The sequence below is a fragment of the Neopelma chrysocephalum genome, unplaced genomic scaffold, assembly GCF_003984885.1.
Source record: "Neopelma chrysocephalum unplaced genomic scaffold, ASM398488v2 Primary Assembly neopelma1_122, whole genome shotgun sequence".
NCBI lineage: Eukaryota > Metazoa > Chordata > Aves > Passeriformes > Pipridae > Neopelma > Neopelma chrysocephalum.
Genome location: NW_020897784.1, coordinates 52,379 through 124,467, shown reverse-complemented (window position 1 = coordinate 124,467; position 72,089 = coordinate 52,379). Strand labels below are relative to the sequence as shown.

At 43.4% G+C, this 72,089-nt stretch overlaps 1 protein-coding gene across 3 annotated transcripts; it reads left to right on the top strand.

Annotated features, from left to right (window-relative positions):
- The first annotated feature begins 37,403 nt into the window (after positions 1–37,403).
- NGF (nerve growth factor) lies at positions 37,404–63,793 on the top strand. Of its 3 annotated transcripts, XM_027697733.1 has the most exons (3): positions 37,923–38,019; positions 59,662–59,799; positions 62,927–63,793. In XM_027697733.1, the coding sequence occupies exon 3, from the start codon at positions 62,939–62,941 to the stop codon at positions 63,650–63,652; it is 714 nt and encodes a 237-aa protein (XP_027553534.1). In that variant the 5' UTR covers positions 37,923–38,019; positions 59,662–59,799; positions 62,927–62,938; the 3' UTR covers positions 63,653–63,793. The 3 variants fall into 3 exon arrangements, with proteins under 3 accessions (XP_027553533.1, XP_027553532.1, XP_027553534.1); XM_027697732.1 differs by lacking the exon at positions 59,662–59,799 and having other exon boundaries at positions 37,404–38,019; positions 62,990–63,793; XM_027697731.1 differs by lacking the exon at positions 59,662–59,799 and having other exon boundaries at positions 37,404–38,019.
- The last annotated feature ends 8,296 nt before the right edge of the window (positions 63,794–72,089 follow it).

The window sequence follows — 72,089 nt, the reverse complement described above, 5'->3', positions numbered from 1 at the left end:
CCCCTGCCGCGGGGACCCCGCAGAGCCCGGGGAAGGCAGCGAGGGGCTGCGCTGCGCGGGGCGGCCGCGGTACCGCGGAGTGAACGGGAGGGGGCAGTTCATCAAAGTTAACTAGAAGTTCATTAAAAACACCCGCTTTACACCCTCCAGCTCTTAAACACGCGGCGTCGGTACCTGTATGCGAAGGCTGAAGGGCGACCTTCAGCTGTGTCACGGGTGAAAAGGTTCTGATGATCTTGAGCAGATTCATGTCATAGGAAGAGGATCCTTCCCGGTCCCCACACACGCGTCTAAACCAGGAGAAATGTCGGTATTTACTGCTAGTAAAGAGCAATATTGGGATATCTGATGTGTCTAGTGCAGAAAATCTGTGTTAGTAAAAGACTGAAGCAACCACGCAGAAGTGTCCAAGGCCAGGTTGGACAAGGTTTGGAGCAACCTGGGATAGTGGAAAGTGTCCCTGCCCGTGGCAGGGGGTGGAATGGATGAGCTTCAAGGTCCCTTCCACCCCAAACCATTCTATAATTCTGTGATTCCTTCAGCTTTTAATGACATAAATGCTGATGGTACTTAGTGTTTTCTCTCTCAAACGCTCCTTGCTTTTTCCTTTCCTATTTTCTCCCCCTTCTATACTCACTTCCTTGGAAAAATGCCACTGAAATGAACAATTCAGGTCAGGTTGCTTCTCTTCCAAATTTTTGGTCCTCAGAGGGTTAACCTGCAAAACTAAAAAATCTACGTGCCCAACTGTTTCAGAGCTGTTTTGGGAGCACTGAGGTGAGGTTTGAGAATGTCTTGGGTGTTTTGGGGCAGGATTTAGTTGGTGCTCACCTTAGTTGGTGCCTGCAGGCTGTAGGTGGGTATAGGGGTGGTCCCTGGCTGTGTGTGCCTGGAGATTGGGAGGGAGGGGTGGCAGAAAGGGGGGAAAGCTGGACCTCATCTCCTCGGGGAAAGCCTAAAAGCACCAATGACTGACTCAATTCTAAAGCAGGTGTCCCACTTCAGCTCTCTGTGGTTGTTTAACGTGGTGTTTCCTATGCAGGGAGGTTCTTTTCTTTCTATTTTTAATGGACATCACCAATAACACTGTGCAGGACAAGTGCTGGATGTACATCTCTTCTCATTAAATCAAAAATACAGGCTGAAAAATGTAATTAAATTAAGAACAGAGGCTTCCAAGTGGAAGTCAAGCTTCAAAAGTGACTTCAGCCTTTATCTTGAAGAGACAACAAGGCACCAGTAATTTCTAACATCCTTTTCAGTGTTTTGACATTCTTGTTGTTTGTCATTATGAAGCAGCTTGTAATTTTGCTGCTGACATGAACCTTGTGGAGGAAGAAATGAAGACCTCAGAAGGTGTGTGTCAGGCTACACTGACTTTTGAGCTGTCCACTAACAAACACTCTATATAAATATTTCTTTCATCACAATGCCTGTCTCACAGGGTTACTGTGACAGCAGTTCCGCCCAGATTTTGTGAAAAACTTGTGCAATAAAAATCTCAAGTAAGTGCAGAGAAGAAATACATCAAATAAGTTCTAAATAAGACACAGATTAAGCATAAAATAATAGAGTTTTTTCTAACAGAGGTCAGTGTTCTGGTGGCCATCCCAGGGCTATATCAGACAATGCAATTTGAATTTGCTGTCAGTTGTTGATGAGGCTCTGCATCTCTTCCTTTGTGTTTGATTTGAGGTTGGTGGGGTTTTTTTTAGTGTGTTGCTTGCCTGCACCATCTTTGGTCCTTAGAAAAATTACCATAAACATTTTGGTCTTCGTGTAATACAATCTTTTTTCTTCTCCTTAAGAAATAATGAGCATAAGGAAACCATCACCAGCGGGTTGGGCTGAATAAACTCAAAATCACTGCCTCCACACCCTCTCCAAGAAGCTGTTCCTGCACAGAAATCCACCTCATATTCCATCAGATGTTCTTCCTTCCCCCTCCTTCCATGTTTGTCCCTGATGAGACAGCTCAGACCAGCCCAGCCCTGCTCACCCTTCCCTCCCAGCACACAGGGCTCTCCCCTCCCTGCAGGACCACAAACGTGCCCTGGTCCATGCTGGGAAGGAACCTCAGACCAGAAGGAGAGAAGAAAAGCTGGGGAGGATCAAATAGGCCACCCAGGATAACCCGAGGCTGCCTGAAGCCTCTGCTGGGTGGGCTCATCCTCCCCTTCCCAAGCACCTTCTGATGGGGTCATTCTCAGTGTGTGGGCAAGAGAAATCCCGGTCTCGAAGGGGAACGTGCTTGCCATGGCCCTTATCCAAGGAAAAACTCACCCCAGGCTCCATCAAGGGTCAGTTTTGAGTGCTTTGTGCTCCCTGGAATAAAGGTGATCAGACACACCATAGTATGGATTGGTACATGGCTGCTGGAGGAGGAAAGGGAATCTCAGGAAATAGGGAAGTGTCTTCCAACCTGAAATGCCAGCTGCCAATTCCTCGAGTTTTCCTTCAAAACCTTTGAGATTTTTACTATTTCAATGCTTTCTGTGGGTCACTGTAGGTGAGTAACCACCTGTTTCAGGCTCATGTGTCTGTGCTTCCACTCCCTTGCTTGGCTCTGCAGTAGAATGATGGAATCCCTGAATGGATTGGGTTGGAAGGGAACTTAAATCTCATCTCATTCCACTCCCTGCCATGGGCAGGGACACCTTCCACCAGCCCAGGTTGCTCCAAGCCCCATCCAACCTGGCCTTGAACACTTCCAGGGATGGGGCAGCCACAGCTTCTCTGGGCAACCTGTGCCAGGACCTCACCACCCTCACAGCCAAGAATTCCTTCCCAATATCCCATATAAATCTCCCCTCTATTTGGTTTTAAACCATTCCCCCTTGTCTCATCACTATCTGCCCATGGATATATGTTTCCTCATGGCTTTCTCCAACAACTTAGCAATTTCCTGGGAAGTTTGAGTGCATGGAGTGACTGTCAAACCAGGCCTTGAATCAGACCATGGAGGGATGAACCTTGGACAGTGAGGGAAGAAGATCACAAACGTTACTCAAGGGTTAGAGTTCCAAAGTTGAGCCTTTCAGGACTTTATAATTTATTGTAGCAAACCCCAACATGCTAAACATGGGGTGTGAATCCTAAATGGAAGACAGTGATCAATAAACCATAGGCCTTGAATCATAGTGATACATAAGTCATAAACTCCTGGCAAAACCATCAACCCACACCAATGACCACTAAAGGTGGGTGAAAACATGGAAATGCTGTTACAGTTGCTTTACAACTATTTTGGGGCTCTTTTTTTGGGGGGAAAGCAGGGCAGAATAGTAGATTCTGGCTGCAAAATAGTATTTCTGAGAAGTATTAAATGCTACTAGCATGTTTAACATGTTCACAGTTCCAAAGGCATCCTCCTATCCTGAATAAAGGCATTGAATGGTGCTTTGTAGGAGCAGCCTCAGGAAAAAAAGGATCAAAACAGTGTTGAAAGACATGTGAAAGAATATTAAACCAAATCAAATGTTCCTTTGGCATTCAGAAGGAGCAGATTGGTTGGTCAAGGGCAGGACACCTGACTGAGGGCTCTGGCTGGTGTAAATGGGTTCTGGGGCAGAACTGGGATGTTACAACATCTAAGGGAGAAAAGATATCACAGAGAATATTCCCATACATAGAAAAAGCTGATGAGAACAACCATAGAGGGGAAAAAACCCAACCAACACAACAGCTTTTATGATCTTATGTAGGTGACACTTTCAAAATGAAGTTGAAATGGAAACATCAGAGCCTTTATGTGCATCTCTGCAATAGGTAAAATCCCAAATTCAACCTGGTAAAAAACGAATGAGGGTTTCTGGTGGGTCACTGATGCATGGTCAGTGCAGCACAGGCCTGGGGGAGTCTCACAGTGCTCCTGTATGGCCAGAGACACAAACCCCACATTGTGACAAACGTCAAACTAAAAGCTGAGTTGTGACCCAATAACACATCTGGTGAAGACAAAGAACTCGGACAGACCCAGTGATTTTCTGATGGTCCTTCCCCTCCAAACAATTCCTCCATTTTTCACCCAGCAGCATCATCCAGCCTCAACAGCTAAACTCGACAGGCATTTTTGCCTGCTGGGGTTTTCCAGGGGTTACTTTGACTCCTGATAAAGCCTGTAGTGTTATGAAATTAAGTCACATTAAATGAATTGAACAGAGAGCATTAATCTGGGCAAATTACTTCCAACCATTAGAAAACCACGGCTGTAGCAAAGGCAGACAATGGTTTCCATTAGAGAATAGAAAATTAATGCCATATATAACCTCCTTTCTCCTAGACCCTACAGCTCAAGGAAGCTTTTTGTTCTACTGTGATACAATTTAGAAAATATTTCCTAGATCTCTGGTGGAGCAGATGCTTAGTTTTCCCTGTTAAATTGCTGTAAGGGGATGGGATGATGGGTGAAAACACTTTTCTTTTGAAGAACCCTGAATTCCAGCTGAGAGGGGGAAAGCATGGAAAGAAAGGAGAGGCATGTAGCGTTCTTTTATTTGTTTTGAAGTGGCATTGGAAGTTAAACACAACTGGTTACAGCCCTGGTGTGTATTTACAAGCTCTTTTTTGGCAGAGACTGTGCCATCTGCAGTAACATCTGGGCAGTGGTGAGGCTTGGAAGAAGTGATTCATTCTGCAATTAGGCCAGAGATAATTGGGAAATAGAAGTTTCCACAGGTCAAAAGCTCCTGTTGTCTCCTGTCCTCCCTTTTTTGAGATGTTTCTCCCATGTTTCAGCCATCCAATAAATTGCTTACAGTCAAACACTTCTGACACTGCCCAAACACTGACTTTCCACCTGTTCCCATGTTCTCATCATTTACTGTTCCTGACACCTTCTGGCTTTGCTAAGGATGGATCTGTTGCCCTCAGTGTTTCCAGCCACACAGGTTCTCCCTCCTTTTTCTCCATGGAAAAAGATCCTCGTGTTCTGCTAAAAATTATTGTTATTTTATAAAAATGCATCAGATAGACATAAACCCCTTGCTTAGACAGCCCTTATTCCTTCTTACAGTGACCCTTCCTTTAGTGACTTTATAAGTGAATTTCAGGCACTATTTCCATTTCAATGATTTACCATCAAAAGGCTCCTTTTTTGTTGTTGTTTTCCAGACTGAATCCTTAGTGCAGCAGAAAGTTAAAAACCCCAAAACCTCTTATCACTTTGTTTATTATCTCTGTGGCCCATATTCACAGAAAATTAAACATCTCAGCACATCAGTGTAGACTGGAAAGAGTCATCCATGTTATTTATCTTATTATCAGAAAATGCTTTTGAGACATATTTAGAGGAAGATCCCTCTGAGAAGTCCTTTGAGTAAGTGTGTGTTTCTCACTGAGTTTCTCTGAATTATCAAGGACAGAGTTTAGCAGTTAAATACACTTCAATACAACAGACTCAAGCATCCAAAAGGACACTGAAAAGTCCCCAAATGTGACACAGAATATCAGAATAATCTCTATAAAGATTATAAATAATTATTATAAATAATATTTATAAAGCATTATTGGTAGGACATGAGCATCAGACCCTGCAGAGGAAAAATATAATAGATTTATCAAAATGCTTCCAGTATCTCAGCTCCATCCCCAGTCAGCAATATTCCCAAACTGACAGTCTGAGGAGAAAACTCCCTGTTCCAACAGCTCTTCATTCTGACCAGCAAAATTTTGTGCTGAATGTCGAAGACCAAAACAAAGCCTTCATTGAGGGCAGGAGGGAGAGAGCCTCATTCATGAGGGAAGGAGAAAAGGCACCAGGAAGATGATATGACATTTTGCAGGCATGTGGATCACGCTGAATAGCAGCTCCAGAGCACTTTGGGGCAGTGTTACCCGCAGTAAATCCCTGCACGCAGCCTATTCACAGCTGCCTCTGCCCTGCCAGCCTGGAGCTGCCATTCCCCGGGAGCCCGGGAGTGAATCCACGCTTGTGACGCAGCCCCAGAGCTCTGAGAGCGTCCAAGTGTCTGTCACACAAAACCACCCTTGAGCTCAGCGAGGCACAGACATGGTTTGGCTCCAAAGGTCAGCCCTGGCAGGTTCAGCTCAGCCCGTGCTGGGGAGTTTCCCCGGGCAAAGCTCCGGTGCTGCCCGAGAGGGGCAGGAGCAGCTCTCCCAGCTGGAGCTGAGATCAACTAAGCTGATCCCAGGGCTGGATTCCCTCTGCTCTGAAGCCAGGCTGGGAGAGCTGGGGGTGCTCACCTGGAGGAGAGAAGGTTCCAGGAAGACCTGAGAGCCCCTTCCAGTGCCTAAAGGAGCTCCTGGACAGCTGGAGAGGGACTTTGGACAAGGGCCGAATGGACAGGACAAGGGGGATTGGCTTCCCACTGCCAGAGGGAAGGGTTAGATGAGATGGGATGGAATTCTTCCCTGTGAGGGTGGTGAACCTCTGGAATGGATTTTCCAGAGGATGCCCCATCCCTGGAAGTGTTCAAAGCCAGGTTGGACAGGGCTTGGAGCAACCTGGGCTAGAGGAAGGTGTCCCTGCCCATGGCAGGGGGTGGGAGGGGTTGAGCTTTAAGATCCTTTCCAACCCAAACCATTCTGGGATTTTATTCTACTGTGTAATACTTTTCAGTCAATGACCTGGGACAAGGTGTGTGCTCAGAATCACCTGGGACAAGGCCCTCAAATGGCAGAACCCACCTCAAAAGTTCTCTGGAGTATCTGCTGTGTAAGACCAACTCCCCAGACTGGTTATTCCCAAAGAACATCAATTCCGCCTTCCCTTACATCAGTCTTATTTCTTAATCCCAGTTGTTTGCTTTCCATCTGCACAGGTTGAGCTGCATCTTCCAGAATGCAGAATTTCCTCCATTGCTGGGTTTCAGCAGGCTGGTTCCCTGCTGGAAATCAATGGGTAACTCAAAGCCAAGACAAAAGGTAGCCTTGTGTGAGGGTCTGGAGAATGCTGTGTCATACCCTGCTGCCCAAGGCACTCACACACTTTACAGCATCAATTTAAGTTAACTTGAAAGAGTGCAAAGGATATTTTCCTCTTTATTTTGCTCTGTGGGAGCGACTGTGTATGTTTAAATAACGCATTTACTCTTTCAAAAAGAACCTGGGCATCCTCCAAACACATTAAAGCAACTTTAACCGAGCAGATGGAATTGCACATTCCTTCCCTTGGATGCTGCTGGTGCAAGCAGCCATTAAAAAAGGACTCAGCCCCAGGAAACTCCCTTGGTGCTGGGGGATTCTTGCCCCTCTCTGGGGCAGAGATGCAGCTCTGTGTGATTCCCTCCCCTGAAAATACCACACACTGTGGGCAGATCAGCTCACAGGGGATGAAAATATTCCACTGCTTTGTTTACTTTCATCTGTGACAAATATACTTCAAAACACACGTGGGGATGATTTGCCTCAGTGAGCTGGTGGCTTCTACTGGTACCACAGCAAATCCACTTAGAGGAGCAACGAGTTCACTCTTTATTTCAAAGACCTTTCTGTTTGGAACATTATATTCAAAACTCTGGGTAAAAGTGCCTGAAAGGGAATGACTTTTTGTTTCTTTTCCCCAGTGTTAGATGTAAAGACAACACAATAATTTTCCTCTCTCAGTGCTAAGTGGAATGAACTTTGGGAGATCTGTATCCAAAAAAAATTCTGTATGTGCAAAATGTCACCTGGGAATTAGCTATTCCTATTTATTACAGTAATCAGATTTTAGTTCACTGAGAACCCTCCACTGTGCAATACATAAATTTAAGTGCTACTAAAGCTTGCAAGAGCAGGAGCTCACCTGTCCAACAGGACATTGGGTCATGGTGCAAGAAACTTGAATTCTTATTCCCAACCTGTTTTCCAATACCCACGTGCAGGGAGTGGGTGTAACCTCATTGCTAAGCCTTGCAATAAACCTCGCTGAGTTTTGTATGTTTGTATGTTTGTTTTATGTGAATAAATTTCCTTTGCAAAGACAGTCACCCTTTGGTTTCAATTTTCAAATCCAGTATGTTTATAGGAGTTGTTTAAACTCCCCCGTCATTTTCATGGTAGAGACTCCATGAAGTTTTTTTGGCTTTTGCATGAAAGAAAAACCACAAAAAAAACCCCAACAACCCAAAATTTCTCGTCTCTTCCTGTAGATTATGGCATTATGCTAAACTGGCACTGCTAAAAACCAGGATCACAGGTACTCCCTCCATTTGGTGTATGAGATTTGGCTCTGATATTTTTATGAAGCGCTGCAGCTCAAGAAAAGCTTCATGTAGTTTTTATTCCAGCCAGTGTTACACTCACAGAAAGCAATGGGATTTCAGGAGTTTGGTGTGTGCTACTGGGAGTGCGTACAGGTAAACTGGTGTGTGTCCTTTGATAACTGCACCTGTAAACATGTATTTATTCAGAATTTCTTGTGGGGGGTGATAACAAAGGGGAAATGTCACTGGCAGAATAAAGCTTGAGCACTCTAATGCAAACACTGCTCTTTTCATCACAAGGAAAACACACATTTAAATTGTACCCAGCTCAGAATACAAAGATCAACGTGCTTGTTAATCCCAAATTATTGATTAAATTTAAACACACTGGGGGGTTTTGAGGAGGTCAGCCTGGCTGCAGCACAGCAGATCACCACGGGCAGACAGCAAACACAAGGCTAAATTGCTTTTTCCACTCAACTGATCTGAACACAGGCCATGGATCCAGCAAGTGCAGTTTGTTAAAAGTGTGTGTTTATAAACTAATAGTCACAAGCTCAGGATAAAAGCCGTGAGCTGGTCCAGGTGGGACAGTATTTAAGAGCACGGTGAAAAGACAACTTAATTAGTCCTGAATTCAATGAGCTTACAGCCTATTCATTAATACAATCAACACAGAGTACCATGATAGCATCAACAGAGCCTCTGGAAAAACTTGTCTCTCGTGGTGACCTGCTTTGATAGTTATTTTTGGCAAGTCGTATCGAATCCATACTCTGACATTATTCAATTGACTCGTAGCTTGTAACCAAAAAATGGGGTTTGGTTACAGCTTTGCATAAGTAGGTTTTCATTTTTAAATCCTGGCCAAGACTTATTTAATATCAACATATTTAACTGATATTCTTCTGGGACCCACACTTGTGTTATGAGAAGGGAACTTCCCGGATTTTATTTCCAGCCCTTCCCCTGACAGCAGCCCCTGGCACAATCTGTCACCACACAGGGATCAATACGAGCTCCTGCTCCTGTCTGTCGATTCCATTTGCTGGTCCCTGCTGTGCTGCCAGCTCTGAGCAAGGGGTGAAGTGATGGAAATGCTCTGGAGAGTCTGGAAGAGCACCCTTGGGATGGTTGGGAATGAGGGGAATGAACAGGGCAAGAGGAGTAACCTGCTGCTGACACATCCACTGTGTGTCCCCCTTCATCCACACAGAGCTCAGGGATGTCAGAGGAATGGACAACTCTCCAAGAGGAAAGGCTGAGAGCTGGGAATGTTCAGATTGGAGAAGAGAAGGCTCCAGGGAGACCTTGGAGCCCCTTCCAGTGCCTAAAGGAGCTCCAAGAGAGCCAGAGAGGAGCTTTGGACAAGGGCCTGGAGGGACAGGATGGGGGGAGTGGCTGCCCAGTGCCAGGGATAGATGGGGTATTGGGAAGGAATTCTTCCCTGTGAGGGTGTTGAAGCTCTGGAATGGATTTCCCAGAGGATGGCCCATCCCTGGAAGTGTTCAAAGCCAAGTTGGACAGGGCTTGGAGCAACCTGGGCTAGAGGAAGGTGTTCCTGCCCATGGCAGGGAGTGGGACTGGATGATCTTTAAGGTCCCTTCCAACACAAACCATTCTGGGATCCTATGGAATTACAGATAACTCCCTTCATTAAACACCCCTCTCATTAGACCACAGTGCCACAAACCTTGCTGTGCTCCCAACTACCTGCACTTGGAGCCAGTGCTCAATCCATTTCTCCCAAGCTCAGAATTCCCCTTTCCCACATATTTCTCATAAATCAACCCATCACCTTCTCTAACTCCTGACAGAGCTCTCACATCTGTTCCCTACAATTCAACCTTCCAGGCACACATTCCAGCAGGAAGGCCAACTATCTCCCACAAAGCCAGTTTTCCAGGCCAAAACTAGCGTGGCTCTGGGATAACAGCAGCATTTTAAGAATACTCTTCAATTAAACCTACATTCCAGAGCCCTTCGTCTGCAGAGGAACACGAGATCTACTGACCACAGTTTATACCCCAATACTCACAATGTTAATAAAGTCAAAAATAAAACACTGGAAGCTTTAATACTATAGAATTTAATATTAAAAAGGCTCAAACTTTGCCAGCAAAACCCCTCTCCCAGGGCTGTTTAGATGCAAACCTGTCACCCAGAGTTACCTCTTATCCATAAATGAGTTTTCCAGCTCAATTTTCAAGAGCCAGTCACCTCCAGGTGTGCCTGTTCCTTCTGGGTGCAGCCACAAGGGGCAACCAGAGTCATTCAGTACCTATTGGCAAAGATTTTTGAGCATATAGCTTAAATATTATTTCATTGTATAAAAATATATATATAATTTCATTCATATAAGTAGGTTAAGTGGAAATACCAGCATGGTGTGTCTATATACATATATATATGTATATATATATGTCTGTATCTATATATATCCACTCAAGAAAAGATCTCCACAGCTTCCCTTTGGGACACTGCTCTTTCAGAGTGCCTTGTTTGTTTTTTTTTAAAAATAAATTCATATTCATAGCAATAAAAATACCTCCAAATTAACATGAGGATATGGAAAAAGCAGCTTCTGTAAAATGACTGTAGTATGTTGGGGTTTTTTTGCTTTATAATAGAAAACACAGGTGTACTATCTGCACACAGAACTGAGAATTTTACTATTTTCTGTCTCAAATATGAGATATATAGTAAATATTAAATATTGCATGTTAAATATTAAAATTATATAGCAACTATATAAATTATTATTAATTATAAATACTAAATAGAAAATACACCAGCTTTAAGGCCTTCAAAAACCTGCCAGTAGCCATAATAGCCAGACCTTAGAACAGACAGACACAGAACTGAGGTGTAAAAATACTCTGGAAAGGAACAGGGACAGGATCAGTGCTGGAAGTTGGGTCAGGGAAGCCCAAAGGAAGGAGCTGCTGCTGTTCCAAGGACTCTTTTACTTTAAGTTTTGGTCTCCAGCCTGGTCGGTGTCAGCGGGGCAGAATTCTATGTGCCTTATATGGCTCGTTCTGAAATGTTTTTTTAATGACTACCCAGTTTTTTCATCCTCTAATCACACAAAAAAACATTTTCACATCATTGTCTTCACGAAGTGAAATCATCGGGGCACATGAGAAACATCTCTTTGGCCCCAAATCTTCCCATGGAATTATCTCTAAGTGGCTTTATGTTTTATTTGAATTTCCAGCATCTTTCAGGAGGCAGAATTGCCTCTCTCAGCACCTCACATTGTTCTGGGCCTTGTGCTGGAATTAAATGGGTTCCAATTATGGGGCTGCTGGTTTGGGGCTGGTTTTACACCCTCCTGGAGAAACACAAACGGGGTTAAATCCAGCCTGGTACGGGACCCAGACCCTGCCAGGCTGCACAGAATCCCCTCCCACCACCTTTTTTTAGAGCTCCAAGTGGTGAAAAGGAGCTCAGAAAGTCTTCCGCTTGTTTGGCAACTACCAGAGAAATATTTCTGTTTGCACTTAGCAACACTCTGAATCAGAATTTTTAGCACAAAATCAGTTTACGGAGCCTTTCCTGTTACTCCACGCTCTTCCCAACAGTTCTGCTCTGGCTTTTTGCCTTTTAGAAATCTGCAGGGCTGAGAAATCCTTCAGGGGACTCCACTCAAGGGAACATGTCCACAGGTTCCCTTTGGGGTGTTGGTCTTTCAGGGTGTCTTGCTTGGTTTTTAAAATAAAAATAAATTCAAAGGAAAGCCAGGATAGCAATAAAAATACCTCCAAATTAACATGGGAACATGGAAATAGCAGCTTTTGTAAAATGACTGTAGTGTGTTGAGCATTTTTTGCTTTATGATAGAAAACATAGCTGCACTATTTACACACAAAAATGAGAACTTTACTATTTTCTGTCTCAAATATGAGACAGTAAATATTAAACAGTGTGTGTTAAATATTAAAATTAAAGTATATAAAAAATTTAAATTATTATATATATTTAATATTTTCAGTCTCAAATATTCTATTCTATTCTATTCTATTCTATTCTATTCTATTCTATTCTATTCTATTCTATTCTATTTTATATATTATATTCTATGTATTTTTAAATAATTATCTCAATTCATACACTTCTTAAAAAGCATAAAGGAAAATATTAATGCAGAAATGAGTAAAGTTTGTACCTTCCCAAAGCACAGTTGCCCTCTGAACTGCCATCTGAATTTACACACTTTCTCACCTAGTCTGGCTTAGAATTAGAACAAGGAATTTAAGATCTGACATTGCTGCAGTTCAATGGGAAGACATTAAATGTGGATCCTGATCCTGAGTATAGTCTGTAACTATCTGAAATCTTGCCTTATTAAAAAACAAAGCAGGGTAAAAGGAAAGAGCTGGTAAAACAGTTTCAAGGCAGCTGCCTGGAATTTTTCATGGTAATTAGCTCAGTTTATAGACTTCAAAACAATAAACAAGACTCATTAAATGCAGCAGAATGATGGTTTTTTACATTTATAGGTCAGCATTTGTAAGCCCTCAGGAAGGGCATCCAACCCTCATCCTAATCAGATATAGTGGTTTAAAGCATACAAAAGAGGGTGAGGTAGATATCTATTGTTGATTTCTCAATTACAGCATCTCTAATTAGACTAAAATGATGTGTACAGGCTTTGAAATCCTCGATGCAATGCTGGTCTCTGTAGTGATGCCAGCTCCAAACTCAGTTCCCTGCTCTGCTATTGCACTTGACTGTCTGTCTCCTCAGTTTAGGGGATGTGGCCCAAGGCCACAGCCATGGTAGTGAACTATATATAACACTGGCAATAAAACAAGGATGGAATTCTCATAGGAACTGGGAAAAAAAATCCCATACATGCATTAAACTGAGGTGGTGAGTTTACTGCTTGAGTCTCGTGCTGCACCTTTGGGAAGATCTGCAGTGAAGAACTGAAACCTTGAGCAAAAGTTCACATATGGTTTATCAAAATATAGAATTATGGAATCCCAGAATCCCAGGCTGGTTTGGGTTGGAAGGGACATTAAAGCTCATCTTGTTCCACCCCCTGCCATGGGCAGGGACACCTTCCACTGGAGCAGGTTGTTCAGCCATCAGTGAAATGACATTTAATTTTATTTTCTTTTTTAATCTAGAAGAGGACCCACAGGTTTCCCATCTCCCCAAGACAGAAACACACTTCACAGTTGTCCTGAGAGGAACTGGAGATCCCTTGGCACTGAGTGCAGCAGCAACACTTCCCTGCTGGGCTGTAGAACCGAGTTCAGAGGGATAAAGTTCTCTGCCCTCCTACTGCAGGGCAGGGAGCTCAGACTGGGAAGGCATTTACACAATATTTGTCATTTAAACATAAAAAAAATGACTGCAGTGGGAGCACTGAGAGCTCCAACACTACAAGAGATTCAAAGTTCAGTACATTTTGAGTTAAAGTGTTGGACTTTGATGATCCTTGTGAGTCCTTTGCGACTCAGGATGTTCTGATTCTGTGGTTCTCTGTCTTAAGTATTTCATGTACCACACGACTGCAGAAATGGCCAACCTAGCACAGAACAGGTGTGTTCATACCAGAACAGGGGTTTGTTAAATCCCATGTGGATGGAGATATTGATATTGTGATATTGATATTGATATACTGAGATATTGAGGTGTTGTGTGGGCACAGGTGGGGGCAGCTCAGTGTGACTCGAGCCTGTGCTTGGGCTGATAATTTTTGTAGTCTGGCTAAACTGGAGCAAAAGGAGGGGAAAACACAATAATTGTTTGCAAATAAAAATTTATAAAAGGGGAAACTGTGAACAGTTAAACAACTAAAGAGGTATTGAAGAGAAATCAATGTGACAAGTAAAATCAAAGAGTCGCAGAATGTCCTGAGTCGGAAGGGACCCGCAAGGATCATCAAATCCAAATCCTGGCCCTGCATAGGACAACTCCAAAATCCCACCATGTGCCCAAGAGTGTTTTCCAACAAGAATGATCTTTCAAAGGATGTGATGGGCAGAGGTAGTTGACCAAACACTCAACACCATTACACAAAAATTATTCCAATATTGGTATTGGATTTGAAAGAGTGGCCTGGCAGATCTGATCTCTCTCTCTACTAATGACCATCTAATTTCTCTCTCTCTCTCCTCTTTTTCAGTTGTATTAGGATGACATTTCAAATCTCAGTGCTCTGCATGAATTCCAGAAGCAACTTGTGCCAGTGGGAAGGGAGAATTCAGCATCTGAATGGATTTCAGCCTCGTGTTTTTTCCTGAACACTTGCTGTTCCCTTTTCAGATCTGGAAAGTTGCAGATTGACATATCTCTCTGGATTTTTTATGTTGTGATTCTTTTCTCCTAGGATCTATGCCCTACTGGTTCTGGGAAACTTGTGACCTCTGCATTTTTAATTAGAACTCGTAACTTTTTCCATGGCAACATATTTTGATGTCGCAAATACAGAATCTGTCAAATCAAACAACTCCTGGTCAGATAAAATGCAAGTATATAGAAATGCTGAGCAGCAATAAGATGTATATTATGGCACAGCTAAGAAAAAAGTTAAAATAGACAACAAAAGTGGGATGGAAATCTTGGCTTCTATTAATTTATAAGTTTGACCTTAGTAATTAATGACTCAGTACAAATTGTCTGACTGGTGTGTCAGTACCCACATGGTACAAAGAAATAAACTATTCTCAAGAAATATTCTGGATGTGGAAAAGGTCTTCCTCACAGGGATGAACTGTAGAAGCAGGTGGTGAAAGCAAAAGAAATCCTCTGAAACAAAACCTGAGCTCAAATATTAACAGACCCAGAATAATGCAATTCAATGTGAGGGGTCAAGACAAATAATTTAGTATAATGCAGCTGTTCTAGATGGACTTTTTCAAAACCACTGATTTATGATACATACCTTGCATGTGCCAAAAAAGTATTTCCTTCAATAACAAAGTTTTGGATTTTTCAGATGCACTATTTATGTGTTACTATAATTCATTCACTGATTCTCAACTAGAGACGTTTTTTGCTATTACTGTTTTTACTATATTTACTACAATTTTGTATTATTTATTTATTATTTACTATAATTTGGTATTACTATTTTTGACATGCATGTGAGCTTTTTTAACATATTTCTGTGTCCATAGGGACTTGTGCAGAACAGCATCACCTTTCTCTTGGACTTACCAAGAAAGGCACTACCAAATTTCCTCTCTAACATGAAAAGTCTTAGAAAAAATTAATACTATTTCCTGATGAACCAGACTTTTGCTCACTCTTATAGGCAATTACTTGGGTTTCCTTTTCCTGATTTAAAATAAGATTTTCTTTCAAACTAAAATCACCTTTTAGTGATCCCACATTGCCAGTCCATCACCCTCTGCAAGGCCACCCCTTTGGAATTCCCCATCAGGCCAACAGCCAGGAGATATCCATGTGCTCATTAAGCTTTTTAAACAAATGTTGAGCTGCATGAACATGTTGAAGAAGAAAAGGCAAACACCAATGTGGGAATAGTTGCTTTGCTTTTTTCCCTCTGGTTAGCGTTAGACACATGATTACTATCCCTTTGTCTAGTCCATCTGTTTCCACTTTCCATAAAAAACTCTGGAATACTAAGCTAAACTCGGTGTGTTTTAACCTTGCATTGCAAGCAAGGGGTTCCTGGGGTTCCTGGATGCTCCATGATCACCAACACCCTGGGTGTGTGTTGGGGGAAAGGGGCACAAAACCCCCCAAAAGATTTCCTCACAGATACCTGATATTTCCCCTCAGAAAAGTAAGGTCCACATTCCAGAAAATGCCCTTTGTAGCCTTCAAGGCTGTCTAAACAGCCTATGAAAATAGATGACATCACTCACACAATTAAGGTTTTCTGCTTGAAAATGAAAAGCCCCATTCGTGTGAACTCCCCGGCAATTGTCTGAAGAGGGATTTTTTTTCAAATGAAATGGTTCATCTCACCAATTTAAGAAACAAAACCACAACACTGCTGCGAAAGCTTTGATTTCCCAAAGCCACGATGTTTTTTAATTCACTTAAAAGCAAGATGGAACAATTTCATAAATCTCCTGCTACATATACCCTTCGTTTACGGAATCTGACAGCTTGTTTGCCGGAATATATGAGACACAGAAGGAGCATCACTATATTTATGTGTGCCCAAAAAAGGACCATATTATTTTTAAAAACCAAATAGCAAAAAATGGAATATTTTGGAGAGTTACAGGAACAAAATTTCCAGCATTTTGCCTTCCAAGTATAGATTGTCCAGGCTTATTCCTGCAGCAGCCAGGCTTGATTCCTGCCCAAGCAGTTTGGTGAGAGCAGCTGGGACTGGCACGGCTTTGACCAACCCAGCACCATTCACTCACTTTCTCTGGCTGCAGCTTTCCCAGCTATTTCCATGGATCCTGGCTGTCTCCTGGGTCCTGAGGATGCCACAACCTCAAACAGTTTTATAAATCTAGAGGGGGAAATGATCTGTCTCGTGTCATGAGCAGAGAGCCCAGGAGAATGTCTACGGGGCTTTACCAGCAAAAGGAGCCAAGATGGGATCCCTGACCTTTCCCAGCCCTCCTCCACATGGATCAGCCCACAGCCTGCTCTGGAAAAGCTTCAGCTCACCCAGGGAGCAAAATTAGAAATCTTCTCCAGGGACACTTCACCAAACCACTCATCAGTCCGACGGGGGATGGAAAGCAGAGAGAAAAGAGTGAGCTAAAGAAGTGTCTGTCGCTCACTGAGGGGTTCCCACAGCACAGTGGGAGAGCCCCGACACCCACAGTCGGCTGTCCTGGGGTGGGAGCAGAGCCAAGCACTGCCTTGGTGACTCCTGGATCCGTGGAGCCTGGAAACATGTTTAACTGAGTCACACCAGCACTTGACAAGTGTCCAGATCCTCTCAGCACCACTGTTCACGTGGGCATTTCATTAATGGAGTATATTTTCCCCAAAATTTTAGGGATTTATGACTGTTACTTAAGACTTTTTGAAGATTAATGATAAGTGTGTATTGTTTCTTGGGAAAAAACCCTGGTTAATACAGTCTCATTTTCATCCTAAGCCACCACAGAGCAAGCAATAAATAATCTGTAAATGTGGAGAATTTTCCAACAAACTAAAAATCAGATATTCCAATAAACTGAAAATCAGATACCCCAATAAACTAAAAATCAGATATTCCCAATAAACTAGAAATCAGATATTGCAAATAACCAGCTGCAGTACACTATTTTTCTCTAGTTCACTTCACTAGTTATCACATTATGATTAGTGGTTTTTAAGTGAAACCTATAAAACAGTTTGTCCAATTTTTGTGACAGTCCCAGGTTGTGCCCAGGGAGGATGTGAGGCCTGGGGAGATTTTGGGAGGTTGTGAGGTCTGGGGAGGTTTTGGACTGTGTAGTGCAGAACCTGCCACCTGCACCAGCCAGAGGGAGAGCAGCTGCTCCCAGGGAGCTCCAGGTGTGTTTTGTTTGAGGAAAACACACTCTCAGCACAAAATTCCCAGAAGATTTGGCAACTGCTGTGCCAGAAACGCAGAGGTGCTGATGTTATTTCAGCCTCCACGCTGTGAGCATCTTCTCTGTGTGCTCTGAAACCACTTCTGCTGCTGCTGCCAGACCCACCGAGGGCTTGTGTTGGCCTTAACCAGCCACTGTCCCACTGGCTGCTGGAGCAGTGACATCAGAACCATGGAATCAGGGAGCTGTTAAGGCTGGAAAAGCCCTCTGTGATCAGTGAGTCCAACCATTAACCCAGCACTGCCAGGCCCATCACCAACCCATGGCCCCAAGTGCCAAATCCACACGTTTTTCAAACACCTCCAGGGATGGCAACTCCACCACTGCCCTGGGCAGCCTGTGCCAGGGCCTGACCACCTTTTCAGGGAAGAAATTTTCCCTGTTTCCGGTCTAAACCTCCCCTGGGACAACTTGAGGCCATTCCCTCCCCTCCTGTCCCTTGTTCCCTGGGAGCAGAGCCCGACCCCCCCCAGCTCCCCTCTCCTGTCAGGGAGTTGCAGAGAGTGAGAAGGTCCCCCCTGAGCCTCCTTTTCTCCAGGTTGAGCTCCCCCAGCTCCCTCAGCTGCTCCTCATCAGACTTGTGCTCTATTTTGTGCCCAGAAATGTGAAATTATAAGACTTTCCTGCAGAAATGTGTGAAGACACAAGACAAAAGCCACAGTCCACAGGTTCTGCCCGGTGGGATCCCAGCTCAGGCCAGGAGGGAACAACCTGAGCTCACACTGTCTGCTGGGAGCACAGCACAAGCCACAACATGAGCCTGCTCCAGGCTGTGAGCCCATACAAGTCATGATATTTTTCCTTAAATAATTATAAAATATCTCAAATTGGAAGGGACCCATAAGGATCATTGAGCCCAAGGCCCTGCTCCATGCAGGAATACCTAAAACTAAACCACATGAGTAATAGCCCAGAAATATATATACAAAAAAATATTTTATATATATATGTATATAAATATATATAGTATATATATAAAATATATATAACAGAGAATATAATGTAATATGTTATATATAAATATACAAATATATAAAAATACATATAGTTATAGAAATATAGAAATATATAGAAATATATAGAAATATAAATATATATAACATATTACATATATAACATGTATATAACATATATAACATATATATACATTATATATGTTATGTATATTTATATATATTAATATATATTTATATACATGTATATATTTATATATATATATGTAACATTACATTATATTCTCTCTTATCCATATTTTATATATATAATATATATAAATATATATAGCAAAAAATATAATATAATGTAATGTGCATATTATTATATAATATGTTATATGATATATTATATGCAATACATTACATACTCATAAATGCAATCACCAGAAATATAACAGGATGTAAAAATTCCTCTTTCACTCTTAGAAATCCTTGTACCACAGTAACTATTCACTATTTCTCTGTACTCTTTTACTCTTTTTTGTGCTTACACTGACAGTCAAAGTTATCTCAGGTAGGCAACTGCTTTAGTTTCAGTTCTGTTTCTCCAGAACTGAGTAGTATAAAAGCCTCATAGAGTAAATAAGCAACACGAAAGCAGGTTTCCCTCCTCCACCCAATCCTCTGTGGAGGCAAAAAACTGAACAGAAAGAAAATGTCCACTTTCAACTGTCTCGTTCAATGTAAAAATGGCAAAACTCCTCTGTTGGCTTTCTTTTTCAGTAAATTCCTTATTACACTGTGGCAACTAAATGTAACAAATATTTAACTACCCTCCAACACGAAATGCCTTCGCACAAGTAGTGGATTAGATCAAACATCTGTTTAGTTAAACATCTTCCTTCCTATAACCCTCTGAAGGACATGGAAGAGTGTAAGATTAGGACATACAGGTATTAAAGGGCTCCAGAATATTCCCTCTTCCTCCAAAAATCTGCTTTTTAGGGGTTTCTTAAATCAGAAGGCAGCATTGGTCCTCCCTGGATTTCCTTCCCAGGAATGTGTTCATTTTCCCTTAAATCCATACACATTTCCCACGTTCACAACATTCTGCAGCAACAGGAAGGACAGTCATCCATCCCCTTTTCTGAGAGTGGATTTTGTTGCCCCCTGCTTCCCATGCTGTAAAATCACACAGCACCACCTTTGCCATGGCTCTCAATCAAATTCCACCAAACCTCTCCCTTTCCCCCCATTATTTTACTCCTTTTTCCCATTACTTTGCCCCTTTCCGGACTGAAGTGTTCCGTTTAGTCCTCTACTTCTGCATGAAAAACAATTGCATCCCCTTCTTACCCTTCTTTAAACCTTTCCCAGTTCCACTCTCTTCCCCCTGAAGCAGTGGAATAATTGCACTTGTGTGCACAGGGGATCTTTACTGTGACAGAATTTATTCTACAACTCACTTTGCTTCTGTTCACCATTACAGACTAATTAAAAACCAATCCCCCAATGACTATTACAGGGATTTTCCCTGATTTTGAATAGTCAGCTTGGAGCCAATTGCTATAAATGTAACATTTGGGTTTTGAGGGGGTTTGTGGTTTCTTTTTAATATTTTAATCCTGTGCATCACTTCCCATTACCTACACTGACATTTATCTTCCATTCTGTTTGACAATAATGTAGTAACATTCTCACATTCTCCTGCTATTCCTCAGGGAGTTTGAAGACTAGAGCCCACCACAAAACCAGAACCTCCACTTTCATAAGACACTTAAATCATCAAACAAAAATTCACAGAAATTAACAAAAAATAGTGATATCAAAATTCAGTAATGCTGCCAATAATTTCCAGGGCAGTTTCTCTCTCAGCTGATGTAAACAATAATAGTTTACTGAATTCTGCATGTCATCACTATAAATCTTTACTGACCATTTTAAATCAGTGATTGAAAAGCTGAAGTTTTCCGTGGTTGATCTCAACTGTGGAATTCAGAGCCATGTGTTGGGATGAAATGTGCCAAAAGATGCAGGGAACGAGGCCCTGGGAGCAGGGATTGTGCCACGTGGAGGGAGGTTCAACCAGCTCAGTCCACGGGTTTAACCTGCACAGACCCAAAGAGCAACCCCTCTAACCTCCAGGTCAGCAAAAACCCTTTTCTGGGAACATTTGCTGGATGCAATCCCGCTGGAATCATGAGAGATGATCAACACACTTCTGGAATCTGCTCCAATTTACCCCCTGAGAGGCTCAGGGCAGGCAGCCCCTCCATCCCAGAGCCCTGTGGCTCCGTGTACTGAAGGGCAATCCCAGGATTGTTGTGTCTCCAGGGACTTAATTAACTTGAAAATAAAAAAGCAGGATGACAGCTGATGGAAGAGCAGTGGATAAGCAGAGGCTTTTCCACATCACTATTTTAAAATCAGGTGACCAAACTTCACCCTCTGATTTTTCAGCACTTTGAATCTTTTCACGTTAAGTTTTAGGAATATGAGAGACCACATACAATTGTCACCTTTTATCTGGGCTGGATGGGAGGTGATATTTTTGGCAGCATTAAATTTTTTCTAGAATTTCTTTATGTCCCAGATTCCTTAGTATTTGTTTTGTAGTTATTTGTCCCTGTCCTCTGGGAGCCTTGGTCTGAGAACTTTCTGCCGTGGTTTGGCCCGGTGTTTGCATGAACATTCAGCTCCTTTTTTTGTGCCATGGAATCACGTTCCCCTATCCCAAAACTGAAGTTTGGATTTCTTTGCCCCTCTTTGGAGAGCTTATTATCTGACATTAATTCCCTGAGGCTACAGACTGACTGTCCTGGCATATTTAAAGCCAAAAGTTTGAAATCAAATGAGCAATAAAGGTGAAACATGACACTACCTGAGAATAAATATTACATTGATCATCTGGCAACATTTCAGGAGCTACATGAAATTTGTTCTCATCTCCTGGTGGCAGTCAGTGTATCTTAGTTTTCTTTTCAAGGGAATGACTATAGGGAATTATTTTTTGATGCTAGATGGGTAAAACATCATATTATCCAATAATATCACATTATTTGCTAATGGTAAATGTAAAACCTACCAGTCTATCAAAATTTGAACCTGGTGATTTGCAATGCTGCAGTTTGGTTTTGTAGAAGGGAAGTCACTGTTGACTCCTCAGAAATGCCACTCTCTACTTGGTTTTTCCTTGCCTCTGAGGGTGAGTGGAGGCTTCAAAGAGAAGCAATCAGCCTTTGTTTTTCTACATGGAAGGCACTGAAGAATTCCCTTCATTCCACACCATGTGCCAAAGCAGCCAAACTTCAGAGTGTCCAGAAAAAGGAAGAAAACCCCACAGTTGCTGTGCCTGGAGGGCTGCACAGAACCACTTCACCCACGACAAAAAGAGGTGAAATAAATAGATTCCAGCAGCCTGTGATAATAACCAGGGAGTCACATTTCAGTCTAAAATTTTTTGGAGAGCCACAGGTGTCCTCTGGACCACAGACTTCTCCTTTTCCAAGAACAAGCATCCAAAGAAACCGGTGAATGCTGCACATCAGGGTTATATCCTTAACTTCATAGAATCACAGAACATCCTGAGCTGGAGGGGACCCACGTGGATCATCCAGTCCAGCTCCTGGCCCTGCAGAGGACCCCCAAAAATCCCAAACTCTCCTTGAGCTCTGGCAGCCTTGGGGCCATGACCACTGCCCTGGGGAGCCTGTTCAGTGCCCGGCCACCCTCTGGGGGAAGAATTCCTTAATTGCTCTGACTGCTTCTGAAATTCCTGCGTGTTTTCCACTGCTTGTTGTTCTCACTTCTAAGAATTTCAAGGGTCAGTTGAATACTGTGAAATGGGATTGCAATAATAATGAAAATAAAAGCAAAATACCTTCAAAACAGCCTTAAACATCCCTGGAACAGCTGCTGAAGCTTTGCCTTAAGGTTAAAAGGGATGTGTTCAGCATCTGTCAGTGAGTCACCAGGGCAGAGATTAGAACGTTATGTTTGTGTTTAGATTATCTGCTGTAAACGCATCCGGGTGACTGTCCTGGGATTAATTTGACGAAATCTGACATTTGTGTACTATCACCTCATTGTTATCTGGTCCTCACAGGGCTTGTTGGCAGTTCCATCACTACCTCCCCCATTCAGCCAAGGAAGGGGGATAAAAAAAATGGAAAAGGTCAGACTTCTGGAGTGATCTTCCCCATGTGCTCAACATTTACATCACAAAATTAACAGAATTACTGTAACCACAGGCACAGGAGCTAAAGGACAGAAGCTCTTTTTCCTTTGGGGTGAAACCACCTTCTTGCACAGAATCTGACTCTGAGTCTTTTCCCAGCTGCATAAGACAGTGACAGGGTAAGGGGGATTGGTTTTAAACTAAAAAATGGGAGATTTAGAGCAGATATAAGGGAGAAATTGTTCCCTGTGAAGGTGGTGAGGCCCTGGCACTGGTTGCCCAGAGAAACTGTGGCTGCCCCATCCTTGGAAGTGTCCAAGGCCAGGTTGGACAGGGCTTAGAGCAACCTGGGCTAGTGGAAGGTGTCCCTGCCCAGGGCAGAGGGTGGAATGAGATGATGTTTAAGGTCCCTTCCAACACAAACCACTCCATGGTTCTGTGATAAGATTTATTTCCAGCAGCCCAGCCTGGAGCTAAAGTTTGCTAAGACACTGTTTTTAACTTCTCTGGATGGAACTGTTGTAGCACATTCCAAACACTTGCTCTTTCCACAATGATGAATGTCGAGGTAGAGAAACAGCTGGAAGAATCCCAGAATGGTTTGGGTTGGAAGGGACCTTAAAGACCATCCAGTTCCAAGCCCTGCCATGGGCAGGGACACCTTCCACTAGACCAGGGGAGATTTGGGGTGCTGAGGGGCACAGCCTGAGAAATCAATGCAAAGACCTAATTTCTAATATAAACACAATCTCATCTAAAGCTGTTTGAGAAGTCAGAGAAATGTTTCCACTTAGCACATCTCCATCTCAGTATAGAAGAACTCTAAATGCTAGAAAGCTCTTCTCAGAGAATATGGGGAAGTTCCATCTGAGAACTCTCCCAAAGATGCCTTTTGACTCTGCTGGTTCCATAGGGAGCATCTCACTTCACTGTCAGCTTTGTAAAACTCAAACTCTGAATTATCTCTGCTGTTTCTTTTCTATAAAAGTTTCCAGTGTGGCCCATTGGCTTTAACCACCAACATAACCACCCATTTCCTAGGGCCACCAATTATCACTTCATTCCACAGTTTTACAAGGCAAAACAAAGAATATGAGAATAAAAAGAGTAGTTCATGAAGCTCACAACAAGAATAAGTCTTAATATAATGCATTATGTTCTTCTTATTCAATTCTAGTGAGGACTATATGATTCCAGGAATGTTTGGGCCAAAAGTTTCAATGTCACTGAAAGCCTAATCCTTAGAAAACACTGGAAGATGAACTTTGACTGTATAGAACTTTAAATAAAAATAGCATTTTTACTAATGTATTCTTCCCAAGTGCCTGCTTCTTCCTAGCATGTTTCCCATCCTAATACTGTTTTTGCAGCTGGCAAATGACACTGCCAATGAGCCTTTATGTTCAATGTTATTTAATGTATTCCCATCAGAAAGCTATTTTTACTATACAATTTCAATATCTCCTTGAAGTGTCTTGCGTATAACGTTCATATTTTATTTTGCATTTTTTCCCATAGGATAAGTAAATAGAGATTCAACCAACAATATCAAAAGAATTTAGGGTTGCTTGCTGAGATAAAGAATTTTATACAATGGAAAACTGCTTTGTTTTACTGAAAATAAAAGCGAAAATGCAATTTTTTCAGACAGCTCTAGTGGGGATAATGATACAGGACCATCCTAATGGGACATTTGCATTTCATTTTATAGGTATGGGAAAATAACATCCTCAGTTTTCATGATAAATGGTGGGATGAAATGTTGTCAGAATATTGTCCTATTCTACAGAACAACCTCTGAGACAAGTACAACCTTCAGACTCACACCTGAGGGAACCACCAGCCTGTCCCAGGGCTCAGTACCTTTCATTTGGAGTTCCAGGAGCAGATATCACTCACACAGGTTTGCTCAGGGCAGATCTGCATTACACTAAAATATAAATTTCCTTCCTGCCATACTCCACTATATCATAATAATTAATAAGCATCTTCTGGCCCTTCTCCTGGACTGAGAAAATTTTTATTCACACACAACCAGTATAAAAATACTGTGACCTCTTTAACAATCTTCAAGCCAATACTTTCTGCTGAATTGGAAAAATAATCTTATGTGGCCACAGAAATAATGTTTGTGTTTTATCAGTGCTGTTCCCGCCAAAGGCTGGATTATCTGTTTCACATCCATTTAAACACAGGAAGGTTATAACAGGGCAGACAGCAATCTGGGCTTTATTGGCTGGGAAAACTGACCTCATAAATCTGATTTGATACATCTGTCCTCTCGGCTGTCTGCATGTATGCCCATGCATCCAGTTGGCCATGTGCCTGCTCAGTGGTGGATCAGCTTCTGTGGCTACTGCTCGGAGGATTTTCCATCTCCCCCTTCTCCCTGCTGCAAAAATAAATATACTGAGAGAAGTGCAGAAAGGGAGATGTGTTTATGGGTGCTTGGAGGTGCTTAACAGACATAACACACTCTTGGACGAACACTCAGGAAGCTGCTCAAACCACCCAGAACAAAGTTGATCGTGTCTGTCCATCTGGTTCTGGAAGCAGACATGGATGTCACTCTCACTGGCACAGGTTGCCCAGAGAAGCTGTGGCTGCCCCATCCCTGGAAGTGTCCAAGGCCAGGTTGGACGGGGCTTGGAGCAACCTGGGCTAGTGGAAGGTGTCCCTGCCCATGGCAGAGGGTGGAGTGAGATGATGTTTAAGGTCCCTTCCAACCCAAACCATTCTGGGATTCTTCATGGTTCCATGATTCCCTTTGAGGTCACAGGAGAGTCTGTGAACGCAGCACATCCCTACACAAAGCTCTGGGTCATCCCACACCCCAAACACCTCCCAGCTCCCACCTCAACACCCAAAAATTGATGTTTGCCACTTGAACCCAGTTAAAAACATCACATTTTCAGCGAGACCAATTCCAAGCATGGACTGACAGATCAGAACTGGACCTGTGTAACCCCAAAACATTCCAGGCACGTGGACCTGCTGAGCTGCATTTCCTACAGTGAAATGTTCCAGTGTGTTTGTCACTAAAGGCACATGGGGTCTGTTGCCCTGCAGATACCTTACAGTGAGTTATATGAAGGGAGCCACCACCAATCCCTTTTTCCTCCAGTGCTCTGGCCATTCCACAATTTAGGACTATCCATACAGCCTTACACAGTTTTCCATCAGTAAACTAATTTAATATTACCGGTGAGTAAAAGAGAAAGATTAAAAAAGAGCATATTTTACTCATTGCCTTTTCAAAATGACGACTGTCAATTTATATCAAAGTCCCTCTGCCAATCTGAGAATCACTGAGGTTGGAAAAGACCTTGAAGATCACCACTGGTAGTTTTTGAAGCAGCTCATACAAGCTCAAGAACACTTCTGCTCCTTTCTGCTCACTTCTCCTGGTCTCTAGGAGCCTGGATGGGAAATTTCACAAGTGCTGCTGTTATGTTCTGCACCAAAAGTGACATTAAATGATAGAAGTAGGAACAAATTAAAAATGAAATATTGTCATTTCAAAATGTTTCCCTCCTGCCTTAGGTTTTCTTTTTCAATAGAAACGTGATTGATAAATATTTCTGTTCCAAATGTCTGACCTAGTTGCTAGATGCAATAACAGCGGTAAAATATATACAATTATTTAAAAAAATATAAATATATCTAAACCCTAAGCAGCCAGGCATCTGTACTGATTTCTGCTTGTTTCAGGCTCTGTTGTTTAACTCCATAGGGGGAGAGCAGAGGATTAAAAACCAGATTAGCCTCCATACTATGGGTGGATTTGCAGTCCAGCTGCTTAGAAGGAAAGCGAAGAGGAATAGGCTCAGGCTATTGATCCAATTTTCTGCTATGGGCTGAGAGGACCCTGCAGTCTGTTCTGATTTTAGAACAACTCCACTTCCCAACAGCTCTTCTAGTAGTGCAGGATAAGATAAGGAGATCATGGGAACAGCAGCTGATAGACTAATCCACCCATTGATTTCTCCTCCCTGCTTACTCCCTGTGTTTTAATTGAATTTTGTGGCTCAGCATTGGTTTCAGCCTGTGCTTTCCGAGTCAACTGGAGTACAAAGTAAAGCAATGGGAAAAATCAAATTCTTGAATTTTGTCCAAATGGAATTGGACAAAAATAGACTCAAAGATTCTCATTGCAAATTTGACTCTGGAATGAAGGTTGTGTTGGGTTTTTTTTTTATTATTTTTTTTTCCTTCTGGTTTGGGTTTTTCTCCTTTTCACTGAGCTCTTCCTCGCAACCAGCCCAATGTGAAAAGGAGAATGCTGGGAAAGAGACATTTTCTTGTTCCCAGCACACAGGTTAAAAAAGTAAGGGAGCTGGAGGTTTTGAAGAACTCACTTTTGACACAGAAGTCACAGAAGAAACTTTGCAGAGGGGGACAAGTTGCTGTCAGTCACCTCTTACATAAATACTTTCTTTGCCAGCCGTGCTACAGCTCGGTTTGCTGGCTCTCATCAGGGCTCTAAGTGCTAATAATTTAACTGCTGGACATCTAAAGGCATTACAATGTCAAATATAATTCTAAAAGAAGGGGAGATATTTAAAAATAGAGATGAACAGTTCACTTCCACTCCAGCACTGGGCAGAGCCTTTGCATTCCCTGCCTTCCCTGTGCTCAAGTTAACCCTCAGACAAGTAACAATGTTTTCCACCACCTTGAGAACATGCTCTTGTGTTCCTCTTCCCTTTTGCTTTACCTGGAGAATGCCCTAAAGAACCTGGGAATTAATATTTACAGTCAGGGATGATGATTTGTTTGACCATTTACTCTCAGCCAAGACTATGGATGATAATTTCAGTGTCTCCCTATTCCCCAGCATCCCAAGCAAACTGCAGGGAATGGATGTCCCTTCCTCCTTAGCAGAGCTGTCACAAAAGCCTGGTTTCATTCCCAAAGGACACTGTGGGAACAGTGCTGGGATCAAGTGGCAAAGGGACTGACAGGCCACGTGTAAACAGAAAATCCAGGATGAAAAAAAGAGAAAGGCACGGGCACAACACAACTTTTCCCACTGACCACAGGGTTGTACAATGATTCAGGTTCCACTAAAGAGCTGCAGGCAGAAAATCAGGGTTAGAGCTGCAGAATAAGGGAGGCACTCTTTGGATATCCTCGAAGTTACCCTGGACTTCCACAACTCCTGAGTAGCTGTTCCTAAGAGCAAAACACCAAGCAAATTTATTGCATGAGATCTACGAGTTTGAGTTCTGCTCTTAATATAGCAACACTTATAATTCCCAGGTTAATTCCCAAGCAGAATTACTTTAGCCATGTGACAGCTTGCAGTTGGAACCACACAAATTTTGGAAGGGCTCATGGAATGACAAATGCGACGTAAAATCGCGTTTGCTTTCCTGAAGAGAATAGTAAGAGGAGGACAACCCAAAATACCAGCTCTCCTTTGTTGCATAATGAAGAGCAGTTTTAGGACATAACTGGGTTCAGTGTTTCCAAAGAATCCCAGCACAGCAGGGGAAGGGTGCCAAGGCACAGAGCAGCATGGCAGGAGCTCCTGCAGAGCTTGGACACTGTGGATCTTGGACAGTCATGCAGGAGCCAGGGATGATGCTCCCCACATCCCTGTCGTGCCACTGCCTGCTCTGCACAGGCTTCCAGAGCACAGAGACACAGAGGAGATGAGGCAGAGCCTTCAGAAATACTGATTATCTGAATGTTTTTCTGAACAGCAATCACAGGATGGACAATCAAAACTGCTTTTTATGGCAACGGCTGCTCCAGTCTTGTCTTCTGCGTGTTTGGAAAGAGGACATGACCTGTGCACTGCACTAAGGAAAGGAGGAATAAGGTCGATATCCAGGTTAGGACCAGTTTGGGGATCATCTGGTCTAAGTGGGTTTTTTTCCTGCCATCCAGAGGGCTCACGTGAGTTCCACAACCTGGGCTCAAGGTGAGCTGGTCAAACCCATGCCCCTTCCCACTGCTTCCAGAACACTCTGTACTTCACCAGACCCAAGGCAGTGCTGAAAAGGTAATTAACCCATTGATTCCAGGGATAAAACACTGCAAATCCCACAGTGGGAATAACATCCACTCCTTCCGTGGCCTTCAGTTCTTCAAGAGCACACAGAGTGATTTTTGTTTGCTGAGCACTACATGACCACATTATATAAAGCTGCTGCTAGCTATATCAAAACATATTAAAAGTTTAACTAAGACAATGTGTTTGAGAAGAATTTGCTTTCTTTGGAGCTGGAATGTCCCCATAAAAAGGCATGATCTGTAAGAGACTGAGCTGTCCAATGATCTGCAAACACTGTGTGTTGTGTCCCGGAGTAAACCCTGCTTTCCTCAAACCCAAATTGGTTTGGATTCCTCCAGTGCATGCAAAGAGCATTTTCAACTAATGCTGCAGCAGCATGTCTTAAACTTGCATTTGGGTGTGTGGGCCAGACTTCCACAGGTGGGCTTTCATTTTATAGCATTGCAGGTCTACTAACAATGCCCTTCAGGACACCCCTGGGAGAGGGGTGTGAAAGTGTCCCTGAAAAGCAAAGTTGTTCCTATTTGCAAGGCTTAATCTGCTACAACGATTTGGCAAACAAATAAAAGGGTATTTTCCTTTCCCCAAGATTCTCCTTTTTCCTACAAGCCCATTGCAAATACTGTGATTTATGTAGATCTGTGCAGCAGGTCACTGCTGGTTCCTGGTGGCTTTTCTGCTTTTCCTGAGTGCCTCTTCCTCACCTCACCTGGCCTCTCACAACTACTTCATCTCATCCTCTGCAGTGTCCTACATCTCTACTCCAGATGTCCCACTATTTCTCCTTAAAGCTTTGTGTTCCCCAGTCTTCCCCACCTCCCTGTTAAAACCTGTGGTCCCACATCAGCAGGACACGGGATATCCACACAGGATGAGAAAGGACACATAAAAATGAGTTGATTGAGAGCTTCATTTCACTGCTGATAACTGGGGGGATTTTATTTTGCAGGCTCTGAGAAGATTCACCCAGCCATAGAGAGGGGAGAGTCACGATAAAGACAAGACAAATTCTGCATTATTGAAATAAAAACCCAGCCTAGGAGTGTTACAGCCCTGCCAGGGGTTCACACCGTGTATATTTACCCTCATAGCAAAACTGAAAAGCTCTGCTTTCATTCAGTTTTCGACTTAAAATAATGCTCTCACACAGAACTGTGGCTTTTTCTGCAGAACAACTTAACACACATAAGCACTTTCAGACGAGCTCAGCCCAAAGGTAGTTCTGGCCTGGAGTTCTGCCCCCAGCAGAGCCCAGAAGATGTGTAGAAAACAAGTGTAAGAAACAGGGCAAGTGCAGAGCAATTCACTCGTTGGTGTACCCTCCCAATTTACTGCCTTTTTTAGTAGTAAAAACAAGTTGTAACATTGGCAGGGAGTCCCAGCTTTTTTACACTTTCATTAGTTCTATTGTTGTTACACAATACAGAGCTCAGGTCCTGGAAGACAAGTAGGGTATGAAATATTCTTTGAGCATTGCTTTAAATGCAATCATTTGCAAACCTTTTCAGCCCTTCCCCAAAGCCTATTTATTTAAGATTTATCACTAAAGACAAGAAGATACTTGACAGAGAGATGTTGAAGAGCAAGTCCATCCTTTAGGTCTCTGGTGTCAGGGCAGGATCCTTCCCACTGAGCACATTTTTTCAGCTGTTTTAAAATGTCCCACCCCCAACAGAATCATAGAATCCCAGGATGATTTGGGTTGAAGGGGCCCTAAAGATCATCCCACCCCCCTGCCATGGGCAGGGACACCTTCCACTGGACCAGGTTGCTCCAAGACCCATCCAACCTGGCCTTGGACACTTCTAGGGATGGATCAAATAGTCAATTGGGTCTTGCTCTGGGGTTAACATTGAGTTTATATTCCTAATTTCATATCAGAATTCCCTACTACATCCACTGTAGCTCCCCCAGACAGTGTTGAAGGGATGACAGCTGAGTGCAGGGTCAGACAGAGCGAGAGGGACTAAATGCAGGGGACAACCTTCATGCTTTAATATAATACTGATACTCTGACCCTTAGTAAGAGAAAGGTGGTTTAAATAATTAGTGATGACTGTCTCAAAAAAATTGGGCTCCCTCCAAAAGAGATAGAACCAGGTCCTCTGAGCCAGGTGAGCTGTGCTCAGCAGGGTGGACTGATGTCCAGGCTGGGACATCACCCACACACCCAAAGAAAAACTGCAGCCAGGTCTGATTTTACTCCTGTGAAAACAGAAAGGCTTTGTCTATATCTGCAGAATTTAAACCATGAGAAAAACCAGGGATCAGCCTGACAAAGCACCAGCACTGCTTTCCTCCCTGGATAAAGGCCACTGCTGAAAAGAGACATTTTACACTACCCTGGTGTGAGTTTGGGTCTGGGTCTGGGCAGCTTCTCTCTATCAGGTTACACAAGCCTGTGTGAACCCAGAAAGTGGAGGCCTCTTCAAGCACATTTTCCTTCTTAATTAAAATATCATGTTGAAAACACAACTGCCCTATGACAAGAGCAAATGACAGCACAGCAGTTGTAGGGATCAACTTGCAGGGGCTTGCAAACACAGCACTGAGGAGCTTGAACACACCTCTGTGGAACAGCAAAATGATTTCTTCACATGGAGAAGGGGTTCCCTGGGGTTTTTATGAACATTAGTGCAACAGATGGCTTGATACTGTGGACATCAGATGTCACCACTGCTGGCAAATGTATCAGAAAAATATGAAAGGCTCAGAAATCACCTACAGGAACCTTGGGGCATCTCTCTGCACCCACCCACTGAGTCCATGTGCAGCTCCAGCCTCTGGAAGGGCACAGTGGAGTTAGAAAAGAGTCACAGAAAGGCATGTAAAGAGATTAAAATGGTGAAACAGCTGCCTTGGGAGACAAGAAACACAGTGGCTCCTGGGACTGGGGAGGGAGGCAGGCCAGGGGATGATGAAGGTTTACAAAAGGATGGAGGTGGAGGATAAGGTGAGTGTGGAACTGCTGTTCAAGAACCCTGACAGTACTGACACCTCTGGACACTGACATGAGATCAGTTTAGAATACGTACAAGAAAGTAAAGAGATGGTGGAGAACTTCTGGATTCTGCTGCCAGAAAAGGCTTCGAAGCAAACAGTGCCTGAAGGCAGAGAAGTTCATGGACAACAGGTTCATCCAGATATAAAAGGAATTAGGGCAGGGGTGTGCCTTCAGTGACTGGGGGTAAATCTTATCTCCTGCTGTCACTTCTGGGGACAAACTACATTTTTTTAGTTAATCGAAATCTGCTGTAGTAGTAGCAGTAATAACAATAATAATAATAATAATAATAATGATGCTGATAATAATAATATCCAATTAAAAAACCAGCCCAACCCAACCCAGCACATTTCCCACAGAACACAGACTAACAAAGCTCACGCTCTCAGGCCGTGGTACATAAAGAGTGAATAACAGTCCTGTTTTTAATTACTGCCCTGCAACAGTGCAAGGAACAGAGAACAGTGTTTTACAGCAACTCCTCAGTGTGCTCCTCCTTGGAAACACAGAGAAGGGCCAGTCAGGGAGAATCCTGCAGATGGGATTCTTTTTCAAAGTCGGAATTCAACTCAAGGAAATTAAATCTTGAATGACTGCGAGGCAATCTGGGGTTCTCCCCAAGGTCTGGCCTCTCTCATGGTTAACTGATTTATGGTAAAGCACAGGTAGCTGGAAAACTTTTACAGGGCATAAGTTTTTGAGGAAATTGGTTGATATTGTAAAGCCTGTCCTGGTACCAGAGCTTGGACAAATCCTGGCTGAACATTACAGCAGCCAGGTAATACCTGTTATCACAGAATAATTGCTAGTTTTACCAAATTGCCTTTTTTACCTCAACTCCAGAGCTTGGTGACATTTTGCTACTTAGTACTTTAGCCTCCTCTCCGCAAATATTCTCTTAAAAACCTCCAACAGAACTGGTGCCTCTGAGAAGGAAGGTTTAAACAGCATGATTATAGAAAAAGACCATGTTCAGACCCAAGAGCAGGAAAGGGTATTTAATGAAAAGCCCGATTTTACACTTATAAAATTATACACCAGCAACTCAAATGCCAAAGTGTTTGTCCCACCTCCTCCACAGGATTCAAGCACCACCTTTCTGAGCTCTCCTCCTGTGGTCTGCTCTACAACAGGTCGACATTCATGCCCTGGAATGTTTCGGGCCACTCTGAAAAAAAGAGGATACTTGTGTGGGAGAACCTTTGGCAGAGTGGCCGTAGTTCCTGTGATATTGTATATGTGAATCTGTTATTCAGGGCCACTGAAGCCTAAGAACAAGTACAACCTGCTGCCTTGTGGGCACTGCCTGTAGCTCAGGCTCTTGCTACACACCTGTGCCTTCAGTGAGGCTTCCTGCTGTACAGGAAGATTCAGTTCTGTTTGCCTGAAAGAAGGAAAAATTGTGATATGATCATATGTCATTTGCCCACTTACATGGCAAAAAGGATCAGATTTTAATACTCATCCCCCGTGGATATAAAATCCCTTAAGCAGCTGCAGCTCCCAGAGGTCATGAGCAAAGCATGGTCTGAGGGGCAAATTATTCTCATTATCTCAGCGTGGACTGTGCTCATGTGATGAGTCCAGGCTTTGACAAGGAGACACAGGTCCTGTTAGAGTGTGGTAGGAGGGTGGTAGAGAACAGGGAGGAAAACATGAGGCTCATTTCATCAATCACAGCAGAGAGGAATCATCCCAGGCCACAGCTGATAGTCCTCTCTGCTCCCAAACCCTTTGCAGGAAGCAGAGGAGGGATGCTGGAAGATTCTCAGGGAATCTGGAGATGATGGTCCCACTGTCCAGCAACAGGTAGCACATCCAGACCTGCCAAGGAGAGAGTCTTTGACCAGCTGAGCTTCCCTGACAGTGCTGACACTCCCCAGAAAGGGGCACCACTGTCAGACTGTGGATCCTGGAAAGATTAATGCTGGCACAGTGTTAGCAGGGCAGAACCAGGCAAAAATACCCAATCCCAAAATAGGGGGAGGATGTATTTTAGTGGCTTTTGAAACGTTCCTGTTGCAGAGATGAATGTGAAAGGTGCACCAGGGCATGTGTGTTCCTTCTAAAAATCCATCAGAGGAGCTTCTGACCGAGGAGAGACCTCACACAAAAGCCCAACACCAGTGAACTCTGACTGACAAATGAGAAATTCTTCTCTCCAAGGAGAATTCCAGACTTCAAACTAAGTCTGGCTCAGCCAAGCTCAAAAAGCTACATCCTGGGAGAAAACTTTGCAGATACTAAGTGGAATATCTTAAAATGTTTCATCTCCCACAAAAGAGCATGGAATAAACATCTCAGTGCTGATTTTCAAAATCCCTTGTTCCATTAACACTTTAAATAGCATACATTTTAAATATCTCATTTGATCCTCAGTGCCAACCAGTAGCTGAGCTTTAACAATAGAATCATGGAATGGTTTGGGTTGGAAGGGACCTTAAAGATCATCTCATTCCACTCCCTGCCATGAGCAGGGACACCTTCCACCAAGCCCTGTCCAACCCGGCCTTGGACACTTCCAGAGATGGGGCAGCCACAGCTTCTCTGGGCAACCAGTGCCAGGGCCTCCCCACCCTCACAGGGAAGAATTTCTTCGTAATATCTGATGCAAACCTCCCTTCTTTCAGTTTAAAGCCATTAATAAAAATAGATATTAAATAAAAAATCTATTCCAACAGAAGTGTAAGCCTGTGTATTCCAGAAAAATTTGTAGTTGTTCTATCTCTCCAAATGACTCTCAGGCCAAATCTCTGCTGAGTCTGAAGCGGAATGTGAAGTATTTTCATAGCTCTGTCTATGTGTCACTGCCATCACAATTATATTCCCCATCTGTAACAGCACTTGAACCATCAACACACATTTTGCTTTTAGTCAGCTCAGGCTTTTGAGATGCTTTCATTCAGAGTCAAACGGTTCCTTTCTGCAGAACTAACCAAGAGAGAAAGAAAAGATCAGTGCAAATCGCTCCTACAATCCAGCACAAATGAGTGTTCCTGTCCCCGCTCGGTTTGAATTGCAGGGTATTGGAAATGCTTCATGTTCCCATCGATTTTCCGACGCGCCCAAGCCACATTCCCTATGTGTTATCGACTCAGCTGTGAAGCCACGAGGCAGAGACAGTTAAGAAAATATTTACAGGAGACTGGGTCCTGCAGCAAATCAGTAATGAACTTGTTTGTCTGACCCATTTATTCATGACCCATAAGTGAGCTTCTGATTTTTTTCTAGATACTTCTCCCCCACACGTAATGCCCCACGGTGATGCTGCACAAACTCACAAAGGCAAAACAGACCCTTAATTCCTGTATCAACTTTTTCATTTTCTGTAATGAACACAAGAGGAGAACTCGCATTGTGATCATTCCTTGATTAACTTCTACTTGGCCAAACATGGGGGAGCTTCTTCCAGCTGAGTATTAAAAGCTTAATATCTCCTACATAAACAGGCTGGGAGAGCTGGGGGTGTTCAGCCTGGAGAAGGGAAGGCTTCAGGGAGACCTGAGAGCCCCTTCTAGTGCCTAAAAGGGCTCCAGGAGAGTTGGAGAGGGACTTTGGACAAGAGCCTGGAGTGACAGGAAAAGGGGGAATGGCTTCCAGAGGGCAGGGTTAGATGGGATATTGGGAAGAAATTCTTGGCTGTGAGGGTGGGGAGGCCCTGGCACAGGCTGCCCATAGAAGTTGTGGCTGCCCCATCCCTGGAAGTGTCCAAGACCAGGTTGGACGGGGCTTGGAGCAACCTGGGCTGGTGGAAGGTGTTGGGGTGGGACTGGATGATCTTTAAGGTCCCTTCCAACCCAAACCATCCTGTGATTCTATGGCTTCCTCCTGGAGTCAGTGTCTTTTGTGCAGCTGAAAGTCTCAGGGAAGGCATTTGGGAAGAAGTGGCTGGGCCTTTCTGTTTTGAGGAAAAACAGTCTCTTCCTCAGCTCACGGAGGAGAAAAGTTACGCAAGACTTTTCTCTTTAAACCTGTGGTTCCAACCACTGCTGCAACAGAAGGATCCACCTCTGTGCAGTGCTCTGAGTACAACAGCCCACCTGGGATCAGGAATTCCTCCGTGCACTGCTGCCACACCTACTCCAAAAGCTGAAGTGGTGTTTGTTTGGGTGACATGGGAACGTCAGAAAAAGCAGACAAGCTCGTGCTGCTTCCCAGGGATGGTCACAGCTCTGCTGTTTGCACATATCAGCCTGCTGGTGTGAACTGCAGAGGTATATGGGACAGGGGGAGGATTTCTTCAAGACAGAGATAAGTGCTTGTGATACAGATTAAGCACAAACACAATATATTACTGATTACTGTGTCCAAATGAGCTTTTGTGACACAGTTTTAAGAAAAAACAGGCAGCACTTGCCAAGAAATCAACTTAGAGATGCTCAGCACAAGTGTGCACTAACCTTTAAGTAAAGAAAAGGAAAAGCCTTATCATTTTATATCTCTCTTTTGATGCTGTTTGCTACAGTCACAATGGGCTCTAATGCTCTTCCCAATTTTCCAGCACAAAGTCCTAATCTGAGGATATTCTAATGAAGTGAGACAAATGCTCAGCACAAGAACAGCCTGGCAGCTCTGCCATGAAACCCGAAGCTCAGCCCAAATCCTGAGGTCAAGGTTTTCAGGCAAAACTTGCAGAAAGTCTCTCTGTGTAAATGAGGACATCACACTTTGGCCTGTGACTGCTATCATGTGTGGAAGCGTTTTTCTTGGAGAAAAACAAAGCAATCTGCATAATCCTGGCAAAGGGGGAAGGCAATTTGAGTACTTGCATCAAGCATTTTTTGCTGCAATTTCCTTAAGGACATTCCAGGCGATTTTAAATGCACATCACCTCCAAGAATCAATCTAGCACTGAAGCCGCTGTTATCTTTGGCACTGTAGGGAAGAAAATTAAGGTTTGTCTTAATTTTAATAAAACATGAAGATATGGTTGCTCCAGGTTCAGAAAGCAACATGTCCCTGTGGCCAACAACATGATTATCTCAAAGCTACTTTGCCTTCTTGCTCTTTGCCTTTCTGTAGTGCCTTCCACACATCTTTCCCAAAGGATTTGAAGGACCAGTCTCTCCAGCTGGCTGCCCTCTCCTGGATGGAATCAAAAAGTGTTTGATTATTTCCACTTAGATAAAATGCAGTGATCTGCTTTTAATTTTTTTTCCTCGGGTCTGTATAATCACAAAGGTTCCACTATGCCAGAATGAGAACTAGGAAATTCTAAGGGGCTGCTTCTTAATCCTCTACAGAGTTGCCAACTTTTTTGAGAGTGGAGTTTTTAGCCAAATTGCCTTTTATATATATATATATATGTACACACATATATATAATGATATTTTTCATTTTCACGTTTTACATTTCTTTCCTATATTTACCAGTGCCTAAACCCCACTGTTGTGGGGTTAATCCAACCCCTCAAACATACAGAAAAACATTTCCATATCTGTTTGTTACTTAAGGTAAGCGTGTTAAACACAGAATATTACAGCTGGAAGGGTACTTATATAATCTTTTCCTCTGCGTCAAGTCAGGGTCAAATATTTCTTTGCTACTCTAGATCAGTGCTTGGCTGACCCCAGTTAGAGACAGCTGATAATAGGGACTGCTCAGTTTTTGCAGGGAACACAGTGCACTGCTTCCCCCGTTAACTATTGGCGTTCCTACAGGTTTGTTTACAGACGCCCGAGATGAGCAAAGGGCTCTGGAGATGATTTTCCAAAGGACCCATTCATCAGGGAGCTGGGAGCTGCGCTCCGCGAGCCCTCGTCTTTAAATCGAGGGCAAGGATTAGGATGCAGAGTGGAAAGGCTGAGGACAAAACATCCCTCAGAGAGGGCTGCAGTTGTTGCCAGCGGCACCGGGAAGCCGGAGGGTTCTCCCGGCGCTCCGTGTGCGCGGTCAGACAACCAGCCGCGCTTTGAAACTTTCACTGCACATCTGCGCATCCCTCGCCTGGGCTCGGCACCGAGCCAAGGGGGCTGAATTCCTGCGAGCCCGTGCAGCTCCCACACGTCCCCAGCGCTAGGACCCAGCGGGAGCCGGCTCGCTGTGAGTCAGTGCGGCGCTGAGCCCTGCGAGCGCTGAATGAGGCTGCGAAGGCAGAGGGAATGTGAATGGCTCTTCTGGCTTGGGAGAGTGGCCGAGCACCGGGGTGCTGCGGAGCACAGAGCGGCCTGGAGACCCCTCGGCAGCCCCTGTCCCCCCGGCGTGCAGCGCTCCGGCTCTGAGGTGAGTGACCCGCGAAGCCGCGGCACCGCTCGGGGCAACTTCGGGATCCCCTCCGCCGGCCCGGGGTGTTCGGGCTGTCGAGGTGATTTTTTCGCTCTCCGGAGGAGGCACAGATTGGGTGTCTGGGAAATACTTCAAGGCTTAAAAGCGGCTTTTGCAAGCGAAGCGTGGTCTGGGGAGACCGAAAATTGCATCTGCTGGGGCAGGTTTGGCTGCAAGCACATCTGGAAGGTGTTCCTGCAGCAGCTGTGGATAAGCTTAAAGCCTGAAAAACATCTTTAGCAAGAGCAGCTTAATCTTAGGGAAATGCAAGTGTTCTTATTCTTTTTATCCAGGTATAGGGGAAACTTAGTTTTATTTGCATTCTACAGCAGTTACACCTATATGAAAATTCTTTCCTGGCTTTGTTCTGAATATTAAGGCTTTCTTATTTGGTTTTTTTTTTTCCTGTGATAATTCTACTCTGGATAAAAACTCCTTTCTTCCTTTACTAATATAAATAAATAGGAATTCTGCTAAATCAAAGCGTGACTGGCCCAAGGCAGAATCCTTTTAGCTGCAGACAGAGCAGTACTTCACCAAAGACCGTGTATCCTCTAGGATGTCCACTTGGAAAAGCTCACGACCTCCCTGCTGCCTGCCTGTAGTGACAGGATGGAGTTGACAATATTTATTGATTTATAGAGGGTGATAACACTCTATTAGCTGAGACAGAGATGAAAACAGGGACCCCAGTCAGGGAGACAGAAGAAATTTGTGTGCTGAGAACAAAAAGTGTTTGTGCTTCGGTTCTTTCTTCACTTTAAATTCTCCTTATATGCTCAAGAAGTTTTAGAAAAACACCAAAAGTGAGCGTGCTTGTCAGGCTGGTTTTCCAAGTTGTCACAGCTTGGAAGTTGCATTGTAACTGTTAGACAGATAATTTATGGATGTTTTCATGCATTAAAGTGTCACAATAAAGTTTTTTGGGCACTTTTTTTGCTAAGCTAAACTGAAAGGTGACAATTATCTGCAATAAGATAGAGAGGGAGCTGATTTGTCTGCACGTTCCAGCTCTTGGCACTTCAGAGCTGGTTCAAATATTATGGAAAACAGGTTTTTAAAATCCCCCTGACAACTGCCATTTCAGGCATTTATCTGAAACTGTGAGGGCTACAATATTTTCTGCACTTTCCCAAAGAGATTGCGGTGATGGAATGAAGAATTAAATACACTGGAGCGTTCTCAAGTATGATAAGAAAGACTTGGCCTTTGAATATATTAATAATCATCCATATGAATCATTTTAAACAAATCTCAGCCAGATCTGGAGAGGAGCCCCCAACACTTCTGGGCAGTGGAGTAACAGTGATTTCACATCTTGATCAATCCCAGCCACTCACCCTGAAGGGATCTGTCACTCACAACAAGGTGGGAAAGAAAGTAACTGTGGCTTTCTTTTTCTCCTCTCCATAGCAGTGACCCTTTTCTCCATCCAAACCTGAAACTACCTTTTAGATTTCTTAATTTAAGTTCACTGGAGGATTATAACTAGCACGAGCATCGTTTTATCCCACATGCTAAATAAACAATTACTCCATAGAATAACTGGGCAGTCTATGAAATCGCCATAAGATACTAATTTAAAAAATCAGATTAGAAAAATACCTAAAATATGTATTCACATGAGCATTTTCAAGTGCAAACTGTGTTCCTTTAATGGGATGCCTAGAACAAGGGTCAAACAGAACACATTAAAAACTAGATTATTTGAATCAAATGAATAAGTCCCATAAATTCCCCTACTGCTCTGTGGCTTAGGCTGTATAAAAATGCTCATTTAAATACAAATTCTATTAATTTTTTTGTTGTTGTTTCCATACAACATGCTTGTAGGACTAACAGAATATTGAATACGTATTAATTAGCATTAATCCAATTAAATCAAAGGCAAGTGGAAAAATTACTGATGATTTAAAGAAGTTAACAGAAACCTGTGATTTTTTTCAGTCTATATTTTAAGAACAAACTCCGCTGATAAAAAAAAAAAAAGGGTTAAAAAAATTCATGGTTTCATTCCAAAAGATTCAAAATGCTCTAACAGCAAAAGCCAGTGCTGGATTGGCGGGGTTAGAAATATTTGTCAATCCCAAATGTGAGGCCACTAAAAGCCAGTGAAACTCAACCCCTTCCAGAGCAGCCACAGCAACGGTGACCTCTGCCGGCAGCTGCCCCCCGGGAACCAGGGATTCAGGGCCTTATTCAGCGAGTGACCACGAAACAAAGCGTTTATTAAATCAGATTATACACTCAGAGAAATGCGGGATAACACCTCTTCCCACCAAACTTGTCTCACGGTGGAGAAACTCGCCTCAGGGGAACGGAGCTGGGGAAGGGGCTGGAGCACCAGGAGCAGCTGAGGGAGCTGGGGGGCTCAGCCTGGAGAAAAGGAGGCTCAGGGGGGAACTTCTCACTCTGCAACTCCCTGACAGGAGGGGGGAGCCGGGGTGGGTCGGGCTCTGCTCCCAGGGAACGAGGGATGGGAGGAGAAGAAACGGCCTCAAGTTGTGCCAGGGGAGGTTTAGGTTGGATATTATGGAAAATTTCTTCCCTGAAAGGGTGGTCAGGCGCTGTCACAGGCTGCCCAGGGCAGTGGTGGAGTCACCATCCCTGGATGGGTTCAAAAAATGCTTAGATGTGGCACTTGGGGACATGGTTGAGTGGTGAACACAGCGGTGCTGGTTAATGGTTGAACTCGATGATCTTAGAGGCCTTTTCCAACCCAAACGATTCCATGATTCTTTGTAAACAAGAGGCACATGTAGCAGTGGTGCTATAACTGTGTTCTTCCCTCAACCAGAAGGAAGTTCTCCCTGGGCTGGGTCTGCCCTGGGCCCGGTCACAGAGGCCAATGTATTTAAGAACATTTCTCCAACCAAAGCGTCTCTCCCACTCGGGGACAGATGTCCTGTGGGATGTGTGTGGCTTGTTCTCCTGACACAATGCCCTTTGTGCACTCTGTGGAATTCATTAAATATCTGTGTGTGTGTGTGTGTGGTGCATTTATACCAAAAATTCTGTGGTCAAGCAAAGCAAGATCATTTTTGCTGTTGCCAAGAGAGCGTAGTATCAATTACTGTGAGTTATGTGCACTCTTGTCTGCCCAGTTCCACTAATACTAAAGCCATGGGATTTGGGGGAAAAGAAAATCTCAGACCCTCAATATTAACTCATACTGTCCCCAAATCCTGGACACTGCTTGTAGTTCTGGCCATCAGTCACATGGATAAAAGGATAAAGCAAAGCAAGAAAAGTTGGAGGATGATGAAAGCCTGGAACATTTTCTGTATTCAGAGAAACTACAGAGATTATGATTTCTAAGTCTGGAAAAGAGATGGCTGAGGAGGGGTGTAAGGGAGATATTTATAGTCATAGTTGTCCTTAAGATGTTTAAAGGAAATGGCTGTTGTCTCATGTCCCAGTTCAAAAATCAAGGAGTGGGAAGTGAAACGGGCAGGTGGCAAGCTCAGGGCAAACAAAAGAAGGTGATTCCTCTCTCCAGGCCTAATGGAGCTCTGGAATTCCTTTCCATGGGATATTGTAGGTCACAGGGTTCAGGAAGCAATCAGACATTCTGAAAGCAAAGATGCTGCCTGTGGTTCCATAAATCCAAAATGATTGCTGAGTGGGAGAGCACTCCAAGGAGATGATCCCCATGTGGTTGCCCTATTCATGCACCACTCCCCACAATCATCAGCTGCTGCAGGAGGCAGAATTACTGACCTGGATGCACTTCTGTTCTAGAAACTTCTCCTCAGTGCTTTAGTCAGAGCAAATACTTGACCTACCCCGGAAAAAAGAGGTGACTGTGTGATATTTGCTGTGGGTGGCCAGTTCTCTGATAAAAAGAAGGGCAATTCTGGTAAAATAGCATCCTTCATTTTGATTTTTGCTCAAGAATTAGGTGTAGGCCAGTGTTCATGGAAGTTACCACAGAAGAAAGACATTATTGCTGAGATTTACAACTCCTCAGGCAATTCAGTGTCTAAATAGATTATGACTGAGGAAGGCCTGGGAAAATACAAATCTGGTGGATCTTGTGGAATTTGCTGAAATATAGTACAAATGTGGAAATACAAATTTATCTCATATCTTTGTGGTCTTTCTGTGGAGCAGATACCTTCTTTGAAACTCATTACTGGGCTAAAATATTTTCCAGCAGCTCTAACTGACAATATTATACATAAATCTTAAGTAAAAAGTAGCAGGGAAAGGCATCATTAATTACACTGACAGTGCATGTAGGAATCAGGTCCTACAAACACACACATGCATGAGATTTCTGTGGCACATTATCTAAATCCAAGATTCAAATGACTGCATGAGGTAGTTTGAAATAACATTTATTGGCTTTATTGCCAGGCTTCTGTAGCATCCTTTGAATTCCCCCAGGCCATTGTTCAGTGAATGAAACACCTCTGAATTTTCCTTATCTTGGAGGAAGTAAGTTTTTTCCTTTCTTCTTTTTTCCCTTCTTCTTTTTTCCCTGGCTCTTACATTTACAACAGTGCTCTGAGATTTTATGGCACAGTAGTCGACACTGTCAGATGGCCCAAATCAAGACTCACATTCTCTGTTGTTGGGATCAGTTTTATCACATAGAATCCCAGAATTGTTTGAGTGGGAAAAGACCTTAAAACTCATCCAGTCCCACCCCCTGCCATGGGCAGGACACCTTCCACTATCCCATGTTGCTCCAAGCCCCGTCCAACCTGGCCTTGGACACTTCCAGCGATGGGGCAGCCACAGCTTCTCTGGGCAACCTGTGCCAGGGCCTCCCCACCATCACATGGAAGAATTCCTTCCCAATATCCCATCTAACCCTGCCCTCTGGCAGTTTAAAGCCATTCCCCCTTGTCCTATCTCATGGATGTGGCTTCCACATTCCATAGTGGTATTTCCTGGAAGAAACTGTGGGATGGAGACAATGGACAACAAAAATCCTTAGGAATTGCCTGGCTTGGACTTTACAACCTGAACCTGAACAATCTCCCCTCAGGCTGACAGAAGTCAAACCTGCAGTGACCAGACCACTTGATGTAGCTCAAGACCTCTTTTATGCAGAGATTTTCTAAAACTGAACATTGAACACAGACCATTAAACTGATTCCAAAAAGTCTTTCTCTCGTGTATGTTCCTGGCTCCAAAATCCAATTTCCTGTTCCCATAGGGTCCATAACAATGTGCTAATAAAAGATCAAATTCTGCTCCCATTGACTTGTTATGAATCAAAACTCCTGCTGATTTCAGTGGGAAAAGATTCAAGCACAAAGTCAGAAAAAATCAAATAAAAGTTAAGACAACTTCTTTGGCTGTTTTGGGCTCAGTTTATGTATCATTGACAAAATCATAGGATCATTAAGGCTGGAAAAGACCTCCAAGATCATCAATCCATCCTTTGACTTAACACCACCACACCCACTAAATCATAATGACATTTATGTTGTGCGAATAAGAAGCTCCTTCCAAGAATAAAACGAATGAAATGAATGAATAATTGATAAAATGGATCTGGTTCTTATACAAAGGGCTGGTCATTGCTTTTGAACTGTCATATTTGTGAGAAATGTCACTGTCTTAAAGAGAATGCAGCAAAAATGGCTTCAGCTCAGTCACTTGTTAACTGCCCAGATTAGGCTGATTCTGGCAGTTCTGACCTACAATGAGTAAATTAGCCCAGTGTAAATACAGCTGGGAAGCAGATTATGTCTTTGATAACTTTCTATTTGCTAAGTATGGCTTTGCTAGGCAAAAAACTACTATTTTGATTTTTTCCTGTTCTTAATCATTTTGTATTTTCCCCTGTTGTTTGGGTACAAAGGTGACACAGCTTTTTTTTTTTTTTTTTGGTGATGTGGTTCAATGCTTTACTTTGACTGTGTTATTTTGTTCCTGACACAACCATATGTGATCCAGCTCTAAAAAAAAAAAAAAAGGAAAGAAAAAAGAAGGGCTTCAGAAATTTTTGTGATGGGGATTTGCCAGGCACCTCATTGCTATGTAATACTTTGATTATGATACATTTAACAGCTCTGGCTCACAGAAGATGTGTTGTTCTATTTTGAAACAGAGTTTTTTTGGGTTTTTTTGACGACTTTATGCGCTGGATGACTCAGGTATGAAAAAAGACCTGTGCTTGTTCACAAAGAGCTTTGCCCTGTGGTGGATGACACAGCCCTGCATTTTCCAAAATGCATCATTTCCTGCCCATTATTCCAGGATCCTTTTGAGATGCTCTGTGTCTCAGTCCCAGACCAGCAAGGTGTTGAAGGCAAATGCATTCCAAAGCAATACAAATAATTAATTTGAATTATTTGGAACACAATATGCTTAGGTTGCTCTCAGGATCTTCCATTCGCCTCTGTCAGAGAGAGGATGACCAAGATGAGCCTTTCACTTGGTCATTCTTATTGAGAGGATATTAAAGGGATTCTATTTAATGGGGAATAAGTTGATTATCCTTTCTTTTGCTCAGTGATAGATATTTTGTCCATTTCCCTCAGCAAAACTGTTCCTAGTAACTGCACTTTCTACCTGGAAGGAGAAAGTGCACAAAGTGTGTAAAGAGAAATAAATCCACTCAGAATAAGCCACAGAAATAAGGTGTGGTTTTATTTTCCATGTCAAGAATCTTTTCCATTCCTCCCCTTGCTATTAGGGATCCACCTGGTCCAGTGGAAGGTGTGGACTCCTTATCCCTGGGAGTGTCCAAGGCCAGGTTGGACGGGGCTTGGAGCAACCTGGGCTGGTGGAAGGTGTCCCTGCCCATGGCAGGGGGTGGAATGAGATGAGCTTTAAGGTCTCTTCTAACCCAGATCATCCTGGGATTCCATGATTGATGTTATCACTGCTCTAAATATTCAACATCCATGTTTTTGTTCTGCCTGGATCCAAGCCCTCCCTGCCCCAGTCCCTCTTGCCAAACCTTCCTCCCATCGTTTTCTCAAAAGAGGAGAGTGCAAAGGGTCACTGCTCAGCCTCACATTCCAGGACACTTTATATATGCCAAAAGTGTGAGTTCCTGGTTTTGGCAAAGCCTCCACAATCCAGAGCATCAGAGGGAGTTTGTTCCATGAGCTCTCCCTGGGTGCACGTTCCTGCACAGCAAACTGGTGCTGGGAAGGGCTGTGCCAGAGCCCACTTCTTTTCTCTGTGTGTTCTGAGGGAGAAAAGCACGTGGCCCTTTCCTTCTCATTTCTCCCCTCCTATTTAGAAGCAAAGAAATCAGAAAACTGTTCAATGAACTGTAGAATTTCTCCCCTCTGTTCAATATTTCAAATTTACAAAAGAATTCAAGTCATTTAAATTCAGCTTCAGCACTTGATTGTGCCATCACTTGAAAGCAAAGGGAAACACTTTCTAAGAAAATATCACTTTTCCAATGCCACAGGAAAACTGATGCAATGTTTAAAGTTCAGATTTAAAGTTCATCTCTCTCCCTTTGAAATAAAATGAAGTTGCAAAAGCTCATTTCCAAGTGACATGTATTTAAAGTCTGGCATTGTGCACAGAAATGAAGGACACACCTAATCAGCAAAACTTCCCTCTGGTTTTCATTTTAAGCAGGCAAAAAATGATCTTGTAAGCTTTAGACCTTGATTATCTGCTTTGAACCTAATATTAATGCAAAGAAACCCCAGAGAAAAGTTGAAAGATGCTCAATTCAAACACAATAGGCCTCTTTAAAAGATATTTCAGTTAGAAATCTGCAGGACATATGTTATTAAAAAGAATAGAAGAAAAAGCTTATTTTTCTTGTGTTAGACAATGTAAAATTTTCTTGTATCCATCATCTGATGAAAATTGTAGTAAAAATAGGCAAATAGCAAAGAAAAATCTATTCCTACTGCCACAATTATGCCAATAATCTGTAGAGTCCCACTCTTCAGCAGCATTTAATATTGTCATGCTACAGATCACATCTGGCTACAAAGGTCATCTTTTGTCTCCTTCCACTCTGTGCTCATCCATATTCTCTTCCTTCCAATTCAGAATAAAACTGCTTTCCTGTGACCACTATGATTCTTCCTGACAGTTGATTCACCACACAAAAGCATTAACAAATAACTCTGTAATAAATACAAGGTGCACATCAAATACCCAGACGAGGGAAATATGTGGTTACATATGGGGTTAAGAGGTATAATGAGAGCAAATTTCAAATATAGCGGGTTATTTGAACTAACTGATAAGGGTACAAACCCCATGGAAATTCAGGTTTGAAATCAGACTTTTCTGAATGCTTTTTGTGGAGCTACAGAATGTGTGAAGTGCAGCCATGGTTCAGGTGTACCTGTCCTGCCTGCAGAAGGGTGTTCTGCATTCAATGGAAATACAAATTAGAGTCATAATTAGACAGGGGGAGGGTTATGGAATTTATTATAGAATAATAAAGGCAGGAAAAGACCTCCAAGATCATCAAGGTCAGGTTGGATGGGGCTTGGAGCAACCTGGGCTGGTGGAAGGTGTCTCTGCCCACGGCAGGGGGATGGAACTGGATGAGCTTTAAAGGTTCCTTCTGACCTAAATCATTCCACGATTCCTCGATGATTCTTTGTAATCCTGGGTCTTACCTGAGGTCCTACCACCTGCCTTGCACAGCTTGTGCTGCACAGATGGGAAAATGTTGGGTCCAGGTGCAGGATTTGCAGCCAGATGTCTGTGCTGTGACTTTTCCCTTGGCATCCCTGGTGATTCCACAGGACTGCCTCACGTCACAGACGACCACAAATCCATCGGCTGCAACATCGTTTTAAGTTGTTAAGTGTGCTCAGAATTCCCTCACTATTACCAATGTGATGGAATAGCCTCACATGACAAGTATCAAATATTCATCAGAGCAAGCAGTCAATGAAATTGTGCAACCCCTGTGCGTGAGGGAAAGAGATGATTCACTGACAGATGTGCAGACGATAAATTTTTCATCGCTGCTCACAACCTGGGGCACGTCAGGAGCCAGGCAAAGATTTCAAACACCACCGTTATTTTCCACTGGACAAACTCTTGCAAAAAATTTCAGCTCCTCTTTGAAACAATTTTTGCTCCATGTAAGAAACAGAACCCACAGAAATATCCTTTTGGGGTTAATTCTCTGAACATAATAACTGAAATAACCTACTGACTTTCAAATACTGTGGTTTTTTGCTGCTGGTACTGGTATCTAGTACTGCTCGGTGGGGTTTATCTTTCTGAAAGCTTCTAAAAAGTTGTTTTAACTTCTAGAGGCTGCAGATTTCCTGTCCTAGAGACAAGGCAGCGCTGCAGCATCATTCAGAAAGAAGAATGGGAGAGAGGGCAGGTGTCTTGTTCCAGTCTGTTAATCTGTACATTACTACTGTAAACTCAGAAAATGGAATAAAACTCTCTTACTTGGAGGGAGCACTAGTGAAAATCTTCAAATTATTGTGGAGAACAAGTTTTCAGGAAGCAATTAACTGCCTGGCTGAGAAAATCCCTGCTTTTCATTTGATCTCAAACTCCTGGGTGGTATTTTGAAACATTTGATTGAGCTCAGTCAATTAGTCTTGATTATGGTTTGGCTTTTCCCTCGGAATAGGCTGATCCATAGGGAATGCCACTCATACCAAAACTGAGGCAGAGCAGGATGACTCAGCTGATTAATCAGCTTTCTTTTTTCTTTTTAAGAAGCAAGTATTTGGCTTCCCCAGCTGCTGAAGTGATCACTATCGAGCCCGTGTTGTAACTCACATAGTTTTGGTCACCCCTGACTCATCCTAAGAGAGGGAAAGTCACCTCCAACCCCTGATCTGTCACAGAATTACAGAATCCCAGACTGGTTTGGGTTGGAAGGACCTTAAAGCTAATCTCATTCCACCCCCTGCCCTGGACAGGGACACCTTCCACTGGCCCAGGTTGCTGGGAGCTGTCCCACATCTCTGGGACTGATGGACACTCACAGCAACGCTGCACCCAGGGGTTTCTGTTCACCACAATGTCCTTGGCATTTCTAGGAGAAATATTTCCATTCCTGTTGCTTTCTGATCAAGATTTCCCATAAACCCTGGTATTTTGGGTTCTGACAGTGGTATCAGTTCCTTCCAGACAAGGAGATACTGACCCCACGCCTGGATTTTGTTAAATAAATCAAGTCACTCCCTCAGAACACAGCACAGATGCTGAAGATGAGCCGTGTCTCCAATTCCCAATCCAAAATTTTGCTGAATTTAATAACTAAGTTAATAGAAGAAAAAACCTGGCTACTTGTAAAAATCTTAATTAAACATGGAGCTTTTTTTTCCTTTTTTAATAGGTAAATCACAACAAAATGCAACCAGTGAGCAGGCACAGTATGTGATCATGGTCATGAAATGTCTACAATGTAAATGGACTTAATGACAAAATTAAACAAATCTCAATTAAAGCCCCAATGATTCCAGACAGGCAAAACCCATCACTCTCCCAGCTTCCCACTAAGTAGGTTTCCAAGCATGGAAAGGTTGCCAGCTATGGGGAACAGTTTAGAAAGTTAATGACAGTAAAAATGGGATTCACTGGAGACTGTAATCCTGACTCCATAAGCATTGCCAGAGGCCTGACATGAAGAAACAAGTACTATTTCCAGCAGACTGTAAAGCCAAGGCAAAGATTAACATCTGTCAGGATCAGCTACAGATGAGATTCTTGGTGATCCTTGAATGTCACAAGAATTTAGGAGAGCTGAAAGCAAATTTAAAGAGAGTAACCATGTACTGGTGGATTTGGTCTGTAAATTTAAAGTACCTTTCCCTTCATTTCAGCCATACATTTTCAAACAGCTGTGTGTGATGGAGCTCAGTGTAACAAGGCAGAAGAAGTATTTTTTCCAACTTAGTCACTGTCAAGCTTAGTCTTGTAGGAAAAGCAGTGACAGGGAGCAGTTCTGTTGCTGTTACCAGGCTCCAAGACACTGATTTTCGTGTTTGGGCTGTGTTGCTGTGGATTTTGTTTCTGCCTTATCCGTATCTATCCCTCCTAACAAGATTAAGACTTTGCTCACATTCTTCTAATTAAAATGTTGTAATTCTGGGAAGAGATTCCACGTCTTCTTTTAGCAGGGTAATCAGTACATCTGCAAGTTCAAGTTACTATTTTTTAACATCAAAGCTTGCACAAAGATAGCTCTCTGCCATGCAGCCATGACTTTTTATCCACACTGGTTTGGGTAACACACTTCATTTTGTGGTAGTGGGATTGACATCATCTCCTCCAAGGACAGGCTTGGAGAACTGGGGATGTGCAACCTGGAGAAGGCTCAGGGGGCACCTTAGAGCTCCTTGCAGTGCCTGAAGATCTCATTGCAGCCTTTCAGTACATGAAAGGGGCTCATAAAAAGAGGGAGAGTGACTTTTTACAGAGGCAGATAGTGATAGGACAAGGGGGATGGATGGGGGGGATAGTGATAGAACAAGTCTTTAAACTGAAAGAGGAGAGATTTAGATAAGAAAATAGGGTGAATTCTTTCCTATGAGGGTTGTGAGACACTGGCACAGGTTGCCTGGGGCAGTGGTGGAGTTGCCATCCCTGGAATTGTTCAAAGAACACATGGATTTGGTGCTGAGGGACATGGCTCAGTGGTGGACTTGGCAGTGCTGGATTAATGCTTGGACTTGATGATCTTAAAAGTCCCTTCCAACCTTCATGATTCTGTGAACTTCAAGCTGCATTTCACCTACCAGCTGCAGCCTTGAAATATGATTTACAAGTTATTAGTTCTGTAGGTTCTCCTTCCTATAGGAAGGTACCACTCCACAACTTCCAGAAGTTCCTCCTCCCACTCTCACTCCTTCCCCTGTATTTTCTGTAAGGCTGTGATACAGTCCTAAGAGAAGAAGGTTTTGTTTAATCAGCTCCTGCAAGATTGTTTTGATGAATGTAGGATGAGGAAACTTGTTACCACAGTTTAGTACTCCCAGTTCCAAGAGTTCCCACATTCAGTCTATTGATCTCACCATGGAAATGGAAAAAAGGTTCATATCTAGAATAATAAAAGGCAGCAAAGAAAATAATACACTGGTAAACACAGTAACAGTAATCTTCTGATCCTGGCCTGCTTTTATGAGAATTTTCACATTTCCAGCTCTGCATTCCAGGGGAGTCAGTGAACCCCACAGAAAGTTGAAGTGTGAACAACACAAAGATGTCCAACACCATCAGCATCATGTTGCAATTTGGGCATTCAGAGTTATTCAGTCTCAGAGCAGGGCCAGAGAGAGTTCTAGAGAATGTGGTACAAACATGCAAGGGCACAGCTTGAAAGGAAAAGATGCATCTTCCCCATTATACTTTCTGACTGTAGCAAAAAATGCTTTCAGCAAGCAGATGATGCCAGAAAACAGAACATGTAAAGACCCTTCAAATGCTCCGAACACAAGTGAGTTGCCAAACACAGATTTATAAGAACTGTGGAGGCTGCCAGGTCAGTCCAACTCCCTGTTTCCTGTTCTTAAGCAAAGGTTGCTGAACTTCATTTAAACTTCTTTGAGCTCTGTTCTTTGCTTAAAGGATTCCCACAGTACAAGAAGGGATCAGATCTTTCCTTGACAGACACTCTTTTGTTGAACTGTCCTTTTTCACAGAGTAACTTTGTGACCAGGAGAACTGTTCAAAGACACAGGCATTTATTTAAGAGGCAACTGCAGGCTCCCAGCAAGGGAGGACATCCTGCACTCTGCAGCATCATCCACTTCTCTGCCCATTACACTGATCATCAGTCAAGCTTTGTGTGAGGTGAGGATATTCCAGAGGTTCAAGATCCAGGCAAACAAACCCCTTCCCGCGTGTAAATGTCACCTTAAATTTCATTTCACCTTAAATGGCTGAGTGGGGAATAAAAACCTCCTATCTTAAAACAGCCACAGCAGCTGCCTCCCCTCAAACTCTGACATAATAGGAAGATGGAAAACTCCTACTCCCCACTTCTCCCTGGGCCTGAGCCCAGCAGCCCACACCATACAGCTGAAATATGGACCCAGTTCAAACTGTCTTTGCTCTCTGGGAGCATGAGCAGATTTGTTGTGCAGCAGCAGCTGCCTGACACACTCAGGATGCTGAGAGAGCTGAAGTTTGGGCTGTATTTCTCTGGCCTCACAGGTTTAGTGTCAGGGTCTCAAGTGAAGCAGAGCTGAGATTCTCAGAGCATAGGAATGAGGTAACTCCTAAATCAAATCTCTGTACTTATTCAGTGCAAGAAAATGCAGTTTGAATCAGTTTTTCTGAAGATATATTTTGTTGCTAATGTACAGGACCCAATACATTTTTTTACCACCCCTCTTTAGGGTTGCCAGCAGCTGTCTGGCATTGCAACCATGAGAGTTAACGCAGCAAAGAAATAATAAAATCACTAAATACCTTCCACAGCAGATGAAAGCCAGGGTGCTGACGACAACAAGAGGTTCCACGTGCTGTGATTGTGTGGGTCAGGAACTCTGAGGCAGCTGGTCTCAATGTGTGAAAGAAGGCAGGGAGACTCACAAAAAAAGGAGTCAGAAGGCATGTGGAGCAGCCCTTGGAGCTGGAGAGGGAACGAAACAGAGTATGTCAAGACATAGGCATGGCCAGGGACAGGGCTGGGATCCAGAGAACAGGGGATTGTAGCAGCAGAACTGTGTTGCTTGGCCCTTAAATGTGCTGCCCAGCAAAGCATTACCAAATGAGCACAAGGGCTGCCCAGCAGAGCTGTTCTGCTCACCCAGGGAAGGCTCAGGTCTGTCTGGCCCTGAGGAGATAATTCAGTGCCAGTGCACCGTGTGCCTGTTTGCTGCTGCACCACTGAGTCATTGCAGGGGCACGATGCACTTGGGGATGGCAATCCCACTCTCCTGCTTTTTAATCCATTCATTCCATAAATAAAAGTGCAGGAAGGGATTTTGGTAAAGAGAGAAGGAGCTGGTACTGCCATGGATTACAAACATTGGCAAAACCACACTTGTTTTCCCACCACTTGAGGCACGCACACAGTAAAACACAATGCACAAATAAGGACAATAAGGCAAATAAAAGCATGTGAAGAAATAGGATTTGTTTCCCTGGACACTCATGCTTTGCAGTGGTTTACTCTGCTGCCAATTAATCAAGACGATCCTCCAGGCTGAACTCAGAAAAACATACAGCGAAAAAAATGTAGGTATGGAGCATTTTGCATAGTGTCAACACTCTTACACAGAAACTGGCCTTTAATCCTCAGTAAGTGCTGAGTACAAACATACAAAGTATGAAAGCCCAAGGGGAAAAATTCCAGCAGCACCAGGGTTTACAAACCAGCTCTGTCTCTGTGTGGAAAACGCTGCAGCATCGTTGCTCTGCAGGGCTGGAGCTCAGGGGTGAAATCCTGTTTGCTGGTTTTCCTTTTCCTGCTCGTGTTCAGATGAGCCAAAGTATTAGAATGGACATCTTAAAATGCCTAAGCAGTAGTAAAAACCTGGTGTTTTTCTTGGTAAACTACCCTAGATGTCAGGAGACTCCTATTTCTCCTGCAAGAACTACTTGTGCCTGTGGAGAACGTTACAAGAGCCACAGAGATGACTCTGCAACCTGATAACTCATTCCGTGTTTCTGTGGTTTGCTTTGTTTTATTTGGTGGTGTTTCCAGATTTTTTTGTGGGCAGCTCTACTACAGACCCTGCTTCTTAGGAGGTTTTACCCTCTCATTTCAAAACTGTACCACATCTAAAAGGCTCCTGCTGTGCAGAGAAATAAAACCCTCTTTTCCACCTCTTTAGTAACTAAATTTTTTAAGTCACCAGCAAGTAGTAAAATCCTTCAAGGCTGAAAGTTTTTCTTTCACCCAGCTGAACTGCTTGCTTGGTTTAGACAGCAAAAACCCATCATATTTCACATCTCTGTATTGGAGTACTTAGGAATTCTAAGGAAATTGTTTTGAACTCAAATTGAAGGGGAAAGGCAGGTGGAGTACAAGAGGTCGAGCATTATCACTCCATCTTTACAATCTGCAGAACAAGTTCAGGCTTTGCAATGAGGAGATAGAAAAATATCTGCTCAAATCATGTATAGCAAGACACAGCTCACTGCCCTCCACTGCTTCTGTCCAGTCACCTAGAAATTATGGAAATAAACTTCTCAAATTTATAGGATGTTGTCAAAGAATACAGAAATCAAACTAATAATGAGCAACAGCCCAATTACTCATTTTTTTATACATTTAATTCCACTTGGGGCATGTTGATTTAAAGAAAAATATTAACATTTAAATGTAATTAAAAGTCTTATCCCCATACCTTGTGAGTTCCATGGAGTTACAATAAGGAGGGCACAGAATGATTGTGACTCCTGTGGGGTCAATACCCATCTCCAACTGCAATGAGAATTAGGAATTCCATTTCTAAAGGTCTCACTTGAGTTTTCTTCCCATCACTTCCACATTGTCTTGTGAAGTAAATCACGAGAGAGGGAATTTCAGTCACTAAGAAAGGAACTGAATTCTGTAGGTCTCATGAAGGTAAAACAGATTTAGAAACAGGAAAGAACATCCTAGAAGTTTAAAAAAAAACAAAAAGGAGAGGGGCAATGGAGAAGAGGAACATTGCTACTGCTTGGCAAGAATCCTGTGTTATTCTTTGGGTTCTTCACTTGCTACAGAAGTAAATTCTACTCACCATAAGCGAGTGGGGAGGTTCATTTTATTAAGTGTTTGTAAAATGTCTTGGCATTTTTGGATGGAAAATCCTGCATAGGCAAAGCAATGTTCTGTTTCAGTATGGACTGTTCCTTCACTATCTCAGCAATCTCTGAGAACACAAGAGCATCTCCATTTCACAAGGTTTTATTTTGTAGACTTTTGTCTAGGTCTTGAAGGGTTTTTTTAATGTAAAAAAAAAATCCAACACTCAGTTTGAAATGCTCCAGCCACATTTTTAATCAGGTGCAGCCAGACCCTCAGCTCTAGTAGAATATGGGTTTTACAGTTCTCTCAACTCCTGCCTTCTTTGCTGCACTGTGATTGCCAAGTACAGACACACTTCAGGTTCCCTTTGGTATTTTTCAGAATTTTTGCCCCATTAAAATATCGTTGAGTCATTTAAAGTAGTTATAAACACCCTGGAAGATTTGTAGAAAATAAAATTCTTTTTAGATGTAAATAATTAATAGAACAGGAAAACCTGAAAAGTCATGAGGATCTTGGCCATAATTTATGGATGCTCTTTGTCCTTCCATAATGTTCTTTTCCAAATTCAGGATCTAGAGAAACACTGCAGATGATGGAATCTACCTTTGGGAATCTGATCATGACACCTCAGCTCAATTTTATTTTCTACCTCATTTCTGAAGTCATCACACTTAGTGCATCACACTCCAACGTGTCCAAATGCTACAAATCTCCTTTGTTTCCAATTTATTTGTGCAGTTGTAGAAAAGTGAAAAAGGAGAATATAAATGAAAATTATGAGCTTGAATAAAAACTAAATGCTAGCCTTGCTGCTGGGATTCAGCTGGTTCTTATTAATCAGGGTTTGGACAAGAATCAGGATTTATATTCCCTTCTGAATAGCTGGAATAAGATCACTAGTTGGAAAAGTTTACTGGCCCTAAAGATATTGTATTTTTCTGCCTTAACTACTTTTGGCTGTAAGATGGGATAGTAACATCACAGTCTGACTGCCCTCATACTTTCTGGTCCCAGATGAATTCCAGTTTGATTTTGGTAGTTTCGTGAAGTCTGAAATTCCAGTTATTTCATTCCCGGTCATTTTGCCTTGGAAACCTCAGGGCCAAATACAGCAAGCCAACTATTCCCAAATATAAATCCCTTTGGGAAGGGTGTAGAGGGGAGAGGGACAGGCCATGCATCAGCCTCATTAAGATCTTTGGACTCACTGTTTAAACAGAAACAAGGGAATGAGTTGTCCCCCTGTTTTTGGACAGGAATTGTAGGGAGCAGCAATCCCTCGTGCCAGCTGGTAGTTGGGTAGGATGGAGGCATCCAACTTTATATCAGTGGGATGGATTTATCTCATTTATCCTGCAGTAGTTTTCCTGTCATTTAGTGCCTGAGATCTTTAGTCTCTCCTTTGTGCCTGTGAATTAGGATATATGAAACCCTGGAGTCCTATAAAATATATATCCAGCTTCGAGGCTGTATGGAAAGTTCCAAAGTAATCATCACATGTCAATCATTAATTTTAGGATTGTATTATAGAGGATAATACAGGGATGATATACAACTTGTGGCATGCTCAGATAACTTATTTCGAGCCAGGATTTTTGCTCTTAGCTCATTTAATTTTACCAGTTTTTTGCCATTGAGGTCACTGACTTCAGGAGAAACAGATTCACATGCTCCTTCTAAGGCTGTTTTCAGTCATTTATTTTCAGAGATTGTCACTAGTTTTGTAAGTGACTATTTTTCCTTCACTGCATTTAAAGAGATTTTTATCTTGACAGAGGCAATTTCTTTATCTTTTATTTAAAGACTGTCGGTTTGTTATCTTAACAAGGATAAACTTTTCTCTTCTGTGCCCATTTAACACTTACTAACAGCCAATCTGTCACAGCCAGAGCTACATCCCACTGCAAGTCTTTACTGGTAGGGCCACTGACACCTAAAGATCATGTATTTTTTTCACATTTTAGATGACTGTTGATGACTCTAAATTCCCATGAGCATGTTCTACAAGTGAGAGCATCGTGATGCCAAACGCTGTAAAACAAATTTGAGTCGCAAAACAAATTGTGACACTCTTAGAAATAGAAGTCTTGATTTTGTTTTAGCACTCAGGAGTTACAAAGTGAGCCTTCTAAAGGTGAGCTCTGCCTGCCCTGTGTCACAAGACCTGTCACCCACTGTAAGGAACTCCCCCGGTGGCTCCAGGTTGGATCTCTCCCCTCAGGTGGCTTCACTTCAGGGGTGTAAATGAGGGGAATGGGCAAAAAACTTCTTTTCCTCTGTTGGAGCTTCTCTACAGAGACACCAGAAATTGAAATATTTGTGTGCTGGTTCAGGAGGATAGAAGGGATAAGATCAGGCTGCTGCAAATAAACCATTTCTATTACTTATGTCCCAATAAGCATAAAATAAACCTTAAGAAGTGTTTTCCAAAGCCTTGCTGGTGTCTGATTTGGTGAATCCCCCCACTGCAGAATTATAGAATCACAGACTGGTTTGGGTTGGAAGTGACCTCAAAGACCATCTCATTCCAAACCCCTGCCAGGGGCAGGGAATATTCCACTAGACCAGGCAGTTCCAAGCCCCATCCAGCCCGGCCTTGAACTCCTCCAGGGATGGGTCAAGACTCATAGCGCTTAATTACCCCCAAATTAATGCATAATGGACTATGAAGCATCCCTGTTATTATCTTTACCTCTGCTGCACATGAGTCAGAGATCTGGAGGCAGATACTTGTTGCACATCCTGTGATGACGATGTCAGGGTGACACGGGGCTCGTCGCTGCAGGGCAGCGTTTTTCTCAGTCTACTGCTCTCCCTAGAAATCCTCAAAGAACATTTCACTGCTGGAGGCATTTGGAAAAAAAAAGGAAGCATATGAGACACAGGTAGCTTCCAGCTGGCTCTCCAGCACCCATAAACTTCTTATTTCCAAGCTGAGTCACTGCAGATATAATAGAGGAATGAGATGTTGGGTCCATTAGAAATTCCCACTTTCTTGCTCATCTGCTAAGATCAAGGGAAAGCTGTGCCTCTGACGCTGCTCTTAGTCATAATGGCTTCAGGATTCCCTCCCAGGGCTCGGGAATCATTTCCCTGAATCGCTAATGTTAAATTTTAATTCATGTAATTCATATACCTCCTCAAATGATTCCGTGAGAAAGATGTTCCAGAGACACCTTCTCTTTACCAGCGACTTCAGCACCAAGTACCTCCCTCATTTCTCTCTTACTTCCAGAAGCAGTGAGACAAAACTAAAGCACTACTTGTTGCTTGTTTTGGTGACCTCCACGATCCCTTTTGCTGCACTGACAGCCAAAGCAGCTCAGTTTATTTTTTGCACATCCCTAAAACACGCCAACAACTTCAAGAATGACAGAAAACAACATTCCAAGTTGTATCAGGCTTTAGATTACAACATTCGATGTTTATGTTTGTTGCCCATGTTTATTTTTATTTAGAAAATAATGTACTTGCTGCGTTTGATTGAGCCAAACTGAGCATTAATTTATCTTTTCTCTCACTGGTGCAGGAGCCACTTGATGGCATCTGGTCAATGTGCAATTAGGAGGCTGCACTGACTGCTATTCTTATGGGAAGCAATTAATTTAGTAAATTTATTAAATTTTCATTCCTAATAAGTTTCCAGGCAACACAGCCTTTTTGTCCATTTTTCCTCAGATTCTGTGGGTAACTTCAATTAAAAAGGAATTCCCTGCACTTGTTCTGTTTGGCACTTGTTGCACTTACAGGTCCTGCAAGCAAAGTGTTTTTCAAGACTCAGAACCAGTTGCTTTTTGATGTGATCCATTTGTTCACTCTCCAGAATCCCAGAATGGTTTGGGTTGGAAAAGACCTTAAAGTCCATCCAGTTGCACCCCCTGCCATGGGCAGGGACATCTTCCACTAGCCCAGGTTGCTCCAAGCCCTGTCCAACCTGGCCTTGGGCACTTGCAGGGATAGGGCAGCCACAGCTTCTCTGGGCAACCAAATCCAGCAGGAGTAGTGGCATGTTATAAATATATAAAATGTTATTTGCACAGGAATGCCCCACAGGGGTTTACAATAAAAAACAAATTCATTATTTACCAATGGATCTGTCTGAAAAAGGTAATAATTGAAATACAGGCGAGGCCCTGGCACAGGTTGCCCAGAGAAGTTGTGGCTGCCCCATCCCTGGAAGTGTCCAAGGCCAGGTTGGACAGGGCTTGGAGCAACCTGGGCTAGTGGAAGGGATCCCTGCCCATGGCAGGAGGTGGAACTGGATGAGCTTTAAGGTTTTTTCCAACCCAAACCATTCTGGGATTCTGTGAATTCTATTCTATATGTGCTGAGACCAAGACTGAAGTGAGACTTTTTTTACCCACCAAGTTTGTCATCTGGAATGCACGTAAATTCTGAATAAATAGTTACTTCACTAGGATATTTTATGAATGTCTGGGAGTGGTAGGTACAAAGGAATAGTATATAGATGCTGAATAACACGGCATCATTTACTGGATTCTGCCACAACCAGGAATCCGGGAAAAAGGCGGTAAATGAGCTTTAAAAAAAAGAAGTCCAGCTGAAAATAAACTCTTTTGTGGTTAAAAACCAGCCAGTTGGAACTGAAAGAGTGTTTTCTTAGGGTGGCAGAACAGTCGGAAAAGTTGTTGGATTATTTTTGGCAGTGGCCAGCACGTTATAGCTCTATCATTACTAAACTACCCAGAGTTCACTGAAAGGGTTAGTGCTTCACCAGTGTATTCCTGCAAAAATACAGCACACTCCAGCTGTAGCACAAAGCTCTGGATTTTGGAGCTCTGATTGACCTTCCTGACACCTTGATATCACTGTAACTATCTCAGCTCCTGAATACAGAGACACACAGGTAGGGCAGAACCTGAGCATGACCCACAGACAGCAGCAAATCCAGGGTGGCCAAATCACTGCACAGAGTGTTGCACAACCACACAGGGAGCGCTCACAGAGCGACTCCTCTGCCCTGCACTGATGAAAACAGGCTGGGGAGATTTCAGCTGGGGTTTTAAACATCAAGTAGCTTGTCCTTGGGTGTTGGTAAGAGCCAAACCCAGAGGCTGCCTTTGCTGGCAGCCCCCTCTCCCGAGGACAGACACGGTGCAGGTGTAAAATGAATCCAGTTCATGCTCTGGCATTAGCAGCCTGTTCTCCTTAGCAAATGCACTTCAATCCTCACACTGAATCCAGCAGGATTTCTGCAGTACAGGAGTACCTTATACAACCCCTATTTACCTTATTAAATGGAACAGATGAGCTATTTAACACGTAAGATTAATAAAATACTATTTCTATCCCCTTCAGCGGCACTCGAGAATTTAAAATCAGAAATGTACTTTGCAGAGAAAGTGTCGGTGTGCTGGATTTAATTGGTGAAGAAAATAATGGTTTCCTTTTAACTGGGGTCTATATGACCATTTACAGTGCAGTCATTAAGACTGGAGTTATTTCTGCCCTTACAGTAGCAAGATGACAAACATTTATATAAATGCCTTCACATGTCTGCAAGTTTTGCATCTTCAGTTCTGCTCAAATATCAGCCACAATCAGGCAATTCTCTGCCAATAACTGGCAATCTGTGATTCTCCCCCTGAGTTTGATTGCAACCAGATTTGCCTCCCAGACACAGATGCTGGGGGTGTGAGCCCTCGTGTGCCCCTCGTGCAGGCAGAGCTCGGGCAGTGCCACCAGCGGGTATTGCTGCACCACACGGGTTTGGAGAGCCTGGAAGGTGCCTGAGAGGGGTGGGAAGCAGTGGATTGTTGGGTCTGGCAAAGGTGCAGAATAAAGGCAGTTCCCTGCAAAGTCTGGAACTACTTTAGACAAGCTCTTTACTGCAGGGAAAAGGCACAGCTCAGAGAGCCAAGCGAGTGGGTTTGTGCCTGTCCTCCTGCTGTCGAGTGGGGAATGGTGCTGAAAACACTGATTTGCTGGCTGATTATTGAAACAAATACTTCTACTTCTAGTGAAACACAGCATAAGGAACTGCCAGGCTCAGCTCTGCAGCCCAGGGCCCGATGGCAAGCTGCAGCCCAGCCCGGCTCAGCTCTGGATGAAATAAGGACCTTGCTGGGGGAGCAGTTCTTTGTGCAGTTCACTCCGAGGTAAGCACAGCACTCACCCTGCTCCCAGCAGGCTCAGACCACCCATGACCAACCTCACACAGCAGCTGCACCAGAGGAAGTGTTTAAATGACACTTGACCACCATAAAAGTGGGGTTTAGTGCAGAGGGTTTGTAATTTTGGCGTCAAAATGCCTTTGTGGCCAATGCCACCCACAGAAATCCGAGTACCACCAGCACCAGAGCTGGCAGCTCTGCAAGTTCAGGTGGCTGCACTTGGCATCCACTGTGGGCATCTCTAGAAAGCACCATGAAATGGTCTAGTAACTAAATATGTGAGAAAGTTTAGATACAGAACCATGGAATGGTTTAGAAAAGACCTTACATCTCATCTTGTTCCACCCCCTGCCATGGGGCAGGGACACCTTCCACTGGACCAGGTTGCTCAGAGCTCCTTTCAACATCCCAAAAGAGCCTGTAAAATACCTGTATGTGCCAGCAAAAAGGTCCACAACCCTCACAGCCCAAAGCACACCTATTCTTTAAATCTTATCTTGCTTGTGTTGTCATCAGGTCTTGTCCACTTTTTGGGTTTGTGTCACTTTCTATTCTCCTCTAACTAAATAATTGATAAAAAGATTCAGCTTTGAATCTTCAGGAAAACTACCACATATCCTAAATACATTCTGTCTGTGTTTGGTCCACACTCCACAGAATGTTCTACTACAAGGAGAGGAAATACAAGGCAATTAAAACGAGGAAAAGGCAAGCAGGAGAGATTTTTCTGCTTTTGTGTTAATGGCCTTAAAGCAAAAACATCAACACATGCAACACAAGTAACCGGGAGAAGGGACATAAATGTAGCTGAATTTTAGAGCAGCAAATCTTGCACAGCACAAAACCAGAACCAGCTCTTTGCTGACATTGCAACGCCTCTTTCCTATAGAAGGAAACAATAAAAAAGGGGTTTATGTATAAACACAATAGGTTGAGGCTGCTATTGGCATGGCTAAATTGTGCCTGGATTTTGTTCTGCAAACCTTTTCCATTACGATTTCTGTCAGGAAAGCTGACTCTTTAGACATGTAATGAACCATCTGATTTTAATTTGGTTGTAGAACAAGGGGTTACTCTCTGGATCGTGCACAGCCAAGCTGTGAGCTACACCCAGCTCTGTTTCCTTATACAGGCGATGATGCCGACTGCTCCAGCTCGAGCAGCACATGGGAGAGCAGCAACCCTCAGCCCTGCTTTAAGCAAATTAAAGCAGCTTTGGATTTTCTCTGTGACAAAGATTTGACTCTCCTCGTCATCGTTTTGCCCCCAGTTCCTCCAGCCCAACTGTTGCACAGACAAAGTGCTCACGTGGCTTTTGGCCTTTCTCTTTGTTCCTCCTGCACCTCCACCCTCCTCAGTCACTACCTTCACTTGGCATCTCCTGCTGATTTCCTAAATGTTTGCTCAGCCCTGCACAACCCCTGCTGTTTATGTCACTTCAGCTCCTGTCTGAGATAAGACACACAAGATCCTATGGGACATCTTAGGGTTATCCTGCATTTTCTACAGGATTGTTCTCTGGCAAAGCTAAAAACCCTGGTTGAGTCCTTTAGTGCTGCTTGGGATTCCAGTGTGAGAAAGCTGAACAGAGAGGGGGAACTGCTACAATAATTGACCAACACCCAGAAAAAACATTAAGACATGCTGGGAAATCAGGGCATGAACTGCAGAGCCCGATTCCTCTTGTACAAAACCCTGTTTGTCCAGTGGACACGGGGCCTCCTGCCTGCTGGCCGGACACGGCGGAGCTCGGGGCCAGCTGAGACTTGTCAGGAAAACAAGGCAAAGAGACGGGGAGGAGCCTTGCTTGGGCTTTTCTGTTTATACCCCGTCTCTGCTTATTAAGTCTTCACAGAGGAAACACAATGTCTGCCCTTCACTGCAATTTTCAGAGCATTTTTGAATGTCTCTTGTTCCCAACATGTGGCTGAATTAGTCAGCACATGGTAGTTGCCCAATGAGGTATTACTGCTGCTGCTCTTCCAGCATAAAACGGGTCTTAGCAAAGGTTTAGACATTTGGATTGCACTTTTCCACACCCAAACAGATGTGCATATCCTCTGGATGGAAGGAGGATGAGCACTGGCACGGCATCTGCTCTGCAGGGACATTTGAGGAGGTTCTTGCTCCTGGTATTCCGAAAAAGGGCAGGTATTTCCCTCCAGAATTCCCAGTACTATGGCCACAATGGCTTCAGCTATGCTGTACCTAAGATGCCAATGCAGAGGTAGCCTGGCACCCACGGTGCTTCTGTGTAATATCCATATTTGTCCTTAAATATGGAAAAATCCCACCTGCATTGTGACATGGATACCTGAGCATTTTGGGGAAGGAGCCTGGGCTTTATCTGCCCTGAATCAGCCATGTGGTGTGTCCTAAAAGGGCAGATGGGGAAGCTGGAAGCTGCTGGAGGCTGCTGAGCCAGCCAGTGGTGGGGCCTGGCCACGTGGCAGGTGAGTGTGGCTGCTGAGGGTGTGATAATGGCACCAGGTACTGGCTTGGTGGCCCCCATGCCCAAGAATCATAGAATTATAGGATCAAACGGGTTGGAAAAGACCGAGATCATCAAGTCCAACCCTCGATCCAACATCACTGTGGTTCCCAGACCATGGCACTTGTGCCACATCCAGTCTCATCTTAAAAACCTCCAGGGATGGTAAAACACCTCTGCAGACAAGTTTAGGGAATGGACAGCTGGTTTAGGCTGGTTCAGCTTCTAGTTTCACTCCTCTGCAGGGTATTTGCAGCCAAGAGACCGGCCCTGGCCAAAAAGGTTGCTGCAAAAATCACTGGAGGTTTGACTCCTGGGAACATGCTGTTGCCATATGGTCTCCACATTAATAACACCAAACAAGTGCTTCATAAACAGTGCTCTAATAACAAATACCAGAGGAATTAATAATAATCTAGCTATTATTTTCTAATGTTCTCGCTTTATTAAGAACATTTATGCTGTCTGAACGAGGTCTTCCGGAAGAACGACATCTGGCACCCACATGAATACCTGATGAAATCCGTATGATCCTGGGTATCTCATAAATTTATGGCCAGCAACGGCAGCGCTTTGTGCCCACATGGCCCCCAGTAACAGTGCCTTTCTCTCTCGTTCTAGGTGCATAACGTAATGCCCATGCTGTACTACACTCTGATTGTAGCTTTTTTGATCGGCACACAGGCAGCTCCAAAGTCAGAGGACAATGCTCCCCTGGAGTATCCAGCAGAACACTCCCTGCTCGATGCCCACCGGAGCGACAGGCACCACATTCCCGAGGCAGCCCCGCAGACCCCCCACGGCCACGGCGCTTGGAGCAGGAGAGAAGCCATAAACATCACCGTGGACCCCAAAATCTTTAAGAAGAGGCGTTTCCGCTCTCCCCGGGTGCTGTTCAGCACGGAGCCCCCGCCCGTGGCAGGGCAAGGACAGGGTCTGGGATTCCTCGGCGGCGCCGGTTCCCTCAACAGGACTGCCAGGACCAAGAGATCCACGCACCCCGTGCTGCACCGGGGGGAGTTCTCGGTGTGCGACAGCGTCAGCATGTGGGTCGGGGACAAAACCACGGCCACTGACATTAAGGGCAAAGAGGTGACGGTGCTGGGGGAGGTCAACATCAACAACAACGTCTTTAAGCAGTACTTTTTCGAGACCAAGTGCAGGGACCCCAAGCCGGTGTCGGGCGGGTGCCGCGGGATCGACGCCAAGCACTGGAACTCGTACTGCACCACCACCCACACCTTCGTCAAGGCCCTGACCATGGAGGGCAAACAGGCGGCCTGGAGGTTCATCCGCATCGACACGGCCTGCGTGTGTGTGCTCAGCAGGAAATCAGGGAGACCCTGACTAGGGAGCTACGCCCTCCAGCATCCTCCTACCCCCCTACCTCAGTCTGTAAATTATTTTAAGTTATAAAGGACTGCATGGTATATTTATAGTTTATACAGTACAGAAAGAACCTCATTATTTATTAAACTCTTTTGGAAACCTTTTGTGTTTTTGTAATTTATTTACTGGCAGAGCCCCTTCGAAAATATGTTCTCGTTCATCCCTACGGCTCTGAAATGCTCACATGGCCATTGAACAAACCTTCCACAAAAAGAAACATTTTTCACACACTTTTCACACGGATTCCTCTCTTCCACAAGAAAATTTTCCTTGCAAAACCTGCCAGTTTACTGTAGGTTTATTTTGAATTGAAATCTTTTGTTCAAATACCAGGAAACTGAAATAGAACTTTCAAAACTTGCTTCCAGTGTTACTAATTGTCCATAAAGACACAATATATAATTAATCATCTTAGTGAACTCCTGGTAGAAACACTAGTTCTTCATTGTTGCCACATCAATTTCTAAGTAAGACCTTCAGTGCACATTTTAAAACTGCCAAACTGTTTCCATTGCAAAAATAATCCATTTTGAATTATTGTGGAACATTTGTCTGCACAAGAATAGAATCTAGAAGTGTGTATTTTTGTGATAAAATGGTATTTTACAGCCCATTACTTCTGAGCTATATTAGAGTGATGGAATTACAAATGTCAGTACACTAAGATAAATTTCAAAAGTTCACGTGGCTTCTAAATTCAAATTTGATAATTCTCTCAAGCCAGTGTTTTGGCAATGGGGACCTGACATAGGAGCAAGTCTTTTCATGCACGATAGAAGAAAATTAAAAAATAAGAATAAAACCCCCCCACTGAGGCTGTGTTTTAGCAAGGACCCAGAATAACCCTAAACTCAACATTTCTGTGTGTTGGGGAATATCAATGTCCAAAAATACACAGCGGAGCCCGAGGCCTGTGATGGGCGTTTCAGCCACTGCACACTGAAAAAAAAAGCTGCAGATTCTCTTGTTTCCTTTGGAAGGGCAGCTGTTCTCCATGGCAGACACTGTTTCAAAACAAATACCATCAAGGTTTTTCGGCTTGGTCTCTTCCAAATCCTAGAGGGCACACTTTCACCCTTGCCTTCCCTCCATGCACTGTTATTTAATGACAAAAGCAGAGCTGACTTTTGCTTCCTCCACGTAAGCAGCACAGAAGGGCAGCAGATCTCCAGAGAAAATGCACTGGGGCAAAATAGTGCCAGCAGAATGAACCCAACCCAGGCAAGGTGTGTTCCTGGTGGGATAATTCCAGTCTGTGTGACATGGAAGGCACTGAGACAACTCCTGACCATCAGTTTTCAGCCCTCCCTAGTAGGTGGTTATGGTGTGGGGCAGCAACAGCCCAGTGAGAATGTTTTGCTCTTCTGCAGAACAACATATTTGTAATATTTGCAGGAACAGTCAGTTTGGAAGGTCAAGGGGAAGGCAGGCTCCTGACTGTCCTGTATCCTCCAAATAACAACTTGTTCTGGAGTAGGGGGAGGCAAGGAAGGTTGAGGGCACTTGGAGAGCAATCCCATAGGAAACAGATGCCCTGAGACAGCAGCAGGACACAAGAGCAGTGGCACCCACCTGCCTGTCACCACAGGAGGGATGGAGGGAGATCAGGGACACAGGGTGTTCTGAAGCAAAGAAAAATGTGCAATTGGAGCAGAGTCCCACCTGTGCTCTTCAGTGGCCTTAAAGCAACGGACTAAAGTAACAAATCTGCTTTAGATCTGCTCTTTCTTGTACCCGACACAATGGGGCCAGAGAAAAATGGAGCTGCTGCTCTCTCAGGACTGCCAGGTTATGAAGACTGACGTTGTTTTACCACTGACATAATGGGATTGCAATTGAAAGTGTCTCCTGAATGCATTTGGTAACTCCAAACATGTGTAAGACTTGGCATTTCTTCAAAAAGCCCTGAAACTGGTGACTTATTTCCTCAGGAAAGATGGAGAGGGATTTTTGACTAGGACATGTCATGATAGGACAAGGAACAAGGGCTTTAAACTGCCAGAGGGAAGGGTTAGATGGGATATTGGGAAGAAACTCCTGGCTGTGAGGGTGGTGAGGCCCTGGCACAGGTTGCCCAGAGAAGCTGTGGCTACCCCTGGATCCCTGGAAGTGTCCAAGGCCAGGTTGGAAGGGGCTTGGAGTAACCTGGGCTAGTGGAAGGTGTCCCTGCCCATGGCAGGGAGTGGAACAAGATGATCTTTAAGGTCCCTTCCAACCCAAACCAGTCTGGGATTCCATAATTCTTAAAGCAGTCTTGGAGCTGACATTCCTTCCAGAGACTGATGGCAATTACAGCCAGTCACACCAGGAGGTCACAGCAGAGCAAAGGGGCAAATCTGCTGATGGGATTTTAAGGAAAGAAGGAAACAATTACAGGATTGCTGCTCAGCAAGAACTCCCTGGATTCTGAACAAGATCTCACATGATCAAACCTATCCCACAACACTGCAAGAGAAGGGATGAGGGACTGAAGAGACAGGTGACATCACAGCCCAACTTACACTCCCAAAATGCTGCTAAAGGCACCCAAACCAGCTTATTCTGCCGTTGTTTCCACTGTATCCAAGGAATGACAGGACCATCCATATTTGGCTAAGTTAGTTTCCTTTGTGATAACTGAAATTATAATATATATGATGATTCAAGACTGTAGTTCAGCATGGAGAGTTCTGCAGTGGAAAGGACTTGAGAACCCTGCTCAGCTATTTGTGTAAGGTGGCAATAACTGAAACCTGTGAGGAAGGATCTCTACAAACCAACTTTTGTTCTGCTGCCTTGCAGCACATTCATTTCCCAAGAGCACCTCTGGTACCCACAGCTCCTCCACTGCTTTTGAAACAAAAACTACTCACAGTGTGTTGAATTCTTCTCCTTCTGTTTAAGAAGTCTACTGAGTTAAATTATATATTTGAGCTTGAAAACCAACTGCTTTCCTGAAGATGAAATGCCTTCATTTCTTCTTAAAGTCTTCCTTATAAACATAAGGATTGAAAACAATTGTGGCTAAGAAAAAGGAAAGCTACTTCATATAAAATAAGATGAGCTAGAGGGGTTGCTATGGAACAGATTTATTGGAAGAAGGGCACAGTCACACACACAGAATCACTCAGAACAGCTGGAAAGGACCCACAAGGATCATCAAGTCCAACTTTTAAGTGAATGGCCCATATGGGGATCGAACCTATTGCAAGAATCTGAAATTCTCTTTGGGTTCTGAGGAAAGAAAAGCAAGATCCTCAGGTTTGAAAAGCAAATCAGACCAATTTAGTTTCACCTTTAGCCCAATGCCACAGGCATGACACCCACAATTTCACTCCTGCTCCGTTGGTCTGACTAAGGAGCACAGGTTAAATTTTGCCTGCAGGAAAACAGATCAGTCCCTAGAAGGATGAAGGTGTGGATCATAATCTGGGACTCATCCTCTCATCACTGCTGATATTAGTTTTGCTTTGTTGTTTTTTTTTTATTGAGGGGGGTGGGGGGAGGAGAATGACAACGACATACCCCCTAAATCCTGCTGGTTACTCAGTCATTCCAACTGCTGAGGGGATGCCAAAAGCCTGGAATGCCAGAAATCCCATTCTAAAGCCTAGACCCGCAATCAGGTTGCACCTCACTGGGCTTGGCCTTGACTATTTTCGCTTCAGCTGGAATACAGACAGGAAATGTTGACACTGACGGAGGGATGGTTTACATAACAGTCGTGCTTTCCCTCTCCCTTTCCTTTCATCCCTTACAAGACACTGCTGCTCCACTCTCTAATCCCTTGTTCAAACATGCAATTAAAAAGAAGCCACACCCTTGTCAGCTCTCCTTCAGTAAGCAACACCTTTCAGGAGAGCGATTACAACCGCTCAGGGAATTTTCTTGCAGGGCTTGGAATCACTGGGTGTTGTGTTTTCACTTTTCTCAGTCTGTCTTTCTGAGGAATTCTTTGCTCTGGACAAGTCAGCTTCTCTGTGCCTGCAAATAAACTGTTCTGATATGGCATTTCCAGTGTGATATAAGATACTGGACCTGATATGCAACCTTGAATCCCAGCACTTGGTCAGTAAAAACACTCAGGATTGAACATTGACACTTCAGTATGGCACTTCAACCAAGCTGCTTTTTTATGAAGTGAAAAGAAATCAGCAAAATCTAAGGATGAATGTAGCCCAAAGCAGAACAAAATCTGAAATAATCACTGTACAGCAATTTAATACATATAGAAAACAACCCAGCAGAACACCTGGGCACAGGGCTGAAACTAAGAAAATACAAGACTGAACTATCCAGCTTCCAATCTCACCAGGAGACAGTATCCATTGGGTTTAGACAGCATAAGGGAATCATGACAGGACCAATATCTCTTTAGAAAAATGAATATTTCTTTGGTTGGTTGGTGTTAGAGAGCAAACCAGCTCCATAATGGTTTAAAGACACGGTGGCATTACCTGCACACCTTGGTGCTGATGCTCAGAGATGGGCTCTGAGCCCTCAGAAAGGGCTTTGCAGGTTGGGGTCTTGCTTGAGCATTCCTAATTTCTCCAGGACAGAGTTATCTGACCAGAGGATCACCTCTTTCTTATGTGCCCAGTTTTACTGCAGATCCCAGGCACTGGCCTTGGATTACCAGATAAAATATTGAGTCCTTATCCTCCCACTGACAACTCTTCCTGCAGGGATTATTTTTACTTTAACAATTTAGCAAGCACTTCCTCAGTGTTCTTTGAGTTTTCCTTCGTGTCCTTCCAGACTTCAAACAGCACCAAACACTTCCCAATGGAATTGTAAATTCACAGATTTTGGAGGGTTTCCCTAAACTCTCCAAGACATGAAGAGGAATGATGAAGCTGCCAAGTTTTACTGGGCATCTTTGCTGTCTGAGTGGTGGGGACACTACAGTCTAACTGGGATGGGAGTAGGAGGTTCTTCCATTGTGTTTCTGCCAAACTGTTCTGGAGGATGAATTTTTCTTGCTTTACACCAAAAGAAAATAAAAAACCCCTCAAAACTGCTCATGTGTAAATCAGAGAAATGGATTAATGCTTTAAATACAAATGGCCTTTTCTTTTGAGGCACTAAATAGAATACTGCCAGCCAGTTACAGCACAAACCCCACCAGACCTTCTCTGCAAACTGGTGCTTCGCTTCATCCTCGGCTTCAGCGACTGTGGGAAGGCTCCTCCTGCCTGGAAAAGACAAGCCTGTACCAAGTGCACTGACTCATGGATTGTCTCTTTTTTTATCACCTCTATTTACATAATCCAGCACACACAGTGGCCCTTCTGGAGGCATTTAGCAAGATCTTGCCCTCAAGGTTGTGATCCAACGCGTGATCGCTGGAGGAATGAATCATCACCCGGTTGTAAAGCTCTGCAATAACACCCAGCCCAGGTAACACCTCCAGCCTGGGATGAACAGGGCGCAGATGCTCGTGGCATCTTCACCAGAAACACATCTGCTGTTGTTCCTGCTCAGATGTATCCTCTGGGGATTTTGTTCCGTTTCCCTTTTTCCTCCTGAATCATTTGATTTGGTTGGATTCCAATTCCACTGCACGGAGTCCAACTCTGAGAGCAAGTTAAGCTGTGGAAGGAAGGAACGTGCACAACCCCAATTCCCTTGTGAGAGGTCTATTAAGCAATAAATAACAAGCCTTTTATTACAGGTTCTAATTAAAACAGAACTTGTTTGATTTAGGAATTAAAACCATGCACTCGTTCCAAAATTCGGTTGGACCTGTTGCAGTAACATTCGAGCTCTGTTCATAGAAAATTGTCCATGTCACCAGCTCAGAAGGATTGCTTTGGTTCTAGGTTCTTCACACAGACTGGAACTCAAATTTCTAAAATCATGTGCATTCCAAACCTTTAGACACCACGAGATGACATTTTAAGTGGGGTGGAATGTGCTGATCACAGGAAAGTGCTGCTCAACAGGTAAATAACAAATAAGTGTATTCAATTTGCTGAACAGCATCAAACCTATAGCTGTAAGACCCAAGTTTTCATACTGTTTTCTCACACAAGGTTCAGAATGCTTTTCAGAAAGTCATGAAAAATATTTTCCTATTAAGGTAGTAAAAAAAGTAGGGAGACAGATTTTGCACAAATTTTTCAAGAGCTTTTACGTCAACTGACAACAATTATAAGAAATTTTTAGCCACAGATATTGTTTAGCAAACAGCAAAACTGGAGGCTTTGTTAAAAATATTCTGAATCAGAACAGCTGTAATGAGCTAAGATGAACAACTGAAGGTGACCAGAATGGAAAATTGTGTGAAAAGTCCCTTGTCCTCCATCAGCTTCCTAAAACTATAAATCAGAATAGAAAAGGAAAACAAAACAAAACAAATTTTGGTATCCCATAAATAAATTTAAGTGATTTGCAACATAGGAAAAGCAATACCTAATGGGAAAGTGCTGTTCTAAACTGGGACTGTTTACTGGTGAGGGATGGAAAACCCAGTTCTCTCATTTTAGGGAGACAAGAGTTCTTGAAGTTCCCTTTCAAAGTGCACTCCCAAAGCAGGTCCCTGAAGCCAAACACAACAAACTTCTCAGGGCTATTGTTAGGCTGAAGCAAACAACTTCTCAGATGTCTGAGTGAAGCAAGTTAAGAGAGCAGCCAAAATCAGAGCAGTCCTGCACCAACACCATTTGCAACGTGCAGCTCCTGCAGAGTTATTTGCCAACTACACTGTTAGAATTTAATACACACAACTGAGCCACTGAACTGCACAATAACAGGCAAAAGCCAGACAACACTCAGCTACTTTTGGCCACAAGGCCATGAGCTGATGCAGAAAACCCACCTATGACAGACAAAATCTTCGTGTTCCATCCCTGGCCACATAAGGACAGTGACCTTCACAAAATGCAGCTCATTCTGCATTGAGGGGACTGTCACAATTAATGACTAATTGCTGACATAGGAAAGAGGAAAAAAAAATAAACATTTGGTTTACTTGCTCCTGACAACCTTCTGATGAAGTTTTTATGCTTCCTCCTTGTTGCTGCTGTAAAATAGTGCCCAGAGCCAGGAGAACTGTGGGAATAAACCTTCTAGGAAAAGTTAAAGGCTTTCTGTTGTGTCCTGAGTGCACCCAGTTACTGTGATTCTAATTTCCACAGCCAGCACAGTGGCACTGTGAAAATTAAGGCCATACATTCCAGGAGTATCATGGAATCATGGAATAGTGTAGGTTGGAAGGGACCTTAAAGATCATCCAGTCCCACCCCCTGCCATGGGCAGGGACACCTTCCACTAGCCCAGGTTGCTCCAAGCCCCGTCCAACCTGGCCTTGGACACTTGCAGGGATGGGGCAGCCACAGCTTCTCTGGGCAACCTGTGCCAGGGCCTCTCCACCCTCACAGCCAAGAATTTCTCCCTAATATTCAATCTAAACCTACTCTCAGTCAGTTTAAAACCATCCAATTAAGTTACATCAAGAGATTTAACTTTCTGAAATTGGATGAAGATGGGGTCCCAGCAACTCCAGTTATAACCAACCTGAAAACTGCCTTCAAATTTACACTAAATTGCCTCTATTTCAGCCAATTTTAAAGACATTACAGTTCCTAATTTTCTGATTTGTTTGAAAATAACCAGATGTTTGGCTGGAGAATTTAAGATGCAGACTGTCTAATCTACGATGGATTTGGGACAGATTGAAACAAATATTTATCTTATCTTCCCTAAACTCAGATCACCTTCAGCTTTATCACACTGCTTAGACATTGTGTAAAGTGAGTGAACAGATGATTCATTGGTGATTAATAACTCCCAGTGCAGCTGTCAAGCAAGGCTTGAACACCGACCTGGGAACATCAAAGCCATGTGAGGGCAAACAGGGAGAATCTAATAAATGAGATTTTGCAAACTGGGTCTGCTCTTGGCTCCTTCAGCACTGGGCTAAATAATGATGTTGATTTGTAATAGTTTATTCCTGATGTTCATAACAACCAGTCATTCTGCAGACAAAGTATCCAGGAGTTATCTTCTCATTGATCAACAAAGCCGGGATTTGTGTTAACTAGTTGGAACAGGATCTCCTGTTTGAGCACCAAAGGTGATTCAACAAACATTTCAAACTGTTGCTTTCTCAGCATCGCCCAGTTCCTGTTTAGTTTTAGCCAATTTTCTCCATCCCATTCTTATCTCTACTTTATTTTCACAAACTACTTTTTTTGTGCTCGGGATCTTGCTTATTAATGTGATTTTTAAAATGTTCCTCGACAGCAGCAGCTCTCATTCTATTTTTCCTGTTTTTCACAATACTTACCTGCTTTGCACCTAGTGCCATAATCTTCATTTTCTATTTTGCTGCCTGTTTGTTTCCCAAATTGTCACCCAGAAGATGCTGTAACTCACCCACCAGGCAGGTGACCATGCACAGGGTGCCCAGTCA

Excerpts from the sequence above, each read along its gene's own strand:
- NGF (XM_027697731.1), top strand. The coding sequence starts at position 37,876 with ATGAGGCTGCGAAGGCAGAGGGAATGTGAATGGCTCTTCTGGCTTGGG. Across the intron at positions 38,020-62,926 it reads TGCAGCGCTCCGGCTCTGAG|GTGCATAACGTAATGCCCAT; the intron begins GTGAGTGACCCG and ends CTCTCGTTCTAG.